This window comes from Bactrocera tryoni, unplaced genomic scaffold (genome assembly GCF_016617805.1).
Source record: "Bactrocera tryoni isolate S06 unplaced genomic scaffold, CSIRO_BtryS06_freeze2 scaffold_7, whole genome shotgun sequence".
Lineage (NCBI taxonomy): Eukaryota > Metazoa > Arthropoda > Insecta > Diptera > Tephritidae > Bactrocera > Bactrocera tryoni.
In genome coordinates, this window is record NW_024396366.1 from 11,006,799 (window position 1) to 11,078,887 (window position 72,089).

The following is a 72,089-nucleotide window of genomic DNA, read 5'->3' on the forward strand; positions in this document are numbered from 1 at the left end:
AAAATGTTTAATCGAGTTGACAACGGCCAAAGTCTCCAGCTCATATGAATGATATCTGGACTCCGCAGAAGACGTTCGTTTACTATAATATTCAATAACATGTGGCTTGTTGTTAATTTTATGCAAAAGAATGGCACCGTATCCATCCGCACTAGCATCTGTATGCAATTCGATTGGATACTGCGGATCAAAAATTGTCAAAACTGGTATATTTGTCAAGACGGAAACTATTTTCTGTCGTATCTGTTCATGCTCTGCCTTCCAAGTAAAATTGTTTTTACTAGAAACAAGGAAGTACAGTGGTTTCATTATTTGTGAAAACTTAGCTACAAATTGGCGAAAATACGAAGCCAACCCTATAAATTGTCTCAATTGGTGAACAGATTTAGGTGGAGGTAGAGCTGTCAAGGCTTGAATTTTGCGTGGATTAGGTCGAATTACTCCAGCTTTAATTTCATATCCAAGATATTCAACACTCGATTTTAGAAAAGAACATTTATTAACATTAAACGAAACCCCGGCCTTTGTCAAAACATTCAAGACCACCTCCAACCTTTCAAACGCTGCTTCTTTTGTTGACGAAATAATCATAATGTCATCCATACACACTATGACATATGAGTACGCAAGGTCCCCCAATGCCCTCATTACCGCCCGTTGGAAAACCGATGGAGCATTTTTGAGTCCAAACGGCATGGTCAAAAATTCATACTGCCCATCTGGCGTGACGAAAGCAGTGAGTTCAATCGAGTTTGGATGAACAAGGATTTGGTGAAATCCGCTCGCCATATCCAAACAAGAAAAATAATTTGCTCCACGCAGCCTAGCAATTTGGTCCGATATAAGTGGTAAAGGATACTTATCCGACACCGTGTTCGAATTCAATTCGCGGTAATCAACACAAAGGCGATCAGACCCGTTCTTCTTCTTTACAAGTAACATAGGGCTAGCAAAAGGAGAACAACTAGGGCGAATAATGTTGTATTTCATTAACTCTGCTATTTTATTTCTAACAATCTCTTTCTCTTCTGAACTAAGCCTATACGGTCGCCTTTGTACAGTTTTATTTTGATCAATTAACCGTATCTCCAAATGGCCAGTGGCGACACGATTTTGCGGAATCCCTTCTATAAAAAACTCGGTATATCCACTCAACAAAGACTCTAACTGTGCTTTATCGTTTTCGACCAGGTCGGTATCAAGAGCAAATGAGCTGTTGCAGCATATATTGGCCGCCTTTTCTTTAAAAATATCAAATTTGTTAGCCGTAATAAGGACACCAAAATTCTGACTCAGAATTTCACGGCCAATCATAACATCGTGTTTTAAATATTTATCTAGTACAACATGAAACAAGACTTCGAGGGAATTTACACCAATTTCAATATTTGATAAAATTTGTAAATAACTACATACAGAAGTATTTCCGATACCTCTTAAAAATACAGTATTACTTATACGTTTCCCTGAAAATTTTCCCGACATCGTTTCTTTGAGAAGCGAACATTCCGCCCCGGAATCAAAACAGAATTGGTATAACTCACCAGATTGACTCAGTACTCTCTTAGGCTCGATAATTTCGCACACATTCACTCTCTTTTCAAATCCGGATTTATTGTTGCTTGAAGATTGATTGCTGCACTTCGATGCAATGTGCCCAGCTTCTCCACACCGGAAGCAAATAAGTGGCGACCGACCTCTTTCAGTTGATGTGCTGTCTGAGAACTTTCCCGCTTTCATTGCTGATTTGGTTTTATCTCTCTTCATCCGACAATCGGCGATTTTATGGCCCACTTTACCGCAAAAATGGCATTTAAGGTTAGGTGACGGTTTATACTTTTTCGACTCTGGTGGATTTTCGGAAACAAACTTTCTTTTACCGAATACAAAAGCTCTGAGTTCTTGCTGAAGTTCATTTCGAGTTCTTATATTCGTTTTAAACAACAAACGCTGTAAATTGCTCTCAAAACGAGCTGAATGTGCGAGGACCACTGCGATAGCTATTTCTTCGATAGTCTGTGATTTCCATTTATGCATAAGAGAAGTCACTAGCCGGCTTGCATATACTGAGATGCATTCATTGTCATTTGGGTGACCATTAAGGATGTTCATCAATATAGCAGCTGATGTTTCAACACCCTCAAAGCGCTGTACAAACAAGTCCCTAAATTGTTGCCAAGTAATTCCCGCAAAGCTTATTTGTGACAGCCATTGCGAAGCGCAACCTTCCATTGACTTACTGAGGGCTACAATAAGTGCACTGCCTTCCAATGGATTGTCTGCCATGATCACGTCTACAGTCGAACACCAGGAAATCGCATCAACACCGAAAACGTCAGGGTTAAACTTTGGCAATGTAATACTTCCTTGTCCTGCGGATTTTGAAGGCTGCACCGCTTTTAAAAGTTCAATAAATTGTCGATTTTGCATTTCCAATATTTGGCGGAGCTGCTCATTCGCATTTACTGAAGATGGGGGAGTCTATCCCACTTCTGATGTCTGTCCATGTGCGGTAACATCGTCTGTATTGATGTCCGTACAATTTGGTGCTGCAGTAGGAGCGCCGTTCATGGGCAAGCCGGTTTCCATTTCTCTAAGTCAATATATTTCTGGCGAAGCGTAGCGAACAACTGCGCGACCGATTTCCTCACGTACTTGCACACCAATCAATCAGTACCAAAAGCGCTTCATCACTCTTAGTATATCTACCAGAACAAAGCCTTGTGCACATTCTTTGTCTCTTTCTTGCCTTTACAACACTCGTTGATTTTATCGTGACGCGCAGAAGGACACTCGGCAAAACGAAATGCTTTTACCTCGCTCTCACACCGAAGGATATAATGAAGAGAAACATGAAAACAGCATACTTCGATTACATTGAAATTTATTTACAAAGTACTTTGCATACACAGTAGTTTGTCATTTATTACAAAATTACAGGGTCATTCGTCATTTCAAAAATGATATCCAAATTAACAAAGTTATTTGTTTACATCGACATATACATATGTACCCAAGCTATTTTCTGAAAAGTTTATCTAACGACTAAGTGTTTTGGAAGTGCACGAAAAACTTTTCTCGACCCGTAATTCAGCATTATCCAATCAGAAATACAAACCAGAAATGGGCCCAGAGCGATAAAGTGAAAGCAAATGCTTTCCGGAATACCTTGAAGGTGTCTTTAAACCATATGACACATTTAATGCAGCAGAAAGGGGATCTCATACTTACGACAATTACACCGAAATTCCTCTAGTAACTAACAAAGAGGTGTGTGCAGAAATAAAAGAACTGAAGTTTAAAAAATCACCCGGGGCTAACTTTATTAGCACCGAAATACTAAAATAGCTTCCTCAAAACGATATACAAAATCTGTCGCAAAAGAAACAGAACTTTTTAAATATAACTGTTTCTGGTAGCGCCACTTATTAATGGGTATATAAAATAAAAAGCTTGATCTCTTGTTGACATTTCGTAAAAATTTTAAGACAATTGGGTAACTACAATCGATGTTATCGATCAAAAAGTGACAGCAGCTTTTGGTCATCGGTCGAAAAATGCAAAGAGCAAATATTAAATTTTGTTTTAAACTTGGGAAAACGTTTACTGAAACATTTCAAATGATGAAAAAAGTTTATGGTGATCAATGCCTATCCCGTAATGTAATGTGCATGAGTGGTTTAAGCGATTCCAAGAAGGTCATGAGGACCTCTGTGGCGATCAGAAGAAGCCGAAAAAGTCGTCTTCAGAAGTCAAAAATAAAGACAATGCTGATTTGTTTTTACGATTCCGAGGGTATTGTACACCGAGAGTTCGTCCCACCTGGCCAAACGATTAATGCTTTGTTTTACCCTGGTGTTATGAAGCGTCATTTGTCACGCATTCGTCGTGGTCGACCACAATACCGTGAGGCAAGGTCCTGGCGCCTGTTGCACGGTAATGCGCCATGTCATCGGTCGACGCTTGTCGATGATTTTTTGACAAAAAACTCCATATTAACCATTAATCACTCACCCTACTCACCTGATCTGGCCCCCTGTGATTTTTACCTATGTGGAAAACTTCATTTGCCCATGAAAGGACACTGACTTCAGGACATTTCAGCTATCCAAAAGGCGACGACCGATATTCTCAAGAGCATTCCAAAAAATGACCTTAAACACTCATTTGAAATGCTAATTGATCGGACTAAACGCTGCATAGAAGCACAAGGAAACTACTTTGAATAAAAAAATATAACTTTTAAAAAATATTAATATTTTGTTGTTTTTTTTAACAGTCCTGTTTCTTTTGCGACAGACCTTGTAAGTAGATTACTGCTATAACGAACGCTACTATTAATCTACGACACGTATCTAGTCACTGAAAAACTGAGGAAGTGATAGATTCAATAAACCTGGAAATACTAAAACAGCTCCCTCAAAACGTAATAAGTAAAATTACTGCTATAATGGACGCTACTACTCGTATTACTCTGCCACACGTATATAATAACCCGGTTATGTTCAATAAACCTGGAAAGCTAGCGCTTTCCGTTACTTTGTTTCGGCCGTATCTCTCCTGCCTAAACTTTCTGATACTTACTGTGCGTCTTAACAACAACATAATTGAAAATAAGAAGATAATACCGGTATATCAGTTTAGCTTTCGAAAAAATGCCTTTGAAGAAAAAAGTTTGCTCGGCTGTCTTCCCGGGCGTTATAAAAGTTTTTGATCAAGTTTGCAATGGCGGGCTCATAAACAAAATTAAGATGATTTCACTAAAATAATATTATAATATCTTAAAATTATGCCTTTCAGACCATTTTTCGAATTAAACATGGAGATGTGCAGAGACGGCGTGAGGCGTGGGCGACGTGGGCCACCGCCTACGGCTTCGCGGTACAAAGCGCCTCGCGCCTTAAAAATTTTTATGCATTGCTTCAAAGCGAGTAGAAATATAAAAAAATATAAACCAATTTGGCAGGATTTGCTTACGTGTACATATATCCTTACTCCACCCGCCCAGTGCGGGAATCCCTTGTTTCATTTGTTTACTTTCCTTACTAGTTAAGAAATGAATTTCTTATAATGTAAACATAATGTATCAACATGACAATAAAGAACTGATGTTTTTCTTTAATGTTGTATTAATACATTCTATTATAACAACCTTATTTTGGAACAATAGGAATACACTAGCAATACAACAAACAATAACAACCCAAATAGTTATCTACAGTAGAGGCCCGCTAATCCGGACACGGCCTAATCCGGATTCCACTGTAATCCGGACAGGGTTAAAAAATTCAAAATTTCTATTATGTCCCTTGTAATCTGGACCGACATTCTCTATCCGTATTCTCTAATCCGGATCACATATTTATTATTCACTACATTCGCTTTTATGCTTTATTGTTTTAAGTTTTTTTTTTGTTTGGAACATGTGTATTATTTCTTATAATAAACAAACAGAAATTTATAAATATTTTTTCTTAATATATAGTTCTGATATGTCTTTGGTAATCCGGATTCCCTTATATTCCAGATAGGCAGATAGGGGCCGGTTTTAATTGATCCGGATTAGCGGGCCTCTACTGTACTAGTAAACAAATGAAATTTTTGTAAACAAACCTAAACAAACAATGTATTATATTTAAACGAAAGTATCAACTAGTAATAAGTAAACATACTAGTTACTATAAATAGAAGAACCATGTAATAAGTTAGTCTAAATAGAATATTAATAAAGAACACGCACTTCGGTGTAACAAAATAAAAATTATTCTTTTTTAGTCATATCGGAAAAACGATATTTAATTCACGCAAAGCAGTCGCTGGGTGAATAACGTTATTCAATATTGTTTGTTTTTATGACTGTACGTACCTATTTTGATAAGAATAGTGTGTTTAATGTTTTATTAAAATTTAGTGAATAAATAGAAATCAAAAAAAAAAAGAACAGTGACCAAATAAATGGTTTTTGTTTTTTTTGTGATGTGTAACACACGGGTAACATAAATAAATAACGGAGTAATTACTTGTATGTAAAATTATACGCTTTATAATATTTTTTCAAGGAAACCAAAGCTTTGACGGTAAAAAAAGGATCGACTTTTTAAGTTTAAAAAACCAGTATGTAGTAAGAGCTTTCATAAAGATTTTTGTTTGAAAACTAATTTCAATTTAGATATATTAAAATATAGATAAAACTGCAAAAAAATATTGAAAATATTGCTTTTGTATACAGGTTACATATGTCTGGCCGAGATAGATATATTGGAGGAATTTGGGAGTCTGGATCAGCAAAAAGAAAATGAAAAGCTGACAGAACTGCATCCAACTTGGTTTTGAGTTTAAATGTGATTAAGTTCCTCAACGAAACTGGATCCGGTAGTACAGAACCATCTGAATCGATAGATATCTAAGACACTGATGATAGATAGATAGATACGATAGACGTCTAAGATACTGTTTGGAAATGCTCCAGATGTACTGAGTACTGAGAGCGAACATTAGTTAAAAGTAAAGTTTGGATCATCCTCTAGCCCAGGGGTGGGTATATTAGCCCTCAGTGGCATTTTGCACTGTTCGGGCACGCGTGCACATTTTGAGGGCTAGATCAGGGGATCATCGCGGGCAAACATGAAGAGGGAAGTGAGAGCAACGTATTTTACCACTCCATATTTACAAATGAGAGCGCGCGAGTTAATTTTTACCATAAGTAAAAATGAGTCAAAAGAATATATTTTGAGCTGCACCGAAATGTGTACTCTTTATTTATACTCTTAAGACTGACTTATTACATGTTTCTTACTTCTATTTATACGAGTACTAACTAGTATGTTTACTTATTAATAGTTGATAGTTTGTCTAAATACAGATTGTATTATTTGTTTAGGTTTGTTTACATTAGAGCTCCCACTCCCGGAATGTTTTCGAATTCCCGGGATTTCGGGATATCGAAATTTCATTTCCCGGGATTCCCGGGAAAAACGGGAGAAAATAAAATTGCTAATTATTGCTTATAAATTTAAAAAAATTAAATTATTTTTTTTATTTCCAATCAGTTACATAGATTCAATTAAGTATGCCCATGTTTTGGGTTCTTTATAATAAAAAATTATTATTTAATAATAATTATTATTTCTTATAAATTGAAAAAATATATAATTCACTTTTTATTTCGAATCAGTTACATGAATTAAATTAAAAATATACCTATGTATTTGGTATTATATATACATATATTATTTTGTCAAAAACAAATAATAAAATCACAGATCGATTTCTGTAGGAACTAATTTTAAATAGTATTTTAAAAATACAAGCGCATCCATTGTTTCATCGTTTAAACTAGATCTGATTTTAGTGCAAATGCTTCCAGACACTGAAAAACAACGCTCGCATTCGACACTAGTTGGTGGTATTGTCTTTAAAAATTACAAGCAACCTCCAGATTGCTGCCAAGCCCGCCACCCCCAGAAGTAAATTTATTTCCTTTGGTACCGCTTCCTCTACTGATAATGAGACATCTCTTTTTAAAACGCGAGATTCTTTGACAGTTTCTTGCAACCTTTCCTTCAACGTTTTCCTTTTCATTTTCGATTATTTTTAAATCGATATCGCGATTCTCAAGCATCATTAATATTGTACTTTTTGACAATTAACAGTCTGATCAAACCAGTGCTGTAACTTTGATCAAACCATGTTGTAAAGTACTAAATTCTTACTAATTGTTTTTGGCAATGTTCATCTATTGTAAATACAACTTTGTTTATGAAAAAATTATAATTAACAGTGTTTAAAAAAAAAGGACAAAAATCCCGAAAATCCCGGGAAATTAATTTTAAATCCCGGGAGGAGTTTTAAGTCCGGGATCCCGGGATTTCGGGAGCCCGGGAGTGGGAGCTCTAGTTTACATATATATTGTTTGCCTAGATACATTTGCTTTGTTACACTCTCGCAACAATGTTGCTAAGGAGAGTATTATAGTTTTTGTTCACATAACGGTTGTTTGTAAGTCCTAAAACTAAAAGAGTCAGATATAGGGTTATATATACCAAAGTGGATCAGGGTGACGAGTAGAGTCGAAGTCCGGATGTCCGTCCGTCCGTCCGTCTGTCCGTCCGTCCGTCCGTGCAAGCTGTAACTTGCAGAGTAAAAATTGAAGATATCATGATGAAACTTGGTGCACGTATTCCTTGGCTCCATAAGAAGGTTAAGTTCGAAGATGGGCAAAATCGGCCCACTGCCACGCCCACAAAATGGCGGAAACCGAAAACCTATAAAGTGTCATAACTAAGCCATAAATAAAGATATTAAAATGAAATTTGGCACAAAGGATCGCATTAGAGAGGGGCATATTTGGACGCAATTTTTTTGGAAAAGTGGGCGTGGCCCGCCCCCTACTAAGTTTTTTGTACATATCTCGAAAATTACTATAGCTATGTCAACCAAACTCTACAAGGTCGTTTTCTTCAAGCATTTCCATATACAGTTCAAAAATGGAAGAAATCGGAAAATAACCACGCCCACCTCTCATACAAAGGTTATGTTGAAAATCACTAAAAGTGCGTTAACCGACTAACAAAAAACGTCAGAAACACTAAATTTTACGGAAGAAATTGCAGAAGGAAGCTGCACCCAAGCTTTTTTTAAAAATTGAAAATGGGCGTGGCGTCGCCCACTTATGGACCAAAAACCATATCTCAGGAACTGCTAGACCGATTTCAATGAAATTCGCTATATAATATTTCCTTAACACCCTGATGGCATGTACGAAATATGGGTGAAATCGGTTCACAACCACGCCTTCTTCCAATATAACGCTATTTTGAATTCCATCTGATGCCTTTTCTGTATAATACGAGTATATACATTAGGAACCAATGATGATAGCGGAATAAAACTTTACAAAAATACGGTATTTGAAAAATATGTAAATGACGGATAATGAAATCTCGATTATCACTTTATCATGCGAGAGTATAAAATGTTCGGTGACACCCGAACTTAGCCGTTCCTTACTTGTTTTAAGATAAGGTTGTTGTGGTATTCAAACTCAATGTTGTTTTGATACTTGTTTGTTTAGGATTGTTTGTTGTAGTGATAGTGCATTTCAATTGTTCGAACTCAAGGTTGTTTTGAAGTTTGTTACTACTATAAGGAATACATTCTTTAACTCGCGCATATATGGGAAGTTGCACTGTGGGTAATAATTGTAAAATTACCTAACAATTTTAAGTTTCTTTATAATTACTATAAATTTATAAAATGTAAGACAAATAATAAAAAGTATAATAAATATTTTGTTTTACTAATCATTTTTTAATATGTCTTTATAACAGCATTTAATTCAGTTTATTTGAAATAATAAATTCTATGTTTGGTTTAATCTCAATTGTTGTAGCTAAACGCATTATTGTACCAAAATTTAAATCAGATCGGCTACTTGTACTTCTTATTTTATGTTTGTTTAATTTCATGATTGAAACAAACTGTTCACAAGTGTAGGTACTTCAAACATAGATATAATTTATAAGCATATACGCACAAGCTTACATAGCTAATGAGCAAATTAAGCACAAGAAGGGATAAAAACCGGCGCTAGCATAACATTAAGACATTATTAGTAAAACATTAGGAGTGTTAAGAGTGAAATTAAATTACTTATATGTAAACTTAAATTAAATAAAATCAAATTATTAACTGAACATTAATTTATTATTGGGCTCCTACATAATTTGGCGACCGGGACAGGACATATGTTCTACATTTAATATTTTTGATCAAGAAAAGCCAATAGATTAATGTCTCAGTTAATTTAAATAATTCGTTTGTGTTATACTAGGAAGAGCTGTGTAGCAGTATCCAACAACGGATCATTTGGATTGTTGTACCCGGACAACATTCAATGTAAGCGCAGATAGCAATTCTTGCCACACATAATCGTACTTGCCGCTGTAATCATACATCCAGATTACATGGTTTTATTAACGTACGTTCAAGATCTTCTCATCAACATCTGTCGAAGTTACCGACAATGCGTTAACTCGTCGCAGTCTACGCGACTCTTTACAGTACAGTTTCATCGGATTGCTGATCTGCTTTTGCCACATCTACAACAATTCTTCGCAACCTACATAGTATAAAGCAACAAATTGCTTGTGAAGAAGTCGATAGTGATACGCATGTTATCGAATGTCGACTACAAATAGTTGAGTCCTATTTTCAACATATTTGTGACATCCAGAACAATATTGAAGCTCTTTCTCCGTCAGGCAAATCAAGAGCAGAAATTGAAGAAACGTACATTTCAACAAAATCTAAAATACTTTCGTTAATCAACCCCAGAAACCGCGTTTCTGAGTTGAACACTAGCATTTTCAACGCAACAACTTTTGAAAATACTAGCAGCTACCATAATCGATTGCCTTCACTCAAATTACCTAAATTTGACGGCAAATATGCGGAATTTAAACGCTTTTCCGCACTTTTTGTAATATGGTGCATGATGATCCAACAATGCCAAAGGTGGACAAATTTAATTATCTTTTAGACTGTCTTTCAAGACCAGCCCTTAGCGTCATCGAACCCTTTCAGGTAACCGAAGATAATTACCCGAAGGCTATACAGCGGCTCAAGGAAAGATACGACAATAACGTATTGATTTTTCAAGATGATATTACATCGCTTTTCAACGCTCCGGTTATGAAAAGATCTGGCACGGCAAGTCTACGAAATATTATCGACACTGTTGCAGCGCTTCGAGGTTTATTACTCTCGTTGGGCTCAGAAAGCGACATAATGAATTCGTTGCTAATTCATATCGTTTTAACCAAAATTGATTCCAATTCCAAATCAGCATACAATCGAAAGCAAGAGTTTGACTACTTGCCATGTGGGACGATTGCTACAAGTGGCTGAATCGGCACTGTCAGAATTTAGAAACCTGTTCAAACGGTGAAAACTCAAAAGTAACACAGCGAGATTGTAAGCTACACGGTAAGAAAAATGCAAATTAATTCGTTAATGCGATGTCGGCTTGTATACATTGCAATAATGTAGACCGTAGCATAAACAATTGTCCTTCATTTTTACAGTTGTCAGCTAAGATGCGTTTTGATTGGGTGAAGCAAGCAAGAGCTTGCATCAATTGCTTACGCAAATGATACACCGTACCTAAATGCTCATCAAAATCTCGTTGCCGTGTATATCATCAATCGCACCACTCTCATCTTCATTTTGCCACCGTTGGAACTACAAATTATCCATTTGCACAAACATTAGAACTTAAAGGGAAAGACAATAAATCTGTGTCATTTACTTCGCCGAATCCATCGCATCAGTCACCAACTAATCCATCGGTTTCACTCATCGCATGCACACGTAAAAGAGCGATATTACCGACAGCTTAAATTTACATACAAGATAAATTTGGAGTTATGCAGCCAGCTCGCTCGTTATGGATTCATGTTCCGAATTGAATTTCATCACCGAAGAAACAGCGAAGCGCTTTCAGCTTAAAAGGTTTTTCTCAAATCAGGAAATCTCAGGTATTTCAGATATTCGTTCTAATTCAAAGTATGCAGTAAATGCGAAAATCAAATCTCGCATTGGAGATTTTACTTGTATGTCGGAATTCGTTATAACTAAAAAGATTACATCACAAATTCCTAGTACTTTTATGAGTACTTCTAAATAGAATATTCCTGAAAACCTTCAGCTTGCGGATCCATACTTCTACAAACCGCAACGTATAGGTTTATTGCTCAATACCGAAATATTTTTTGAGAGCCTTCAAGAAGGTACAATTTCTTTCAAATTCCCGCCCATATATTTGCAATGTCTCACTAAATTCAAATCTATCGAATATCGATTCGATTCTTCAACGTTTTTGGGAAATTGAAAATTTGACTAAAAAGGAAGCAACATTGTCCGAAGAAGAACGTTTATGCGAAAAACACTTCATTGAAAACGTTCAAGTGAAAAATGATGGACGTGTACAAGTACGGTTACCATTTAAGGTTTCACCGACAATATTTGGCAACTCTTTCCATAATGTCAGGAAAAGATTTCTCGCTCTTGAACGACGTTTATCTAACAATAAATTAATAAAGAACATGTAAGCGGATTTCATAAAAGAATATACTGAACTCGGGCACATGGTTGCCATAAAAAACTTTGATTTCAATAGCTCGCACTACATAATTCCACATCATTGTGTACTCCGTCCACAAAGTACTACGACCAAGCTTCGGGTTGTATTCGACGCCTCTGCGCGGACCACTTCTGATAATTCATTAAACGAAATACTCATGGTTGGAGCAACAATTCATCCAGAACTAATCATCACATTATTATCATTTCGTTTATATCCCTACGTATTAGCCGCCAATATATCAAAAATGTATCGGCAATTTTTGATTAACTATCAAGATCAACGATATCAACTCATTTTGTGAAGAAACGAACCTTATGAGCCATTACAGTTGTTTCAACTCAAAACTGTAACTTATGGATTGGCTTCTGCATTATTCCTAGCAATTTACAGTTTATTTCTTATTGCTGATGTCAATAAAGTTGCCTTTCCTCTAGCATCGTCTGGTGCAGATAGTATAGACAACTTACAAAGACTAAAAATTGAAATCATAGAAGTTCTTCGTTCTCATGGTCTTTCTCTGACTAAATGGCACTCGAATTCTACACAATTATCTGACGCATCTTATAATGAAGTTGTAATTAAAAGAACTGAAGAAAACATTACCAAAGCGTTAGGTACGTCATTGAAACCTTTAGATGATACCCTTTGTTATCGCTATGAATTACCAGATTTGCAGTCAGTTATAAAGCGATCTGTTTTATTAACTATTTCCAAATTTTTTGATATCCTCGGTTTATTGATTAATCACGGATTATACGTGGCAAAATATTAATGCAAGAAATTTGGATTTGTCGCTTAGATTGGGATGAAACACTTCCATCCGATCTTCATAACATTTGGATGAAGGTTAAAGCCGATTTAAATTTCATTAATAAAATCGAAGTTCTTCGTCATGTACAAACAACATCCAATTCTCGCTGTGAAGTCCATGGCTTCGCAGACGCATCAACGCGCGCATATGAGTGCTACATTTATGTACGCTCTGTTATAAACGACACTTACAAAACAAGGTTACTTATTGCTAAAACTAAAGTGGCACCGATTAAGGCACAATCGCTTCCTCGTTTGGAGCTATGTACAGCACTGTTACTGAGTAGGACTTGGCAAAAAAGTGGACAAACAAAACAAAAAGGGACATAACATTAAAATCCAAGATTGGGAACGACGGAAAGGAATCAATCTCAAGTGTAGCAAAAGCAGCAACGAGGGAAACATCATCAACCGCAGTTCATCGTACCACCGTCGCTGCATATATATTTCGTGTCTTCAACAAAGTCGCTGTTAACAATAAACTAACTCCAGCAATGATACTTCATCTACCGTTAGAGGAACTCGATCATACTTGGTGTCGAATCGTCGTAGCTATTCAACAGATCGAATTCGCTGAAGAAATTGAAATACCTCAGAAACATCAACAAGTTAAATGTTTCGTACAGAAGCTGACTCCTTTTCTACATGAAATGAATCTTAACGGAGTGACAGTCCTCAGAGTCGATGGCCGTTTGTCAAAAGCACCAATTCCTTTTGACGCAAAATTTCCGACACTTCTTCCAAAAGATCATCGATTTACATCTTTATACATAGAATATCTTCATCGGAAATTTTAACAACTCTCTTGTGTGAGCGAGTCTGGGTTATAAATGCTCGCGAAATCGTAAAGAAATCGTTCGAAATTGCGTGCTCTGTTTCCATTATAAACCTAAATTAATGGGTCAAATTATGGCGGATCTTCCTGCCAATCGCTTAGTTTAACATAAAAAAAAAAAACTATGTTTTTGCCAAAATGTTACAACTAAGCGAAAAAACATCAAGATAAGGAAAAAATTTAAAAGGTCATAAAAAAAAACTGACCCATTCGAACGCCAAACTCTTTGAGGGTTTTACTATACTGACCAAGTACCATCACCCTGACTTGGAATTTCTCACCCCCCAGACAATAATCCCAAAAATGTTCCACAGGGTTATAAGGAGAGCAGTCTATAAAATTGCACCTTTACGTATTTCGGAATGAAATGCAAGCATTTCAATGGGGGGGAGCATGTTTGGTCAGAAGCATGCCATATACATATGTTACGGTTTTCTATGATTTGTACATAGTTGCATTTTTTTTATGTTCTCACTTTTCGCTTTCAGTTTGCAAGCAGGTATGTATATACATACGCACATACATACGTTTTTCATACCTACGCCCTCATAAGCATATACGCACAAGCTTACATAGCTAATGAGAAAATTAAGCACAAGAAGGGATAAAAACCAGTGCTAGCATAACATTAAGACATTATTAGTAAAACATTAGGAGTGTTAAGAGTGAAATTAAATTATATGTTAACTTAAATTAAATAAAATCAAATTATTAACTTGACATTAATTTATTATCGGGCTCCTACAGTAGTAATTATAAAAATTGTTTTCAATATGTTTGAAATTCTCCTAAATTAACTCAAAATCAGAATCGATTGCTATTATTTATAAATAATATATATATACTGGGTCTAATTATCGAAATCGAATGTGTTGCGGAAAGAATTTTCGATCGAAAATGTTCATGCGTTCATTGATACCGTCGATAACCTGCTTTACCATACCATAAGTAAACTGTGTTATCAACAAATTTGACAAGTTTGAAAGACGAAATAAATTGTCTTAGCTTTCTGGTTCGTTTTTAATGATGTAAATGATGATCGTCGTAAGCGCAGAAGTTTGAGGAATATTTCAAAAAACTTGTTGGAGATGGATGACTATAAGTGAGTTGAACTATTTAAGCTAAAAAAAAACAGAATTTTATTTACATATGTATGTATGTACATACGCAGTCTCATCAAAAATTTTCGGATCAACAAAAGGGCATTTATATACATTTTGGGGGAATGCGAAAATGGATTTGGAAATGGCAAAAGACAAGGTTCTCTGTCTTAGCCACAGGCAGTTATCAAGATTGTATTGGACATGACTTCGATATAAATATGGCCCAATCGACATTTTGTGTTGATTTAGATGAAGTACTCAACATTCTTGAGTACAGGCTATGTTCAAGATGGATTTCTATTGACAAGACCGTCAGTGGAATTATATAGGGGCAAAAACATATTTTTTTGAAAAATCAAAATTCCTGGTGTGGCAATGGCAGTTGATGGAACTCACGTAAAGATAATGGCACCATTAAGAGATAAACATCTGAATTTTAACCGCAAAGGATTCTCAAATGTCTTCCCAAAAAGCATTTATATCCGCGGGTGCTCTTTGAGAAAATCTTTTAGCTATGCCTATGTTTTTATTTGTTCTCTCTAAATGACACATTTGAAACATAATTTAATGCGTTCTCAAGTATTTTTTTACATAAATACTTACAAATGCTCCATTTTTGTCAATTTACGCAGTTCACTTATCAACGGATAGATTTCGACGTATATTTTCGATTTTGTGGTTTCGATGATTTCGAAATTAGCGCCATCTATTAGCCACGGAATGCATTTTATCGAGTCGGCAAGTAAGTTCAACTGCAACGAAAACTTAATTTTCGATACTTTTTTAATGATTTCAATGTAATAATTTTCGATGGAATTGTCAAGTTTTTCGATCGAAACGGATTCAATAGTTAGACCCACTATTTCTAATAGTTTGATTTCAGTTCTGGTATTTTGTATTATGAATAATTATAATGGAAAAGTTAGATGTGTACAAAACTACATATGCGTACATATTAAGCAATGGCAACATTGTTCGAATGAAAACGAGAACAAAACGCTTGCCGCTCGTAACGAAGGGAGAAGCGGAATTCGCTGTTTCTGCCATTAGCGTTTGTAGTATATTTCCCTGCAAGACGTAGGTAAGAGCCTTATCACACGAGGCAACTTTTGTTGCGGCAACTCTTGGTTTATAGGCGAGGGGGCGACGAGGAGAGGGGAATCGCGCTGAGTTTCCAGTGTTCAGCAACTCGCTTTGTGTTCTTATTCGTAGCAGTTCGCTGCGACGTTTTTCGGCATTCGTGTTCTTTCTTTCGTAGTACATAGTTGCATTTGCGTATATTTTTTTGAAATTAATATTTTGAATGTATTTAAAAAATTTAATTTCATCTTTTGGTAAGTAATTTGCAAATATGTATACAAATATACATAATATAATATAAATATTTTAGAAAATGGAGTATGACGAAAAAATCGAATTAATTAAAGATATTGTGAAATGTATGGAGGAAGCCATACAAATGGATTTAGACGATAGTAAAAAGGGTGATATATCTTTGTTTTAATAAATAAAATGTATTTCTTAATTGACAGAGCTGATTAATATATGTGATAGAGTGGCCCAAATACCTATAAGGAAAAAGAAGCGAAAATGGGTTAAAGTAAAGAGTAGACAATGGGTTAAAGTAAAGTGAAAGAGAATGAGAAAAAAACTCGAGCAGAGTTGCGCAACACAAGTTGCTCGTGTGAAGGTAATGGGCGACAGCAAAAGAGAATCGCCCGAGAATTAGCAACTAAAGTTGCCTCATGTAATCGCAAACTAACAGATTGCACAAACACACTGAAACATTTTCAGCTGTTCACTAACACTGTTACATTTCCTGGAATTTTCAATTGAATGGGAGAATACCTAAGTAAAATAGAGAAAAACTATCGACATTCTAAACATATTGTAATGTTAACTTGCTAGAATAGGAAAGACGAATAACCAATTTTTCAAGAAGACGAATACGAAAGGCCCAGTTTATTTTTGGATTTTAAAGAGGTAAGTTCGTTACTTAATAATTTGATATTTTATAATTAATTTCTATTACATATATATATATATATAATTAATTTCTTTTATATAGAGGAAACGAAAAAGCTTAACAAGGAGAAAAAGGTAAGCAATGTGAATTGAATGTTCTGTGTATAATTTAAAATTTTAATATTGCGGAAATCATTTGGAACATTTGGAGAATATTGCGTATAAAAAACAAATAAGAGAGTAAGTTTTAGAATATTAAAGTTAAATAGTGCATATTTAATTCAAATAGTTGTCATAGATTGTGCATTTTTTTGAAATATGTAATAAATATGTAATTTGTGCGTTATATCTACATATATATGTATATACATATATACAAGAGTAAACGTAAAAAATTTAAAATCTAAACTGAAACGAATTGTGCGGTTACAATTCTAATTGTGTCGACTTTAGAATACCGGTCCAGGATTTCGGGAATAAAATGGGTATGGTCGGAGAGAGGAGGTTCTCCAGATCAATATTGCAATCCTTTAGTTGATGTTAAATAAATATAGTTCAACAATAAGTTTAATATTAAAAAAAATTTCACACGAATTAGTGAAGTGCTAGTGGACATAAAAATGCGAAATATAAGTGTAAAATTTACTTTAATTCGAAAAATACATTCTTCAAATAGTGGTCATTTTCAGCTTTAAACGCAAATATCTCGAATATTAACGCGGTTATAACCATATATATTCTTGAACTGGAGAACCTCCTCTATAACTAAAAATGTTCATTTGTTCGTCCAAGATATCTGTTCGTATGCATAATATCTAAAATTGTTTAAAATAAAAACAACATTCGTGTTTCATAATAAATAAATGTGAACATAGTTCGAATATACATATACGCATTTTCGCTCCGAACCTGGATTTTAAAAATTAAATTAAAATTAAAATTAAACATTTTCAAGCTTGCTTCAAGCAAACGAGGAGTGTCCTTTCAAAAAAATATTTACATTTTAAATTTTTTAAACTATTTATATAGTCTGCAGATTTAGGCTTACTTGTAGGTAAAGTTTCAGAAAATGAGGTAGTTTTAAGTAGGTTAGATATTAAATATAAGTATTTTTCCATACCTATAGACGATAAAATTTTTTTAGTTCCACTCATTCATCACCTTTTTTATGATTTTTCATAGAATGAATTTCGATGACCCCGTGGAAGAAATGGATTCCAAAGTGGAATGCTCACAACCGTTGAGCCCCCATAGAGGTTGTATTGAACATAAATATTATTAATTTTTTAATAATATTTTTTTACAGATAAAGTGTTTAAAAAAATATATTTCACTCTCGTTTGCGCTCCTCCAGTAGAATCATCACAAATTGTGGTACCGTCACCATCGTCTGGCGGCCATGGAGGTATATTGTATTAATATATAAATATATTAGTATTTGCTTTATAAAAATACATTTATGTTTTTCAGATATAATCCAGATATATATAGATATATTTCCTGACAAGGATAAAAGCAGTATATGTGGGGAGCTCCGGAGATTTGTGGCCTTAAGCCACAATCGTTTTAAACAGAAGAAACATAAACTAAGGGCTAAACCAATATAAGTTTTATTATTATTACCTATATATATTAGTTTTAAGTTGTAAATATTAGTTTTAAGTTGTACACATTAGTTTTAAGTTGTAAATATTAGTTTTAAGTTGTACATATTAGTTTTAAGTTGTATATATTAGTTCTAAGTTGAAGTGTCTAATTTTACTTTTAAAAATATGAATTTTTACAATTATAATTTTTATACTCAAATAACTTGTATATAATTTTTCTGCCGAATGCAATAATAATAGGCATATTATTAATTTAATTAATATCTGATTTTGATTTTATTATTAAATAAAGCAAAATAATTTAAAAAAATGACTTTTATTTAAAATAATTGAATTTGCTAGAAGTAACAAATGGGTAACAGAAATGCTTGTTCCTGCTAACATGATTACATGTTAAAGGTAACAAACTGATAACCAAAATAATAACACTAACAGATATTCGGGTAACAAATACTTTTTGTTATCCATAACACATAGGTAAGCTTTGCGCTAACAAAAGAATTTGTTACCCGTAACATACTGTGAAGAGATTTGCTAACAAATGTATGTATTCTGTTAGAACAAGGCAGCATGCGATATTTGCCATTGGTTAGAGCGAGATAACCATTGAACATTAAATAGCTATGTGTTACTTTTTTCCCACTCTCTGAACAAAAGTAACAAATATTTTAACGAATGCAAAAGTGAACAATAACAACTCGCTTACACGTTTGCTAACAACTACCCGTCTTGCAGGGTTCTATCACATATACAGTGGTGTGAAAAGATAGGAACGACCATTAAATATTGTGAAGTTTTAAAATGTGCTGTTTTCTTATTAAATAAAATTGTTTTTAGATGGGTATAACTTATATAATTTTTTCCTAACAGTGATTAGAATTTCGCACCATACAAAAGTGAATAAAAACAAATATTAATGCGAAACTCTAAAACCTTCAAAATATTTTTACATCGTTTGGTTCACACAACTGTACAGTTCCAATATGAAGTAAATATCCGCTCTGTAATTTGCGTACAATGTCAGTATTGCCGCAACCATTCTGCCAGAGATAAAGAGTTGATCAACTCTCCTGTCACTGGAAATGTAAGAGCCGCTCACCTACCGAACTTTGACAGTTGACTGGATTGGGAAGGTTTTGATGTTTTGCAATTGGAATGACTGGAACGGCCAGATTGGAATTATACCAAAATATATGTGAACGGAGGAATTTGTTTCCGCCGATCAAGATCACTAATAAAAAATGTGAAACAATGAAAATCATAAAAATGCAAAATTTAAATATATTTCATGAAAAGTTTTGCAATTTGTATAGTCCAATATATAATAATTTGCAATCGTAATAAATGTTAGATATTTTAATTTAAATGCCCAAAAATTCTTATTTTGTTCGATCTGGCCACAACAGAAAATGTTATAAAAAACGCTTATTTTGAGGCGCTCTCACACTGGAATAAGTTAGGCATCCCATTATCCCTGCATTCTGTGATGAACATCAAGTTTCGTGGGAATGTAATGGATTTTTTTCGCAACTTTTTATACCCTTCTCTCTGTAAACTGATATTCCCCTCATCTAGCCCTCGTTCGCACTTTGCTAACTTTGCGGGTTAAAATTGTTCCCATCCCTGCTCTAGCCAATCAAAATTTGACGCTGAAACTCTTGTGCTGTCATCAAGCAATCGAGAAGAACAGATTGACATACATAGATTCTCCAATTCGCAGCGACGATGCCAGTGCTATAGCTCAGCAAGTATTTGATAATTGGGATCCGTGATTTTGGACGTTTTCCATAACGGATTCACAGCGTCGTGATATAGTTCAAAGCGGACCCACATAGCAAATTAACGTAATAGCGGTGATGAATAATATCAAAGGTGATGATCACACACACTTTTCCAATTTCTATTTCTTGAGAAGACTAAATAATGGTGAAACTCAACATAGTCGCTGTTTAGTTTATTCCAATTCCCAAAATAAAATTTACTGTTTTTCATACAGACTATTTGGCAATTCACAAGGTCAGGTGGTGCAAGAAGGTGTTGTGTTGGGAAACATTTACATAAGTAGCGTTTTACATAGACATGAGAATACCAAAGAACATATGGCACATATGTTCCAATGGTTAATGTTAGAGAAAGGCAAAACGATAGACCAAGAAAACGAAAAGCTGATACGTGAATCTCAAAAACATTGGCACAACTTTTTAGAGAGAATAATAGACATAATTAATTTTTTGTCATCGCACAATCTTGCATTTAGAGGTCACAGAGAATCCCTCCAGACAGGTGACGTTATTAAGAATTCTGGTAATTTCATAGATTTCATTAAACTGATTTAAAAATTTGATCCCACTTTACGATAACACATGAAACGCATTAGTGACAAACCACTTTGATCATATCGTTGTCAAAAACAGTTGTCGATGAAATTATTCGTAAGGTTAAAGAAGTAAAGTATTATTCTTCTTTGCCCCATTGCACTAGAGAATGTAGTAGGGTTGAACAAATGTCGGTTATCTTAAGATTTTGTGATACGTCATCTGGCACAATAGTCGAACATGAAAAATATGACTTAAATGTTCAAGACTGCCGTGGCTAGGAATACGACCATGATGCAAATATGGTAGGTGTAAATAGTGGAGTTAAAACTCGAATATTGAATATTAATCCTAGAGCATTTTTCACAACTTGTGGCTATCATAGTTGGGCACAATTCCGATTTCTATGGCGCGATATGAAGGTACCGTTGGAAAGAGGAGTCATAGGTGCGGCAAACGCTTAGTTTACGAGATATTCGACTTTAAAGTTTAAAAATTCCCAAAATTCGAACATTTCAACAAGCTATTTCACTACTTTAACACACTTTTGACACATTTTTCACTTCAAATTCATTTAATTAAACTGTAAAGATTTAAACAAATTCACAATTTACACTTTTTGCAGGTTTTATAAGTGAGAAATTTATATTTTAAAAATTACCTTTTACACTCGTAGTGAGCATCATTTATGTGCTAACAATTATAAGGAAATGGAGCGCTGCCATATGATAATAAGCAAATATGATCAATTCATATTGAATATCGTGACCTAAATAATGGTGTGAAATTTCTCTTTTTCGCTATAATTCCTCTATCTTTTTTTAGCAATCTTAGTTCTTGTAAAAAAAAGCATCTATAAATTATATTTCAAATTAAAATGAGTATAAACAATCTTTCCATGCATATGGATATTTTCTTATTTAAATTTAATAAACATCTAAGTAATATTAAATAATAATATTACGAAATAAAATAAGTAGATTTTTAAGAAATACTACGCAAAAGTACTTCAGTCACCCTAAGTATTGGCTCGATCAGCATTATTTTTTTAAAGCGCAGCCGAAGGCCGCAGACACAGAAAGGAGTACTACGCAAAAGTACTTCAGTCACCCTGGGTATTGGTTCGACCAGGGTTATTTTCCCAACACAGAAGAGAGTACTAAGCGAAAGTAATTCAGTCACCTCGATGTGATATAAATCATATATAGTAATCTTATCATAGAGTTTTACTTATTTGTGTATATTAAATATCTATAAATCACATATTATACATATACATATGTATTAGGAAAAAGTGTTCACAACTCCATTATAGCTTGAAAAATGTTGGAAAGTATTTTTTATTATTGTTAATATTGAAAAAAGAATCACGTGAAAATACAAACAAAGAAAAATCGTTGTAAGTCCTACATCTCCTCCGGAGAAGCTCCCTTATCCAAACATACCCCATTTATACTGAAATTCGAGTTTTTTACCCGACCGCCAAAGTAATCGGATGCGTGCCACTAGTTGGAATCAATGAACTCATCTATGGCAGCAAAAATTTTTTTTGGGTTGATACAAAAAATTTGTTTTCTGCTTATTTCAAGTTCAAGCAAACGCTGGGATTTAATAAAAGGCAAATTAAAACTTACTATGAAACCTTTATCAGACACAAGATGGGAAAGTAGAGTCGAAGCAGTAACGGCCGTATTATTGAAATTCGATAAAGTAATTGAATGCATCGAAAGCTTAAAAAATCAATTTATCGTATCTTTACATGTGTGGTAAATTATGGTAAGCAGTACAAATTCATTTAAGCATTGCTCTTGAGCATTTACACACATTTTGTGAATGGATAAAAGAATATCGGGAAACTGGATTAAAAAATCCCTATCTGATGTTTAGAAATTTACTGAGCGAAGCTGTTATGATCTGCCAAAAAAGTTTAGGAATAAAAGAGTAGTTAAAGAAAAGAATGTTCGATTATGAAAACAGCAATCAATCTTTCTTCTTCTTTACTGGCGTAGATATCGCTTACGCGATTATAGCCGAGTTAACAACAGCGCGCCAGTCGTTTCTTCTTTACGATACGTGGCGCCGATTGGGTATTCCAAGCGGCTCCACGTCCTTCTCCACCTGGTCCTTCCAACTGAATGGACCTGGATTCACTTGGAGTCCCCTTGTTTGAAGCCCCTTTTGGTATCGAACGGCTCAGCGAGGTCCTTCCCGATCCTGACGAAGCTTTTGGTGTTGCTCAACGTCAGCTTACACAATCCTATTTTTTTCCTTTTGCGTGGATACCAAATTCAGACATCTTGGCATAAAGGCAACTTCTTTTCGTGCTGTCGAAAGCAGCTTTGAAATCGACAAAGAGATGGTGTGTGTCGATTCTTCTTTCACGAGTCTTTTCCAAGATTTGGCGCATGGTGAATATCTGGTCAGTTGTTGGTTGGCCAGGTCCAAAGCCACACTTTAGGTCCAATCAGTTGGTTGACGGTGGACTTTAATCTTTCACACAATACTTTAATCCATCGGCCCCTGCCGCTTTGTTGTTCTTCAGGCGGGTAATTGCTATTCGAACTTCTTCATGGTCGGGTAATGGAACGTCTGCTCCATCGTCATCGATTGGGGAATCGGGTTCACCTTCTCCTGGCGTTGTGCGTTCACTGCCATTCAGCAGGCTGGAGAAGTGTTCCCGCCATAATTTAAGTATGCTCTGGGCATCGGTGACTAGATCACTTTTGGGGGATCTACAAGAGTATAATGCGCTCTTGAAACCTTTTGTAAGCCGCCGCATTTTTTCGTTGAATTTTTGAGCATTACCCCTTTCGGCCAGCTTATCAAGCTCTTCATACTCACGCATTTCGGCCTCTTTCTTTTTATGTCTGCAAATGCGTCTCGCTTCCCTCTTCAACTCTCGGTATCTATCCCATTCCGTACGTGTTGTGGTCGATCGTAACGTTGCGAGGTACGAGTGTGTTTTCTTTCCGTGCAACACGGCACTCCTTCTCGTGCCAGCTGTTTGTTTGCATTTTCAGAAAACCAATGGTTTCGGTTGCAGCTGACGTTTGAAATGCCGTCCCACAGTTCCTTATACCGAGTTGTTGACGAGTGCTCTCAGAGAGCAGGAGTGCAAGTTGGGTTGAAAATCGTTCTGATGTCTGTTGTGATTGCAGCTTCTCGACGTCGAACCTTCCTTGTGCTTGTTGACGTGCGTTTTTGGCGCACAGAGGCAGGTGCGTGTTTTAAGCTGACACAAGGTAGTGGTCCGCACGCACATCTAAAACACTGGAGTCGTGTCTTCCGTCTATCACAACATGATCGATCTGGTTGGTGGCTTTTCGATCCGGAGACAGCCAGGTAGCTTGATGTATTTTCTGGTGATGGAATCTAGTACTACAGATAACAATATTTCGGGTCCCGGCGAAGTCGATCAGCCTCAACCCATTTGAGGATGTTTCGTCGTGGAGGCTGAATTTACCGACCGTAGTGCCAAAGATACCTTCTTTGCCAACCTTGGCGTTAAAGTCGCCAAGCACGATTTTGACATCGTGGCGGGGCAGCTCTCATAGGTGCGCTCCCAGCGCTCATAGAAGGCATCTTTGGTCACATCGTCCATCTATTCCGTCGGAGCGTGGGCGCAAATCAGCGATATGTTGAAGAACCTCGCTTTGATGCGGATTGTGGCTAGACGTTCATCCACCGGGGTGAATGAAAGGACTCGGCGACAGAATCTCTCTCCCACCACTAACCCCACACCGAATTCGCGCTCCTATATATGGCCACTGTAGTAAGTGCAACACGTTTTGTACGTGGCGGGTCCCTGACCCAGCGCACAACCCTGCGGAGGGGATGTTTCGCCTTCTCTCTTTAGCTCGCCTTCAAACGGATGTTCTTTGGCTACCCGGAGGATACTTGGTCAAAGACCGGAAGTAGTGAGCTGCTTGAGCCGTGTGTAAAAGAATCGTTTCTGGCCACTCCCAAGTGAATGGCGATCAGAGAACTTTCCTCACTTGCGTGAACTTCTACACATAACTCCATCCTCCAGCATTAACACCACCAACAATGTCAGCCTGGAAATCCAACGCAGGATTGCTCTTGCCAACTTCGGACTGAGTAGGCAATTGAAAAGTAAAGTCCTCTCTCGACGAACAAAAGCTAAACTCTATAAGTCGCTCATAATTCCCGTCCTACTATATGATGCAGAGGCTTGGGCGATGACAACAACCGATGAGTCGACGTTACGAGTTTTCGAGAGAAAAATTCTGCGAAAGATTTATGGTCCTTTGCGCATTGGCCACGGCGAATATCGCATCCGATGGAACGATGAGCTGTACGAGATATATGACGACATTGACATAGTTCAGCGAATTAAAAGACAGCGGCTACGCTGGCTAGGTCATGTTGTCCGGATGGATGAAAACACTCCAGCTCTGAAAGTATTCGACGCAGTACCCGCCGGGGGAAGCAGAGGAAGAGGAAGACCTCCACTCCGTTGGAAGGACCAAGTGGAGAAGGACCTGGCTTCGCTTGGAATATCCAATTGGCGCCACGCAGCGAAAAGAAGAAACGACTGGCGCGCTGTTGTTAACTCGGCTATAATCGCGTAAGCGGTGTCTACGCCAATTAAGAAGAAGATGCGTATTTAGTAAATCTATCTATAGAAGAGAGATAACTTTTGCCATTTATATAAAATATGTCCATTTGTACTGATGTGCCTGGAGTATTTGGTACTGGGCTTTTTCCTAATAATTGTTTAATTGGTTTCCTTTCATATTTATTCTCCGTGCAGTTGACACAATTTTTCACTATCTTTTCTGTGTCTCGTTTTAGTGTTGGCCAATAACAAGTTTCTAATATTGCTTTATAGTTGTTTAGAGCGTTTCTGTGTGCTCTCTTGTGTGTAAAGTCTAATATATTTTCCCTATCTTTTTGTTCTATTATATCGTGTAGTTTATTTTGTGTAAATACTTTGTAGTAGGTTGAAAATATGTTTGCTATCTTTTCTTTTTGTTTATGCCACGTCTCTAAGTCAGTGTGGAATGTTGTTACTATTTTAGGTTTCATTATTTGTTTTAATGTTTGAATCATATATTCTTCAGTGATATATTTTATTTCGAATCGTTCGTGTCGCGGAAATATAGTTGTTGTTGTTTTTTCGTTTGTTTGTGACGGTGTTAAAATAATTTGGGTTTGAAATGAATTTAATGGTTTTGCTATCATTTTTATGTTTCTTGGTGCGGATGATTCAGCTGAGTGCATTGACGTATGTATCTGACATTATGTTTATTTGTCGTGATAAAGCGTCTGCTACAATATTTTCATGCCCTGGTTTGTATTTTAGCTTGGCACCGTATTCTTCTATCAAATTTTTCCATCTCTTTAATTTAGTATTCGGGTTTTTTTTTTCTGATATGGAAAATATTAAAGACTGATGGTCTGTGTATATAGTTAGGTCTGCTATTCCGTATAAATAATTTCTAAATTTCTGTCATGCCCAAATTATGGCTAACATTTCCTTTTCATTTGTAGAATAATTTTGTTCCGTTTTCGTCAATGTTCTTGATATGAATGATATAGGATTTCTTCCTTGGCTTAGTACTGCTCCTATTGCGTAGTTACTAGCATCTGTGGTTAAGTCAAACCCTTTATTAAAATCTGGTTGATATAGTTCAACTTTTTCTTTTAATTTATTTTTTATTTCATTTATAGCATTTAGTGCTTCTTTATCTAATTGTAACTTTACGTTATTACTTTTATTTTTTGAAATATTTCCGTTTTCTCCTCTTAGGTAAATTGTTAATGGCTTGCATATATGTGCGAAGTTCTTCACGAATTTTCTAAAATAGGAGGCTAGTCCTAAAAATGATCGTAATTCCTTTAGTGTTTCCGGAATTTTATACCTATCTATAGCTTCGATTTTCCCTGGATCTACTGTAATTCTTCCATTGTTTATGATATGTCCTAAGAATTCTGTTTTTGTTTGAAAAAAATTAGATTTTTCCTCTGAGATTTTCATATTGGCTGCATGTAGGGTATGTATAATATTAGTGATGTCTTTAATATGTTACTTTGGGTCAGAAGAGTAAATTAATACATCGTCGATATATACATATGCACATTTTCCAATAAAGGGTCTCAGTATGTCGTCGACACATCTTTGAAATGTGGCTGGAGCATTCTTTAGGCCGAACGGTAGGCGAAGGAATTCATATCTGGCTCCATTGACTGAAAATGCGGTTTTTTCTCTGTCTTCTGGTTTTATCATAATTTGGTGGAATCCTGATTCTAAGTCAATTGTTGTAAAGTATCTGGCTTTCCCTAAATTCTGGAGAGTCATAGTTATATCTGGAATAGGGTATCTATCTGCTATCGTTTGTTTATTTAATTTTTGGAAGTCTATAACCATTCTTTTTTTCTGCTTACCTTCTTCATCTAATCCTTTTTTTGAGACTGTCCATATTGGTGAGTTATATGGGCTTTTACTTTTTTGTATTATGTTATTTTTTAATAGCTTCTGTATTTCCTTTTCGACAAAGTCCTGATCCGCATATGGATAGGGGTATTGTCGTACCCAAACAGGTTCTTTGGTTTCAGTCCTGATCTCTGCTTGTATTGTGGTTGTAAAAGGTAACAGTTCATTGTTATTATTGTTATTCATTAATTCTTTTATTTCTTTTTCATAAGTTTTGTCTCCTATAGTATAATTAATTTGTTCCTTTACTTGTTCAGATATTTTTTTAAATGTTATAGAATATTCGAATAAATCTATTTTTGCTTTCATTTTTCTTAAGGAATCTTCTCCTAATATTAAATCAAATTCTTTTAATTCTTCTGTTTCGTAAAAATCTAAGTCAAATCCTACGAGATTAATTTCTCTTTTGTGGGTAACTACTGAAGTTCCATGTAATGTATTGAATTTAATAGGTTTGCCTAATTTAATTCTTTCTGCAAATGGATAATTTTTATTCACATAGCTACTTGTGGCACCAGAATCTATCAATATGTACACGAATCTTCTGTTTGGTGCAGAGCGTCTTAGGGTGGGAAGACCGTGATACCTTATAAAAAATGTTTTGGTTGGTTAGTATTTTTATAACTTACGCTAGCTGCTTCATTGCAGAGTGATATGTTATCTTCATTAGTTTGTGCATCATTCATTTGGTTGATCCGCTGCGCTTTGCGTTGATTTATATTTGATGATTCGTCTGTGCTTCTCTTGAATTGTTCTCCTACTCGTTGCATTACTGTTTTGAAGGGATTCGGTGTTTGTCTGCTTGTCTGCTGAAATTGTGGTGGTTGTGGATTGTATGGTTGTCTTCTGAATCTTGTTGAGGAAGGATCTACATCCATTGGTACCACTGGCTGTGTTTGTTGCACGAAAGTTGGTTGAAGAGGTGGGTATATTTGTGGTCTCTGCCATTGTTGCTGACTCTTCTGGTATGTTCTGGGTATGTGTTCCAGTTGGTGATTATGAGTGTCATGTTGCATGGTCCTTGCTATACCGTAGGCTTCCATCAGGTTTGAGCAATTTCTGGAGTACAGTGCGTTTTTTATTGCTGTACTTCTTAACCCTGCGATAAATGTACGTATCGCTTTTAGTTGCACTTCTTTTGATAGAACTTCTATCACAAATTCATTTTTGTGTGACATTTCTATCTTGGATAATACTCCGTTGAGTGCTTGGTTCAGGTGATCATAGTATATGTGGAGAGGTTTTTCTCCTTGTCGTATTCTCATCATATCTTCCTCGAGTACATAGAGTGGGCGTTGATCTGCATACGAGTCGTCTAGGCGGTCTATGATTTCATCGAAATTTAGCTTTGTGTTGTTGTTGATGAGGATTTGTGCAGCTCGTCCTGTGATCTTTCCTCTGAGAAGGATCAGGGCTACAGTGTAAATGTTTTGTCCACGAAATATTTTCACAGTATTCATTAGAGTTATTGCTAGTTTTCTCCAATTTCTGTATTCGTGATAATCTCCACTAAACACTGTTATTGCTGATTTGAAGAGTCCTAAGTCGACTTCTTTGGGATCAGTGTATGTACAGATTTCATCCTGGGCTTCTATTATTGGTGTATTACCTATTTGAGCTTCGGCGAATTTTTTCTGTAGGTCTTGCACGATTATTTGAAGTGCTAGGATTTCTGCAGCGTGTTCAACCATTTGGTTTGTTGGACCGGTTTGAAAATTTGCTTGAATTTTAGTTACTGGATTCAACCTTATTTCTTGTCCTCGAAGGATTTTTGTATCGAATCCTTTTTTGCTGACAAGTCCTTTTTAGTTTTGGGACACTTTCCAAGGATATGTTTTTATATCCTTCACTTGTTAAGGAATTTATTCTGACTCCTTTTTATTAGTGTGTCCCTGCTCGGGCGCTAATTAAAGTTTACACTTTATTATTTTCTAAAAAATATATTTTTAGCTCCGTAGAGCGATCTTTATTTAATCACTTAAACAGTGTGAATTTTATGAACAGAAAAAAATGTTGTATACAAGCGGGTTCTTGTATTTATACAAAAAACTTAGCTTCAAAGTAATATATTTATCAGTGGTTGTATTTATACAAGAACTTAGCTTCAAAGTAATATATTTATCAGTTGTAGTTTTGTGGTTTCTATTCTATTGTGGAAAAGTACTGAAGTGGAAAATTACTGATGTGGATGACAATTAGTTTAGTTATTTGGATAGTGTTATCTTATAGTAAGTGATGTCAGCTTATTGCTAGGCAGATGTATATGTGTGGTAGCTATTATCAGTTGGGTACAGTGTTAGTCATGTATTAACTCGGGCAAACATGAAGAGGGAAGTGAGAGCAACATATTTTACCACTCCATATTTACAAATGAGAGCAACGTATTTTGCCACACCATGTTTACAAATGAGAGCGCGCGCATATATGGGAAGTTGCACTGTGGGTATTAACTGTAAAATTGCTTAACAATTTTAAGATCTTTGTAATTACTATAAATTTATAAAATGTAAGACAAATAACAAAAAGTATTATAAATATTTTATTTTAATCATCATTTTTTTTAATATGTCATTATAACAGCATTTAATTTAGCTTATTTCAAATAATATATTCTATGTTTTTTTAAATCTCAATTGTTGTAGCTAAACGCATTATTGTACCAAAATTAAAATCAGATCGCCTACTTGTACTTCTTACTTTATGTTAGTTTAATTTCATTATTGAAAAAAATTGTTCACAAGTGTAGGTACTTCCAAACATATAGTAGATATAATTTTCGAATCAAAAAGTTCCAAACCAGGTTATTTCTTTAAATTTCTTATTAAAAAATAATTTTAATAATAACTTCAGTTTATGAACCACTGTTTCTTCAAACACATATGCCCAAATGAATCTTATGAGAGCGCAATGTGAATGGTAAGCCAACACCGCTTCTACCGCCCGCTTACCATAGAATTTCCAACGATTTGGGGTTTTCCCCGTGAAAACGCGTCAAAGTGTAAACACAATGACTGCGACAGACTGCAGCAGCACGACAGTGAACTAAAAACGTCGTTGTTCATCTTACTACATGTACATTTTGAGAAGCAACAACAACACAATGGCCGACATGTACACAAAACAACGCAGTTGTCCATTTTGTATGTACACAATTTCGTTGTGGCCATACTAATTCCTTTCACTTCAATGAAATTTTAATATTTTGTTCAAAATGAAATTTTTTATGCAAAAAATAAGTAAATAAGTAGGTAAATATTTTTGCTTTAAATTATCATTTGTAATAACAATGATATAATAGAGCTATAATATAGCTATTTTATGCTTTTATTTGTAAAATAACGTCAAGTTTGTTACACTACTCTACCTCATTTTTCTATCTTCCATTCTACTGTTCTTGAGTAATGCCAACATTGTTCGGATGAAAACGAGAACAAAACGCTTGCCACTCGTAGCGAAATACGATGTTTCTGCCATTAGCGTTTGTATTCTATTCGTGTGCTTAGCCACTCTCAATCAATAATGCCATACCGTGCAAATATATTTTTATTTGATGATTTCTTATATTTTTGAAAATATATGTTCTCTCTCCATAGCGCGTATTATTATTTTTATACATTTCCAGAGGCAACTTAGATTTTTAAAATTTAACAGAACAATTATAGAAACAAACCTCAATTCTTTGAAAATTTAGATATAACAACCAAACTAAAAATATCACAAACATTAATACATATTTATATATATACATATATATATTTAATGTATATTTATATAAGCATTTTCATTAAATGGAACTGCAATATGTTGAAACAAAATATAAATTATGGTCACAAGTATCTTTTTTTTATGTATGCAGATATATAAAACTGTCTTTCTTATGTACGTATTAAAGCCCACAACTTGAGAAAAGTTTTCCCAATTGTAGCTAAAATGAATTTTTACAACTGGCATCATCACCATTACTGTTCTATCGCATGTACAGTGTTGTGAACAAAATAGGAACAACCATAAGGTGTTGTGAAGTTTTAAAATGTGCTGGTTTCTTATTAAATAAAATTGTTTTTAGATACAAGTACAACTCATATAATTTTTCCAACCTGTGATTAGAATTTCCCACCATGCAAAGGTAAATAAAAACAAATATTAATGCGAAACTCTAAAACCTGCAAATTATGTTTACCTCTTTTTGTTCACACAACTGTACAATTCCGATATGAAGTAAACTTCCACTCTTTAATTTGTGTACAATGTCAGTATTGCCGCAACCATTCTGGGATGAACATTCAGTGACGGAGGAATATAGTTGATCTTTTTCGCAACATTTTATGCCCCTCCCTCTCTAAACTGATATTCCCCTCATCTAGCCCTCGTGCGCACTTTGCTAACTTTGCGGGCTAAAAATGTGCCCATCCCTGAGGTTAAGCGAAACTCAGATGTCATTTTAAATAGTGGCTTAAGGTAAGCATGCCTGATTTTTGCCAGATTTCACATGTTCATAGAGTAACAGTTATGAAAGAAGGAGGGTTGGGTGAGGTACCCCGATTGGCATCTAGTAAGCGTCACGGGACGTAGGAGGAAAAAGCTACCAATACACTCTGAAAGACCCGTTCACCTTTACCAAACCAATAGGAGCCAAGGTGGCAACAAAAGTGTTAATACTTCAGATATCACGCAAGTGGTAACCCACCCATAGCTTCTACTTTGGCAAGGTCATGAAGGCTCCAGAAGATTAGCAAAGGATACTGGCTGCTTGACCAAGACGGAAGGAAAGTGGGGCCCATTCCGAAAATAAAATACCTCCGTCAGGAAAACTACTCTGAACTTCTGAGGTTACTAAACGTTCAAAAAGAGCGAAGTATCACCCCTCTTGCAAGGGCCGACTGAGCGAGACAGAAATGGAGTATCAGTTTCGGGTATTGGCAAGAAGAAAGTTACTAGAGGGATAAAAGAAGTCCTATGCGGCACTGGCAGAACCGGAGGAAGCTTGTAGCACCTGTTTGTGTCGGCGTTCATCGATAGTCTTATAGAACTAATCCTGTCGTCGACCTCGAACAGGTCGATGTTCAAAATCGACATGGCTCGCTTCGTAAGGGGAGTCTTCGGGTCTGCTATCAACTTCTTGGAAGATGTTGCAGCCATCCATTCCATGGTGGAGTCTCTCCCGTAGCTATAGGACAACTTCAAATTACTCTTTGTGCGTTACGAGGAGGTCACTAGAAATGGTTTAGAAGCATTAATTTATCAATGCACACATTTATTGATATACATACATATGTTCGTTTTGTACTGTTTCGGCATTGTCTAAGAAAAACATGTTCAAAGATATTTGAACATATTGCCGAGGGAAAAAAACTATTATTTTAATTTCATGAAAACTCACGTCAACAAACACAAGGAGGTTCGAGAAGCTGCAATCACAACAGACAGTCGAACGATTTTTTATTCGACTTGCACTCCGCTCTCGACGAGCACTCGTCAACAATTCGGTATAAGGGAACTGTGGGACGGCATTTCAAGCTCCTTACGTACAGTTGCAACCGGAATCATTTGTTTTCGGATAATGCAAAAGAACAGCTGCTATGATGAGAGTGCCGCAGCGAAGAGAAAGCAGACTTCGCAACGTTACAATCGACCAGAACACGTGCGGAATGGGTTAGATACCTAAAGTTAAAGAAGGAAGCGAGTCGCATTTGCAGACAGAAAAAGAGAGCGACCGAAATGCGTGAGTATGAAGAGCTTAAAAATATATCCGCAACGGCTTATTTTAACAAAGTTAAGTGGACATTTTTTGATAATAATATACCTTGGTGATGAAAATGGACGCTTTGTACAACATACAATAATTTTCCTCATTATTGTGAACTTTTGTCTAATATATCTATTAATGTGTGAGTTATTTTAATAAAATGTTGTGGAAATATTTTCGAAATATGATTTTGTAGCAAGCAGTACATCATAATAAGATTATATGATTGTAATTCATACGCAATTTCTTAGAATATCGAATGGTGCATTTTTATGCAATTTTATACCCTGAATAGGGTATAAAAAGTTTTCTATGAAGTTTGTAAAACCTAGAAGGACACGTCGAAGCTCCTATAAATATTCTATACCTCCTTTTCTAACCAAGAAACTACTCACTTGTTGGAAGACAGCCTCAGGGGGCCCTCGAAGCCTTACCAGAAATCTCGATCGAACTGAATTTTTGGAAATTTCTCCCATTTTCAACATAAATATGACAGGCAACCCGACTTGAATTATGACAACTCAGTTGAGAGAACTTCAAAAGTTATGCCTAAGATATTTCTCTAAATTCGTTCTGTAGGTTGGCAGTGTTGTCAATTTGACGGATAGTGAAATGTGCGGGTTATTACTCGTTGATCTAAGTTTTATTGTGGAATTGAGTTAAGATTTTCATTGAGAACGATTAAAAACCTAGTGCTGTATCAGGAGTAAGTAAACTAATCTCAATAAACTTTTTTGTACTGGTCAATATAGTGGTTAAATTTTATTTGATTTTGCCACTCATATTGATGTCAGTTAAGTCAATAAATTTCGGCTACAGCTCATAGTATAATGCGAAATATCTTGAAAAATGTAAGCCTCCTGCAGTAGGTACATTAATTCAGGTCTGCAACTAAACCTTGTTATTTCGATATTATCAAAGCATTATCAGAAATAGTTCTAAAGAGTCCTAATAAAGATGAGCGTAGTGAAGCAGAGAGTATTAAAACAAAAATGCTAAATTTTGAGTTCGTGTTGCTTTGCGAATTCATCCACAGTGTATTAAACAACATCAATTATGCATCCCGTGAGAAGGCATGCACCAACTCTTCGCCGATTTCAAAACTGCTTTTGACAGCACGAAAAGGAGCTGCCTTTATGCTTCGATGTCTGAATTTAATATCTCCGCAAATCTAATACGGCTGTGCAAACTGACGTTTAGCAACATTTAAAGCTCCATCAGGATCGGGAAGTACCTCTTCGAGGCGTTCGACACCAAACGAGGTTTCAGGCAAGGCGACTCCCTTTCGTGTGACTTTTTCAACCTACTTCTGGAGAAAATAATTCAAGCTGCAGAACTAAACAGAGAAGATACCATCTTCTGTAAGATAATATTGATATCATCGGCCTCAACATCCGCGCCGTAAGTTCTGCTTTCTCCAGACTGGACAAGGAAGCAAAGCAAATAGGTCTGGTAGTGAACGAGGGCAAGACGAAATATCTCCTGTCATCAAACAAACAGTCGTCGCGCTCGCGACTTGGTTCTCACGTCACTGTTGACAGTCATAACTTTGAAGTTGTAGATAGTTTCGTCTATCTTGGAACCAGCGTAAACACCACCAACAATGTCAGCCTGGAAATCCCACGCAGAATAAATTTTGCCAAAAGGTGCTACTTCGGACAGAGTAGGCAATTGAGAAGTAAAGTCCTCTCTCGACAAACAAAAACCAAACCAAACTCACTCATTATTCCTGTCCTGCTATACATATGGTGCAGAGGCATGTACGATGACAACAACTGATAAGTCGACGTTACGAGTTTTCGAGAGGAAGGTTCTGCGGAAGATTTATGGACCTTGGCGCGTTGGCCATGGCGAAAATCGCATTCGATGGTACGATGAGCTGTATGAGACATTGATATTGTTCAGCGAATTAAAAGACAGCCGCTACGCTGGCAAGGTCATGCCGTTCGAATGGATGAAAACACTCCAGCTTTAAAAGTATTCGACGCAGTACCCGCCGGGGTAAGAAGAGGAAATGGAAGACCTCCACTTCGTTGGAAATGCCAAGTTAAGGACCTGGCTTCCCTTGTAATCTCGAAATGGCGCCAAATTGCAAAAACGACTGGCGCGTTGTTGTTAACTCGACTAAACCCGCTTAAGAGGTGTCTACGTTAGCTAAGAAGAAGATCTGTATATAACCCTTAACATAAAGTTTTGCTTGAAGGAATTTTCCGAGCTTTGATTCTTGCGAGTTGCGAGAGTATAAAATGTTCGGTAACACCTGAAGTCAGCGCTCCCTAACTTGGTTTCTTTGAGTTAAATAGTCATTTTTTCTTGGGATAAGTTCAGGTGCAGCCAAACTGTATAATTATTATAATTAAGTAAGGAAGAGCTAAATTCGGGTGCTACCCAAAATTTTATACTCTTGCAAATTACAAGAATCAAAGCAAGGGAAATACTTTAAGGTGTAAAACGTCAACCAGAGGATCGAAATTCAAGGAATTTGATATACATATATATATAATATACTAGCTGACCCGGCGAACTTCGCCCCGCCCAATTTTTATTAGAAATAGATAACGCTTTTTGAACTCTGTTCAAGGCCATTTGTTTGTATGGAATGTTAATATATTCAGGGAATAACGTCTCTGATCAATTTAAATATTTTTGGCGAAGTTCGTTCTTTGTTTTGTTGTGTAGCGTGTAAACAAATAAAGAAGATGGCTCTCCAACACGCTAACATGCCACATATATACCTATGTATGTACATATGAAACTGTAAAATTTTGAACTTACACGATAAATCGGTGTGAATCATTCGAATACTCAGAATGAACATTTCCTCACTTTTAGATTTGCTGTGTTGTAGTAAACTATTCACTACAGTGAAATTATTATTTATGAATAAAGACGGAAACCTTAGTATATATCTGGTATAAAAATCCACGGGATTGAGATTTGAACTTGAGGTCAAAATTTTTAAAATTATTGTTGAAAATTTTGGTAGAGTTGATAATTAGCACAAATTTTCATAAAATAGTTCATTTTTGATTTTATATTCAAGTTTTTAACAAATAAGTTAATTACAAAATTGTTAGTTGATAACATGTAACATTTAACTTTATAATCTTAGGATAGATAATTCTTAATTTTTAATACTAGTATTTATTTTTTTGAATTATAAACATTTTAATTTAACTTAGCACTAATTGGTGCACAATATTTTTGGTTAACCTGTCTCGAGCTAACACAAATAGATTTGATGGTTTTCCAAATCTAACCCACAAATGGGCATTGTTTGGCCTTGAGACTTATTAATGGACATGGCAAAAGCTAAACGAATAGGAAACTGTAGTCTTCTGAATGGTATCGTAGATTCTGACGGTATCATTGGAATACGGGGCAACAGGACCACTTCTCCTTTAAACTTTCCAGTCAAAATGGTTGCTTCAAGAATATTCCCTGTTAAATTTTTGATGAGGGGGATTCAAATTACGCAGAAGAATAATAATTGAACCAATCTTCAACCGAAGAATATGTGGTGGCATAAGCACTGAAAATGGGAGGCTTAAGCAATGCTTAAATAACAGCTGATTTTTGCTTTGAATTTGCTTTGAATTTTCAGCGACATCTTTCGTAGCGTAGGGCAAGTGTCCGTTCGTTTGCACTCAATAACAGCTTATACTTTTCCTTCAGTTCCCATAGGTGCTCCGACTCGCTAGTGATGAAATTTGGGGTTCTTTTGTTGTTTTCATCAATTTTTGATATAATTTTCCTCGCAAATTTATGTATTGTCTGTTATAATTTAAATATTTCAAACATATTTTTATGAATGACATTTGTAAAACATATGTTGCCCATAACGTTGCCATATATCATAATAAAATTTTATAGAAATTAAGCATTGACTGTGAAACGCAAACGACTACTCAGTTTGCAACAATACTTAGCTAAGATTTTATTTAGGCACAACTTAAGTATGGACTGTGAAACCGGGCATTAGCCATACAAAATTCTATACCTGAATGCAACTAAATGAAATTTTTTCTGCATTTAGGAAATACATGCAGAAGTCAACTCTGCGATTTCCTAAATTCCTCTGAAATCTCCCAAATTCGAGGAAGATTTACTGGAAAAGAGTGGCAGCATTGCTTATTTGTCTGACCATACATATGTACACAACTTTATTTATTTCACGGATTGTATGTGATTTTTTCTTAAATTTAGAATATTGGAAGTCATAGATTCGTATAACTTTACCACAAATAATATAAACTTCAAACAACGCATTTTCATTTAATGTTTTTAGCAAGTGGCAGCTTTTGTTATGACAGCCTAAATCCATGAAAATTTAGAAAGAAATGTAGCGCCAACTACTGTAACATACCGCACTTACTCAATACCGCTGATAGTGCCACCAACTGGTGGATAGCTAAGGTATAGATAAGGAGAGTTATAAACTATCCTATCTTTCAAGTTGGACCAAACTGCACACAGTGTTAAAAATTTCATTAAAATCGGTTCAGTAGTTTAGGAGTCCATCGAAAACAAACAACGTGACACGTGATTTTTATACATATATTAAGATAAGAATAACGTATACACTGACAGACACAAACAGTTTTATCTATTTTATTCCCAAAACCACATATTAAAAACAAATCATATAGTGCAAAATGTTAAATCCTGATATTAGTTATTTTGAGGTTGGGTCAAGTTGTACACACTCTCATTCAGATCAATCAGATAAAATTATTAGCCGATATATGCAGAATAAAGTCTCCCGGAAGTTCATAAATTTTATATTGGGTATATGAGGGCTAAGGGCCAAGGGAAGTATTGGCTCGATTCAACTCATCTTTGGCAACAGACATATCATTTTCAGAGCAGGAATTTCAATTATATATCCCACACATTCACCAATATTTCGAACAAAATTCAAATATAGGTACTGGGATCCAACTATTCGGTACCTAGGGTCTTGAACAGAGTTTATTGGAATTTAAATTTTGCAATATAGAAGTAGACGTGGTTGTTGTCTGATTGCGTCCATTAACGTACTATGACATAGGAATATAAGAACAATACCACGTATGTTTTAGTGAAATCGGTAGATCCGGTCCCGAGATATGAGATTTCATCAAAAAGTGTGCCACGCCCTTCGTCCATTTTTCACACCGGTTCCTATAAAGCCCTCTTACATCATCAGGGAGGTAAAATTTAACGTGTCTGCCGTACTTAGTTTTTGTATAATTGGTCTTTTAGTAGTTTTTAACAGTAACGGGGAGTGAGCAAGGTTATCTTCCGATTTGGTCCATTTTTAAACCGTTTGGTAGAAGTTTTTATAATATTTGTGCAGGGCGAATTTAGTTATTGTAGCTTTATTGGTTTAGGAGATATACACACTAAACTCATTAGAGGGCGAGGTCACGCCCACTTTTTCAAACTTTTGCCCACAGTTACCCCTTGTTACTGCGATCTGCTGTACCAAGTTAGAGTTTTATATCTTAATAATGACTTTGTTACTTAATACATTTTCGGTTAATACAGTTTTGTTAGCGTGGCAGTGGTGCGATCTTATTTACGAACTCCTAACATTTTTTTCATCAAGATATCTCAAGTTTTACTCAAGTTATAGTTTGCACGGGCGAACGAACGGACGGACAGACAGACAGTCACCCAGATTTCAACTTTTCTTGTCATCCTTATCATTTATATATAGTATATATAACCCTATATCTATCTCGCTTAGCTTTAGGTGATACGTACAACCGTTAGATGAACAAAACTATAATTCTCTGTAGATTGTAATAGTATAAAAATTGGGAGCAATTAAATCTACAAACTTAAATTTTTATACCTTATTTCTAAATGTTTAAAATCTGTTTTCTAGAATTCTATCGTAATGCTAATGTTACTCAAATTTATAGTTTAAGGCACCTAAATAACCTAGAATATCGTTTATATTATTTCTTGATGCAATTTGTTAAGTAGCAATAGCAATGTTTTTTTTTTTGGTGGGTACTCTAAAAAATTGTTTGATAGACACCTTAATTGTTTTAATTTTTAGTCTTATTATCAAAAAGGATAAATTTATATCTCCCTGCCAACTACTTGAAAGTGTTTCGTTTCGTAGATTTTATAGGAAGTAGAAAACTCTATAAAATGGTATACTACGGAGTTTAAATATTTTAAAGAAAATTTGTTTTTTTCTATCGAATTTTATAACTAAATGAAAAAACATAATTTTAAATTTTCCAATATATTTATCGAATAGGTTTACGTGAGCAGTTTAATTGAATGTAATTTTGATATTTTTAAGCGTTTTGGAGATATTCATAGTCAAAACTCAACGAAAAATAATATCAAAATAAATTCAACAGGGCTTTAGTTCGGATGTAACCGAACATTTAATAATCTTACAACGTGCAAGCATCAAAGTCCTAGAATTTTCTTCAGGAAAATATAGAAGTTGAGGTAGTGTTGACCGTATTTTATCTATTTTTGCCAATAACCCACAGTATTACCGGCTGAGATTTTGAATAGCATCCCCCGATATGTACGGATAGAGGAGGTCCTCCAGATCAAGAAAATATATACATATAGTAGTCCCTGACTTATGGTGTTTGAGATATTTGCATTTAAGTTCAAAAATTTAACTATTAAAAATTTTACACTTTTATATCCACTAACTCTTCACTAATTTTCCAATATAATAATTCGGTTGTAGACATTTGTTATGTATTAAATCGTGCAAAAATAACTTTAGTTCCATATTTAATTTTCGCTGAAATCCATTCACTCATACAATAATAAAATGGTTGCAAGCAAGCAAAAAACTAGTGTTACTATACTTTTTAATCGAATTAAAAAAATTTTAAAAAAATATTATACCTTCAATACAAAATTCATTATCTTGATAAGTAAGTTTATAGTACTATATATGTATGTACAACGTTTAAAAGATATTAACAGTTTAAGTTTGATTATTTTTTGGAAATTTTTTTATTTCTTATGAATTTTATAACTCAATGAAAAAAAATATTATGAATGATAAAACTCACAGTTTTGTAGGAAATTTACTGTTCTATAAAAATGGTCTGATAGTTGTGTTTTGAATAGTGTAGACGTGCGCTCGCGTAGTTTGTTCGAATTGTTTGTGAATTTTTGAATAAAATAGGGTTTTTTCATTGTGTGTGGTATCGTGCTTGAGTATACAAGTAAGTACTATTATTTGTGTTTGTTTTGTGGTGGAAGGCCTAGATTTGCATTGGTGTAGGCCGAGATTTGCATGATTTTTGGTTTTATGTCATATTATTTCATTTTCAGAATTAATTTCTTATAATTTTTTCTGTTTTTGGAATCGTAGGCGTTGTGGGAAACAAGTGGAAAATTTGTTCACATACAAATTTTTCACTTTTTCAAAAGTAGCTTTTTGTTTTCGACAGGTAGTTTTTTCGTTTGGGTGTGTGTGCTTGTACAGAATTTTGAGGCAAGTGTTTTTTGTTTGAGTAGGTGGGTTTTTTGTGTAGGTGTTTTTGTAGCAGGTAGTTTTTTCGTATTTGGATTTTTAGGCGGGTTGAGCAGGTGGTTTCTTTTTTGTGAGTGTGAGGGCAAAGTGGGTTTTTATAACAGGTGGTTTTTCGGTTGGGTGTACTGCCGTACGGTTGTAGTTGCTGAACTGTCACACAGTTTCAGTGCTGTACCGTGCTTTTGGTATTCTCTGCTGGTGGAATCGCCTGTCACGTGTGAGTTGTGCTGTGCGTCCAGCGGTCAGCTACTCGTGTTGCGAGGGGACTTGGGCAGTTTTTGCTCAAAAGGTGCTGGTGCCTGTCCTTGTGCGGGAAGGTCTAGCTTTGCGACTGGTTTGGTCGTGGTAGTAGCCTTTGTGCCCGCGGTGTGATTTGGTGCGTTGCCGCATCGGTCGACTCGGGGTGGTACGGGGACAAAGTTCCGTCCGGCACCCGGTTGAGTGACCATTTTCAGGCTTAGTGCCTGGGTTGTGGGGTGTGCCTTCGCGTTTATCGCGTTAATCAGCCGTTTGGGTGGCGACTGCCACTGAACATTCTTGCGCGGTTGGTAGCTTTTTCTGTGTGTTCGGTCACACGTGCCCGGCGAGCAGCTGTTCCGGGTTTTCCCTTGTACTTGTGGTACCTGCGTTGGTGTTTGTGTTTGCCGGCGGATCAGCCTCCTTGGTAGGTCGGTTCCTAAGGTAGGGATGCCTCAGGTACGGAAGAAGAGGAGTGATTCCCTCGCTGGGAGTGACAGTTCGGGGTCTGCAACCGTGGTGGCAGACATGTCTTCCGGGGAGGAGGGGATGGGACCTCCTTTGAGGTCGCCACCGAAGCGTAAGGCGCGTTTGGAGTCTCCGGATCTGGAGCGTGGGGTAGTGGGACGGAGCGGGAGCGGGAGTGGTAGAGGTAGTGGGTGTAGTAAGGGTGACGCCGCTGAAAAAGTGGTTGCTAGTGCAGGGGTTGAGCGCATTAGGTGTGAGGGTAGTTCAGGGGGTAAAACTAAGAGGAAGCGTCTTGAGTTGGGGGGGGCAACCAGCCATGTTGTGGCTGCGAAAAAGCTCAATGGTGAGCTTAGTGAGTTAGTTTTTGGGGCGAAGAATTTCGAGAAGGAGGTCGCGAAGGGGCTGCTGGGGTTTGCCTCAAAGTATGAGGAACTCCTGATGACGGTTATTGCTGAGAATGCCCATCTTCGTGGACAGGTTGATGCTTTGAGGGGAGGTTGTGGGGGGCACTTTTCGCCGCCGGGTGGGTCTTTGCCGGCTCCGTCGGCACCGATGCCTGCGCCTGCAGCACAGGTGCTGGGGGCTATTGCACCGGTTACGCCGAAGCCGGTGGAGACTTATGCGGTGGTTGTAAGGAGCAAGGGGCCTGCAACTTCCTCTAAGGATGTGATTAAGAAGGTGGTTCAGGAGGTGGGTCCCTCACTTGGAGTGAGGGTCCATGATGTCCGTCCACTTAAGGGAGGTGGGGCGATTCTTCGCACTCCTTCTGCACGCGAGAGGGAGAGAGTTGTGAAGAATAAGAAGTTTGAGGAGGTGGGGTTGGACGTCACTGTCACCCGGAAGTTGGGTCCTCGGGTTGTGGTCCAGGGGGTTCATACGGAGATCCCCCATGAGGAATTCATGGAGGAGTTGTTCCGTTTGAACTTCCGGGACCTTAGCCCGGTGGCCCTGAAGTCTGACGTTAGGATGGTCAGTCGCCCCTGGACGGTGGCTGCTGATGGTAGGACCAATGTCGTCCTTGAGGGTACGGACAAGTTGATGTCCGCCCTCTTGGAGACAGGTCGGTGCTACGTTAAGTGGTTTTCCTTCCGGGTGCGACTGGACAGCCCCGTCGCTGGCTGCTTCCGGTGTATGGGTTTTGATCATAGAGTGGCTGAGTGTAGGGCTAGATCAGATGTCTGTCGGAGGTGCGGTCAGGAAGGCCACAGGGCTGCCGGTTGCGTCAATGCACCACATTGCCGCAACTGTGCTTTTAAGGGCAAGCCAGCTGATCATCTTATGATGTCAGCTGTCTGCCCGATTTACTGTGGCATTGTTGAGCGTGCCCTCGCCAGACACTGATGGGGGGGTTTGTTCAGTTAAATTGCCAGGGGGCATTTGCCGTAATGTGTGAGTTGGGGGGTTGTATGATTGAGGGTGGGTGTGGCATTGCTCTACTCCAGGAGCCCTTCGCCACCAACGGGGTGGTTCGGGGTCTTCCTGGGGGTTTTAAGGTCTTTACGGACCTTAGAGCTAATGCCGCAATAGTTGTGAATAATCCAAGCTATGATTGTGTAGTCTTGGATTCTTCACGGCTGGGTGTTTGTGTAGCTATTGAGGGGGATTTCGGTAGAATGGTTGTGGCTAGCTTATATTGTAAGTATAGCGAGCCCTTAGAGCCCTACCTAGGATACATGGACATGCTGCTACTTCTTGTAGGTGGTAGTCCATTTATCCTGGGGTTGGATGCGAATGCCTCGTCTTCGATGTGGTTCAGTAAGGTATCCCGGCATTCGTCTGGATATCGGAGCCACAGTCGAGGCGAGGCATTGAGTGAATGGGTGGTGGCTAATGGTCTCCACGTTGTGAACGAGCCCAGTGAGTGGTACACTTTTGATGGGCCTAGGGGTGTGAGTGATATTGACGTGACGTTAATGAATGAGGCAGCAAGTAGGGCCTTTAGTGTTAGGTGGGAGGTTAGGGGGGGGTGGGGATTGAGTGATCATAATTTGATACAAATTATGGTTACCCCTCGATCTCCTCCCCCGCCTTATGTGAGTCCATGGCGGCGATGGCGTACCGCTGGTACTGACTGGAACCAATATGGACTCTCGGTTAGGGAAGCGGTATCTTGTATACCGCTTAGTGAGTTTGAGGAGTTGGGGGTGGACGAGCAAATTGCTCGTCTCTATGAGGTAGTTTGGGGGGTGAATGATAGGGTTTTTGGTAGGTTTGAGTCTCGTAGGGTTTCTAAAATTAAATGGTGGACGCGTGAGCTTACCTTAATGAGGAGGACTGTCAGGCGTTTGAGGCGGAAGTTTCAACGCGCCCGGCGGTCCAATTCTGATAGGTTGTCCCAGCTTAGGTATGAGTTTAGTTGTGCGAATAGGGAGTATAAGGATATGTTAGTTAAAATTAAGGAGGATCAGTGGAGGAGTTTCGTTAGGGAGAATAGGAACGACCCCTGGGGTCAGGTCTATAGGATCTGCAGGGGTCGTAGAAGTCAGGATATCACCTCTCTTCGCGTCGGTGACACTCTGTTATCGACGTGGAGAGAGTGTGCGGGGGTTCTGTTAGGTGCGTTCTTTCCCAGGTCGGAGGTGCAGGTACCTCAAGCACAAGAGGTGCCTGTCCCTCCATTAGATGATGGGGAGTTGGGGTACGCCTTTGGCCTGGTTAGGTCTAAACGGTCTCCTGGTTTGGATGGTTTGAACGGAGAGATGTGTAAAAGCTTGTGGAAGTTCATTCCGGAATACCTGGAGGCTATTTATGATAAGTGCGTTTGGGAGGGATATTTTCCACGCGAGTGGAAAAGTGCTAGGGTTGTTCCTCTCCTGAAGTCCCCTGATAAGATCAGGAGCGATCCTCGATCTTATCGGGGCATCAGTCTCCTTCCAGTACTTGGAAAAGTGCTGGAGAGAGTAATGGTGGAACGGCTTCAGGAGCTAACGAGGGGTATGTGGTCGGATAGGCAGTTTGGGTTTAGGGAAGGACGCAGTGTTGAGGATGCGTGGTTTTTTGTTCAGAATGTTGTTAGGGATAATGTCAACAGGTATGTCCTTGGCATATTTGTTGACTTTAAGGGGGCATTTGATTACCTAAGCTGGGATCGGGTGGTGCAACGGCTGGAGGAGCTTGGCTGTCCGGAAATTGCTCTTTGGCGGAGCTATTTTTCGGACAGAAAGGCTTCTCTAGTTGGTATGAATGAAAGTGTGGAGATCGGAGTTGTTCGAGGCTGCCCGCAGGGTTCCATCTGTGGTCCATATATTTGGAACCTTATGATGGATTCTCTGCTTGGGCAGCTTGAGCCACTTTGCAGGTGCTGTGCGTATGCGGATGATCTTCTACTTATGGTGGAAGGTCGTTCGCGGTGTGAATTAGAACGGGCGGGAGGAGATCTCTTGGAGATCATTAATTCTTGGGGTTTAGGTGTGGGGGTTGACATATCGATGGATAAAACGGTGGCAATGCTGCTGAAAGGTAGATTGTCGCTGGTTCGTCCACCGATTGTCCGTGTGAATGGAGTCAGTATCAGATATGTGACGCAAGTCAAATATCTGGGACTGACTATGAGTGAAAGAATGTGTTTTACTCCACACTTGGTTAGGGTTAAGGAGCGCATGCTGGCGGTCATAGGCAAAGTACGACGTATCTTGAGGAGTGATTGGGGTCTCGGGCGTCGTGCTGTCCGTACCATATACCGTGGCTTGTTTGTGGCTTGTGCCACTTATGGAGCTGCTGTATGGTGGGAGGCAGCATTGGCGGTCTCGGGTCGCCAAAAACTCCTCTCGATGTAGCGTTGTATGATGCTTGCATCTCTGCCTGTATGTCGTACTGTTTCGACGGGGGCCTTGCATGTTTTGTTAGGAGCACCCCCTCTTGACCTGGGGGGTTACTCTGTAAGGCATTGCGCAAGTGAAAAAGTTCGTAAATGACAAAAAGCAACTCTGTAAGGCGACAAGCGCATTGGAAATTGCGTTTTGCGCATTTATTTTTACCCCTTCGCAATGGCAGCACTCTTTATTGCGTAAACGACTGTCAAATCTGTGCGTTTAACGTATTTTTGATTCGATATCAAACAGGCAAGCGCCACGGACAAAAAATGTAAGTTTATAAGACATATTTGTAGTTTTAATTAAAAAAAAGATTTATTTAACAGGGAACATTTTAAAAATAAACAAACAAACCCAACACAGTTCGAAATTTTAATCAATTACATGAAAACACATTCGGAACTTTCCAAAGGACAACTGAAAACTGTGGACGCGAAAAATGCTGCAAATAATTTATGGAAAGAGTTGGTATGTGACCTTAATGCTGCGGGGCCACCATCGCGGGATGTTTTAAAATGGAAAAAGGTAAAAAAGATTAATTATAATTGATTTTTAAAACACATATTACTTAATTATTTAAAGGTTTGGTCGGATTATAAAACTCATTTGAAAGCAAAAATGCGTCGGAATAAAATAAGTATTTCTGGAACTGGTGGTGGTCCTCCAAGTCATTGCTCCTTAACACCGTTGGAGGAGCAGGTTAGTGAGCTTCTGGCAATGGAAATATCCGTCAGTGGAATAAGCGGCACCTCAGAATTTGGTGCAGCACAGTTAACACAACCAAGTGGGTCAGACATTACAACCGACGAATTCCGACAGAATGAACCAACGCCAGTGGATGAAATGCCACATTGTTCACATCAGAGAGTCGCTCCGCAAAAGAAAGATAGCCTTTTAAATAAGCAGGTGGATAACCAAATCGCTTATCACAAAGGTTCATTAAAAGTGTTGTCTGAAATTAATGTAAACCTAAAAGTGATTTCAAAATGCATGAAAAAAAACATAAAATGAGTAAAAAAAAATATACATTGGCTGTTGAAAAATTCGAACACAAAAAAAGGATTGATTTGGACAAAACAAAACTAAAATTTGCAACATTAGAACTAAAAAAGCAAATGCTAGAAATTGAACGGCCCGCCCAATAAAAATATTGTATTTTAGTTATTGACACTGAAGTCTGTTACTTATTTTTTAATACTTACTGATAATTATTTATTGAATTAAAAATGTATTTTTTGTTCATGTGATAGTTTTTTCTTTTTATTACATATATAATACTGACATATATAGATATAGTATTTATACACATGTACAAGAGACTAAAGCTTTATATCATTAATGTGGATTTTAATCAAATAAATGTGAAAATATGAAAAATTAAAAAGTTTACTTTATTGAATAGTGTTATATGTTTATAAACTAATCATACTGTTTTTTATTTGATCTCTTAAACGTTTAGCAATATTGGTTTCATTCGCATTTCCTATGGTTTCAGTATAACTAGTATCGACTTCTTCAACTTCTACTGCTATATTTACAGGTGATTCCACATTAAAAAGAGTGCAAATATTATGAAGTGCACAACATACGTTTAAAATTTTCACCACTTTTTCTGGGGCATAATGCAGTTCTCTAGCAGCTAAAAGGCATCGGAACCGCGCTTTTAATACTCCAAATACTCGTTCGATAAGGGATCTGGCTTTTGAAAATTTGTAGTTGTAGTAACTTTCAGCAGAGTTTTCAGCAGCATTTCTATATGGAGTTAAAAGCCATGGCTCAAGCAGATAACCAGAATCGCCTATGAGAAAAAAATTAAGGCTACGTTTATGACTGAGCGGATTCGCGTCGCGCGATGCGATGAAAATCGCTACTAGCGATCAAATACATAAATCCATTCGGAGGTGTTTATCGTGCAGCGATTCAGCGAAAAGCGGTCTCAGCGAAAATGTAGCGACTGCTAGCGACGAAAATCAGCGATCAAAATTTTTGATTCAGTTGAGCGAATCGCGTTAAACACGATGGATAAATTTATTGAAAAAGTGCGAAATAAAGAATGTTTGTGGAATCTGCGTCATCCAGATTATCATAATAGAAACAAAATCAGAAAAGCTTGGGAAGAAGTAGAAAAAGAATGCGGTTTGGAAGGTAAGTAATAGTATTATTTTATTTTTATGTAATAAACAACCTATACTTAAGTGAATATAACATTTTTTTGAACAAAATATTCCTTCAAAATATTGATTCGTATAGTCGTAGCAGCTTCAGAGCTTCTATTATACTGCCTCTGCCTATTCATATTTATGGGAATAGTTTGCTGAACTTGCATTAAGGTTTGCATACAAACTCCCTCTTTATCAATTATAATATTGTGTAGCAAACAAATAGTTTTAACAAAACATTTGGAGTAAAATTCGTCTGCTATTTTTATCAATTCTTCATTTGTTTTGCGATTCAAATGTTTGGTAACCAGAGACGTCCAAAGGGCGGCACATACTTCTCTAGTAATTTTGGCCACTGTAGAAATTCCTATGCGATAAGAAAAAGCCAAAGATCGGAATGAATTTCCCGTTGCTAAAAACCTGAAAATAAATTTAAACGAAATTATTCTTTTTACATGTGTTTCAGCTGGCTCTGGTGCAAAAAAATGGAAAAACTTGAAAGACACCTATCGTAGAGAACATCGTAAGGAAACTGTGGTGGCTTCAGGCAGCGCTGCAATGCCGCATTCAAAATGGACACATTTTAAGGATATGTGTTTTTTTACAAGATATTATGGAATCGCGCTCCATGTCAGGTAACTTGATTAATGAAACAAGTTGTGATGAATTGGTGGAACTTAATGATGAAGATAAATCGGAAACTCCTGAATCCATAAAATTGATGCAGCCTACACCTAAAAAATTAAAGAAAAAACTTACAGAAAGCTCGGCGTTTTTGGAGTTGAAGGAAAAGAAGCTTAAGCTTCTAGAAAAAAGCAGCGATGAGGAGGATGATGATTATCATTTTCTTATGAGTTTCAAAAAGTACATGAAAAATATGGATGAAAAAAAAAATTAAATTTCGCATAAAAATGCAGGAGGTTCTGTACGACATTATGTACGGCAGAGATAATCAGGAATCGGCTACGCCAGTTTCTTTTATTAGTTTCCCAAATAATATGTTCGCTGAATTCTTTAGGTCCAATTACTCTTCAAAATCTCCACAAAATGTTCCGCAACAGCACAAGTTATGTCCGATTTCTGTCATTAATGCACCTACCATTTCCGAAGCAGACGTCTTAAATCAGTTAAATATGTTAGAACAATCATACAATTACGGCCCAGATATGATTCCCTCATGCTTTCTTAAGAAATGTGCCAAATATATATACCAACCCCTAACAAAACTATTTAACTCATCTCTTATGCAAGGCTTATTTCCATCCATATGGAAAAAGTCATTTATAATTCCTTTGCATAAGAGTGGATTTAGGTCATCTATTGAAAACTATAGGGGAATAGCAAAGTTGTCAGCAATGCCTAAACTTTTTGAAGCAATTATAAGAGACGACATAACCTTCCGGATCTCTCCAATAATTTCTTGTTCTCAGCACGGTTTTCGTATAGGAAAATCTACAGTAACTAATTTTCTTGAATTTGTATCAAACGTATCAGCGGGATTTAGGGAGAATAAGAATACTGATGTTATATACACAGATTTTAGTAAAGCTTTTGATAAAGTAAACCATTCAATTCTTTTGAATAAACTTGATCTTCTTGGTTTTCAACCAATATTTCTAAAATGGGTTGCTTCTTATCTTAGTAATAGAATTCAACGAGTCATATTTAAAGATACTTTTTCTGACATAATCAATGTTCCTTCAGGCGTTCCCCCAGGTAGCCATCTTGGTCCAATTCTGTTCTTGTTATTTATTAACGACATATCATCTGTTGTTAAGTTTTCAAAAGTTTTATTATATGCTGACGATGTAAAACTTTTTAAAACGTATACTTCAAACAGTGAAAGATGTCAGTTGCAAACAGACTTAAACAACCTAGTTTCTTGGTGTGATAGAAATGACATGCCATTGAACCTTAAAAAAGTGTAAAACGATGTGCTTTTCACGTAGAGCTGTAGACCCTACCTCATACGCAATACAAAACTTTAGGTTGGAGCAAGTATGCAGTTTTGTTGATCTGGGAGTAACTATGGACCCCAAACTCAATTTTAATCTTCACGTATCTTCCACGGTTTTTAAAGCTAAAGGCGCTCTTAGTTTTGTTAAACGCTGGTCTAAAGAATTTAGAGATCCGCTTACCACAAAAATTCTTTTTACATCTCTGGTGAGGCCTATATTGGAGTATGCTTCTGTGGTTTGGAACCCTAGTAACCAAGTCCATTCGGATAAATTAGAGTCCGTTCAAAAACATTTTTTACTTTTTGCCTTAAATCATTTGCATTGGGATTCCAGTTTAAATCTTCCCCTTTACATTAACCGTTTAAAACTTATAAATCTCCCGACACTCGCTAGTCGTAGGGAGATGCTTGGTATAATATTTCTTGTAAAACTCATGAATGGGTCAGTCTGTAGCCCATCTCTCTTATCTGATATTAATTTTAACGTTCCCGCTCGCCCTACCAGGCAGTTTAGACCCTTGCTTTTAAAATTTTCTAGAACAAATTTTGAGTCAAACGAACCATTCCGCCGTATATGTCATGATTTCAATTTTCATTCCAGCACATTTGATCTAACAGACTCACTCTTTACCATTAAAAAAATTATTTTATCTACTCTTAACAAGTAACATTTAATAATTATAAACTTTAATCTAATTCCTAATTTCGGAAACGCAGGATTCAAACAGGTTCATTTTTCCAAATGCGCAAAAATTTAATTAAGCTAGTTAATATTAATGTGTGTAATATTATATTAAATACATACTTACATATGTAAGTGAACAAGTATAAATATTGAAATTGAATAAAAATTTATGGAATGGATACATAATAAATATTGTATATTACTTACCTTTTGGTCAATGCGAGCCTTTCTACAGCATCAATTGGTGTTTTCTGAGTATAGTATTTTTTTCTATATGTTTGAATAGATTATTCAAGATATAATTCAACGTGTCAATTCTCATTCGGTAATACTCCATAAATTTCTCAGGATATTGTAGAAGGCGGGTGTGTAAATGATGGAACTCTCCATGGCTTTTGCGTTCTTTGCAAATTGGATGCACTTGGAATCTTTTCTGTTTACAAAATCTTAAAATCTGCTGACGCACTAAAAGACTACTTTCTGTAAGCAAAATTTTACGAACACGTGCACACATGTTTGTTTTTAATGAAAAGTAAAAGAAACTACGAACGGATTTGACGTTATAAATTTTCAATCGCTTCTGATTTCGCTGTACTGTAAACACTCAATCGCTAGCGATTACGATGGCGAAACCGCTGGTAGCGATAGAGCGATTTTCATCGCATCGCGCGACGCGAATCCGCCCGGTCATAAACGTAGCCTAAGTTAGCAAAATAATTGATGCATATAATAGTAAACAAGTAAAATTAACGAATTTGTATATGCTCACCTAGAATGCGAATTCCTATTTCTCCATTCACATAGTTGGTTTGTAAATATGGGCGCTCGCTTGACAAATTCCACACATGTGAATCATGACACGCCCCAGCAAATCGACCGTTAACGGCTTTGATCATCATCTTATGATCACATATCTAGCTTTTGGAAACAATATTTATAAAAAAAACAAAGATAAATTAAAAAACAATTGCCTTACCACCATAGCGTTTATACTATGTTTTAATTTCCTATTAAAATATAAATGTTCATTTACTGCCGGTCGTATCATTTGGATGTGAGTACCATCCACCACTCCAATTACTCCTGGAATTCCAGACACTGAGTAAAAGGCTCGTTTCGCTTCATTTTTCTCCTCTGAAGTCATTGTAAAAGTTATGTCTTTTGGACACAGCACTTTCTCAATCGCTTTGCAAACTTCAAACACACAACGGGAAACAGTTTGTTGAGCTAGTCCTGTGTGGTGATCTTGTCCAATTTGCTATTGATACCCTCCCTGCGCCAAAAATTTTAAAGTGGCCGCTAATTTCACAATTTCGGGTATTCCTGTCGACCTGCGTGGAGTTTTTAGCTCACTACTTATGCTGTCCAACACATATTTGAATGATTCCTTACTTAGGCGAAAGTTTTGCACGAAACTATTTACGAGTAAAAGCACAAACAAGTTTAAAAAATTGCATTACACTTTATCATTCAAACTTGCCTTTTTTCACTAAGACTCATCACATTGGACTTGTCTCTAATCATTTTCCGCTCCACTCGTTCATTTCGTTCGTTCGTTTCCTCCCACAACACAACGCAATCCATATTCACATTTTTTTTTTATTTAAAATTACTTATATATATTTATAAAACTCTTCAAATTTAGTTTTATGTTTCTCTGTCATTTTTCTACACTTCTTCACTTTTCTGTTATTGATTTTGTTTTCATTCTCCTTCGTTTCGGTCTGTAATGTCAACTATACTAGAAATTTGTCAACGTGAAAACAGTGCAACACTGTTTACAATGCGAAAGTGTTACAGAGTACCGATTTCCCTTCGCAACGCAATTCACTTTCGCAACGCATTGCTATTCGTAACGCCTTACAGAGTAACCCCCCTGATTGTTATACAGCGTGCTGTTGCTTTCAGGTTAAGAAGGGGTTTGAGTGTTTCCTTGCTGCAGTGTGATTGGATCTCCGATGATGATGTGGAGAGGGAGGGATATCTAGGGAGCAAGAGGCTTCTAGATGATAGGGTTAGGTGTAGGTGGCAAGAACGTTGGGACAATTGTCCCAATGGCCGAGTGACGTACGAGTACATTCGGGATGTTGGGTTTGTTGCGGATAACCCAGACTTCAGTTTTTGTCTGAGTCTGGGTTTTTTGTTTACGGGGCATGGGCCTCTGAATGCATTTTTGCATCAGAGGCACCTATCTGATCGGTCCGGTTGTTTTTGTGGGGCGCGGGTAGAAGATTGGGTGCATGTTATTGCAGAATGCCCGATGTACTCTGACATTAGGGATTTGGGAGGTATGGGGATTAGCTGGACTAATGGGCACTTAGATGTTAGTGGTGTGATCTCCACTAGTCGGAATACCGAATTATTAGGGATGTATGCGCGTGAGGTTTTTAAGCGGCGAAGGCGTTTAACTGTGAATTAGGGTTAGTTTTTGATATGAGTGTTGTGTGTCAGTGGGGTCCAACCTCACCTTCTTTGTTGGCCACCAGTCCAGGGCAGTATGGAAGCTCAACTGGTAGTAGTTTCGGCTACGAGGTCTGACCGGAGACTTAATTCTGGTACCACGGGGAGCAGGAGCCCTTGGAGGTAACTCCAACCTGTTCATGCGGATTGGCCCCTCGGGCAGTATTGTGGTGGTTGTGGTTTGTACCCAAATGCGGGTAGAACTGACGTTTTGTTGGTTCGATGTGGAGTTGCATTGCAACCGGGTGCCGGACCCAAAGCACGGCAGAGGTTTTAGATGGGCCTCGAATCCCACCAAGGTGGTTAGTGTGTCCATTCCACACTGCCAATTGTCCATTCCACACTGCCAAGGGCGCTGATCAACGCTTTGATTTGATCCGTGTACTTTTGAGTACCGTGGAGTAAGGCTGTCGTCAGCAGGTGCCCACGTTAAACATTCCGGTTGTTGTCAACAGTGACGTGGGAGCCAAGTCGCGAGTGCGACGACTGTTTGTTTGACAACAGGAGATATTTCGTCCTGCTATCATTCACTGCCAGACCTATTTGCTTTGCTTCCTTGTCCAGTCTGGGCAAATCAGAACTACTGGCGCGGGTGTTGAGGCCCATGATATCAATATCATCAGTATACGCCAGCAGCTGTACACTCTTATAAAAGATTGTACCTGCTCGATTAAGTTCTGCAGCTTGAATTATTTTTTTCAGCAACAGATTGAAAAAGTCGCACGATAGGGAGGCGCCTTGTGTGAAACTTCGTTTGGTATCGAACGACTCGGAGAGGTCCTTCCCGATCCTGACGTAGCTTTTGGTGTTGCTCAACGTTAGTTTACACAGCCGGATACCAAATTCAGACATTGCTGCATAAAGGCAGCTCCTTTTCGCGTTTTGAAATCGACGAAGAGGTGGTGTGAGTCGATTCTCCTTTGGCAGGTCTTTTCCAAAATTTGGCGCATGGTGAATATCTGGTCGGTTGTTGATTTTCCAGGTCTGAAGCCACACTGATAAGGTCCAATCAGTTTGTTGACGGTGGGCTTTAATCTTTCACATGATACGCTCGATAGACCCTTATATACGATGTTGAGGAGGCTTATCCCACGGTAGTTGGTGCATATTATGGGGTCTCCCGTTTTGTGGATTGGGCAGAGCACACTTAAGATCCAATCGTTGGGCATGCTTTCGTCTGACCATATTTCACAAAGAAGCTGATGCATGCTCCTTATCAGGTCTTCGCCGCCGTGCTTGAATAGCTCGGCCGTAATCCATCGGCCCCGCCGCTTTGTTGTTCTTCAGGCGGGTAATTGCTATTCGAACTTCTTCATGGTCGGGTAATGGAACGTCTGCTCCATCATCATCGATTGGGGAATCGGGTTCACCTTCTCCTGGCGTTGTGCGTTCACTGCCATTCAGCAGGCTGGAGAAGTGTTCCCGCCATAATTTAAGTATGCTCTGGGCATCGGTGACTAGATCACTTTTGGGGGATCTACAAGAGTATAATGCGCTCTTGAAACCTTCTGTAAGCCGCCGCATTTTTTCGTTGAATTTTTGAGCATTACCCCTTTCGGCCAGCTTATCAAGCTCTTCATACTCACGCATTTCGGCCTCTTTCTTTTTATGTCTGCAAATGCGTCTCGCTTCCCTCTTCAACTCTCGGTATCTATCCCATTCCGTACGTGTTGTGGTCGATCGTAACGTTGCGAGGTACACAGTCTGTTTTCTTTCCGCTGCAACACGGCACTCCTTCTCGTACCAGCTGTTTGTTTGCATTTTCAGAAAACCAATGGTTTCGGTTGCAGCTGTACGTAAGGAGTTTGAAATGCCGTCCCACAGTTCCCTTATACCGAGTTGTTGACGAGTGCTCTCAGAGAGCAGGAGTGCAAGTTGGGTTGAAAATCGTTCTGATGTCTGTTGTGATTGCAGCTTCTCGACGTCGAACCTTCCTTGTGCTTGTTGACGTGCGTTTTTTGGCGCACAGAGGCAGGTGCGTGTTTTGGCTGACACAAGGTAGTGGTCCGCACGCACATCTAAAACACTGGAGTCGTGTCTTCCGTCTATCACAACATGATCGATCTGGTTGGTGGCTTTTCGATCCGGAGACAGCCAGGTAGCTTGATGTATTTTCTGGTGATGGAATCTAGTACTACAGATAGCAATATTTCGGGCCCTGGCGAAGTCGATCAGCCTCAACCCATTTGTGGATGTTTCGTCGTGGAGGCTGAATTTACCGACCGTAGTGCCAAAGATACCTTCTTTGCCAACCTTGGCGTTAAAGGCGCCAAGCACGATTTTGACATCGTGGCGGGGCAGCTCTCATAGGTGCGCTCCCAGCGCTCATAGAAGGCATCTTTGGTCACATCGTCCATCTATTCCGTCGGAGCGTGGGCGCAAATCAGCGATATGTTGAAGAACCTCGCTTTGATGCGAATTGTGGCTAGACGTTCATCCACCGGGGTGAATGAAAGTACTCGGCGACAGAATCTCTCTCCCACCACTAACCCCACACCGAATTCGCGCTCCTATATATGGCCACTGTAGTAAGTGCAACACGTTTTGTACGTGGCGGGTCCCTGACCCAGCGCACAACCCTGCGGAGGGGATGTTTCGCCTTCTCTCTTTAGCTCGCCTTCAAACGGATGTTCTTTGGCTACCCAGAGGAAACTTGGTCAAAGACCGGAAGTCGTGAGCTGCTTGAGTCCTATGTAAAAAATCGTTTCTGACCACTCCCAAGTGAATGGTGTTCAGAGAGCTTTCCTCACTTGCGTGCACTTCTACACATGACGTCATCCTTCTACCTGTCTTGATTGCATAAATATCACTGGCAGAATCATCGTCAGTACTATGGAACCATAATTTTTATACTCTTGCAACCAGTTATAGCTTTGTTCACCTAACGGTTTTACGTATCACCGAAAACTAAGCGAGGTAGATACAGGGTTATATAGATATATATATATGATCAGGATGAAGAGAAAAGTTGAAATCCGGGTGACTCTCTTTCTGTCCGTCCGTCCATGCAAGCTGTAACTTGAGTAAAAATTGAGAAATCTCGAGATGGGCGTAATCGTACCACTGTCACGCCCACAATCGCCATTAACCAAAAACATATAAAGTGCCATAACTAAGCACTAAATTAAAATAGAGAGCTGTAATTTTGAACAGAGGATCAAAGCAACCAGCGGGTGGGAAATTTTTTTTTGAAAAAGTGACCCCGCCCTCTTACAAGTTTAATGTGTATATCTCCAAATCCGCTTAAGCAACAACAACAAATATTGCTGAGTGCAAATTTTATAAAAATGTCTACCGACAGTGTGAAAATGGATGAAATCTGAGGATAACCCCGCTACTATTATATATATGCTATAGCGGTACTGGGTTAAACCATGTCAAGTGGTCCATGAAACTTTCGCGAAATCACAGATTTTGAAAATTAGCAGTTCATTAGGAAGCGGATCAGTCGCATACCCCGCGAGATAAATATTTCGCCAAAATTCTGTTTTTGGTAAAGTTATTGAAGGTTAAAATTTAGAGGACGATAAAATTGTAAAATTATTTTCTCATAAACTACTGGAGATAAATCGATGAAATTTTGTGAAGTCAAAGAAAGTGTTTGTGCTATATTATAAATATTTTTTCAAGATCCATTTGTTTAAATATTAATATTTTACTTAATTTTTTGTTAAACAATTTAAATTTTTCATATGTTCTTCACTCTAATAAAAACTGAAAAGTATGGGACACAACGCGGAAAATATTCACCTTTAATAATCTGCAAAAAAATGTTTGTTCATTCATACCATGGCAAAGATATCGAATTTTTCGTCCTCCTAACGCTCTAAAAACATTAAAAAATTAAACGAAACTAAATCATTACATAACAATTTCAAATATGTACATACTAGATACAGAGAACGTATATCAACGTATGAGATATGATATATGTACGTTCTCTGCTTAAACAGTGTGGAAATACCGCATCACAATACTGTGAATTTCCTGGGAATGTCCCTGGACACAAAACTTAGATGGAGTGCACATATCAAAAAGAAAAATTAGAAATAAAATTCATAAACATGTATGTATTAGCTATTAGGTAGAAACTCTGCCCTATCCACATATAACAATGTAGTTTTAACAAGTAGGTGTTCAGACCACTTTGAATTTATAGGATAAAAGTTTGGGGCTGCTCAAGTCCCAGTACTGTCGTACAAATCCAGCGATTCCAAAACAAAACCAGTGCGCCTCAGAAAAAAAATGTTTAGATTATGAGTGGTACAGAGCTGTAATCGTTACCTCAGTGTTTACTTTTATGATAGAGCCATCTTTTGCATCATTAGTAAATCAAACTCAACATACAGGGTTTGTCCGGAAAGTAATAAGACTGATTTTCTTCCGCCGCGACTGTACTTCGGAGCGTGCGCGCACCGACTGGATACGGTACAAGGCATTCCTAACTTAGAAACGAGAGGCTGGTCACTTCTTCCGAGCACCTGAAGAGTCAGGACAAACATTTTCGCGTGACGTGTTTCTGTGAGTAGGGCAAGCCGAAAATGCAGCGTTCGTTAAAGAAGAGGTACGTGATTAAATTTTGTGTGTAACTCGGTAAATCTGCGACAGAGACGCTTGATATGATCTAACAGGCTTACCCAGATGTTACTTTAGCAAGAAATGGTGTGCTTCGCTGGCCCTAGGCCTTTTTGGAGGCAGGGAAGGTGCCTATTTTGGCTCTTTCAACTTACAGGAATCAAAGCCGGGGAAATACCTTAAGGTGTAAAATGTCAACCAGACGATCGGAATTCAAGCAATTTTACAAATACAGTACATATACTATATATTACTCATACACTGACCGATATTTTCGGCATAAGGTTTGTTAGAGAAACGAAAATCATTATTCCTTAAAATACTTTATTTACAGTCACCACTCACATCGAGTAAGTCCAGCAGGGTGATTGTAAATCCTGATGTTAGTTATTTTTATTTTAGACAAAAAGATACACTGTTATAAGTAAACTAGGCTTCGTTGTTTACATTGAGATGACTCAAATATTGGGCGATATATCATCCGGATATCATTGATATCATCGCCCTTAGCACCCGCGGCGTAAGTTCTATTTTCTCCAGACAGGACAAGGAAGCAAAGCAAATGGGTCTGGCAGTGAACGAGGGCAAGACGAAATATCTCCTGTCATCAAACAAACAGTCATCGCACTCGCGACTTGGCTAGAAATCCAACGCAGAATAACTCTTACCAACAGGTGCTACTTCGGACAGAGTAGGCAATTGAGTAGTAAAGCCCTCTCTTGACGAACAAAAACCAAACTCTATAAGTCACCCATAATTCCTGTCCTGCTATACGGTGCAGAGACATGGAAGATGACAACATCTGATGAGTCGACATTGCGAGTTTTCGAGAGAAAAGTTCTGAGAAAGATTTATGGTCCTTTGCGAGTTGGCCACGGCGAATATCGCATTCGATGGAACGATGAGCTGTATGAGATATACGACGACATCGACACAGTTCAGCGAATTAAAAGACAGCGGCTACGCTGGGTAGGTCATGTTGACCAAATGGACGAAAACACTCCAGCTCTAAAAGAATTCGACGCAGTACCCGCCGGGGGAAGCAGAGGGAGAGGAAGACCTCCACTCCGTTGGACGGACCAGGTGGAGAAGGACCTGGATTCGCTTGGAATATTCAATTGGAATTGGAATATAATCGTGTAAGCGGTGTCTACACCAGTAAAGAAGAAGAAGATATCAATAGGAAGTTCGAAAGTTTTTATATTAGGAAGTATTGATCCGATTCTCTCTGAATTTGAATTGTACAGAAAAAGCTCTCTTAAGCGGACATTGACGGTCGCAGCGATTTTGTCCGCCTAAGGGAGATGTTAATAGAGCGTTTTAAGGAAAATTACAAATATGTAGAATGTACCCTCCACTAAAGAAATGAATATGATAATTAATTTCAAAACTTTTTGCAATACACTTTTTTTATTAAAGTAAACTATTCATATATAAGAAATTCAGATTTTTAAATCATAAACTTAAATGAAATGAGTACATATACACAATTTAAAAATTAGTTTTGTTGCTGGAAAAATTGACGGATTGTTGATTGCTTTAAGTTGGTTTGCTTCTATTTTTTTCATTTTCCACAAGAGGAATCTTAAAAGATGTTAGTTGTTGATATGCAACAACATCACTTTGAGCAAACGTTTTCAAGTGAGAAATTGGTTTGAATGCTTCATTATAACTATGAATTAGATCCGAGTCTCCCACAGCTACCTACTCATCAGTCATAATTTCTGTTGTGATCCACGTCTTTTTGTTCGATTTCCAATCGACTGGTCAATCGGCAATTTGTGTGTGTTTAAAAGCTCTCGGGCCGCTTTTCTAATGACTAATAGCTTCTTTTTTTGTCCATTAAATAATGGTTGTATGCGTAAACTGAATAAAGCAAGACAAATGGTGAAGTTGAAGAGAGAGTTGTCCGCTCATGGGAGATGTTTCGTAATAAAAAAGTGTCCGCGTCCGTCTAAGGGAGCGTCCGCTTAAGGGAGCATGATTTCTTCCTGAAACAGTTTGTCCGTTTAAGAGAGCTGTCCGGCGATAAGAGCTATCTGCAAGGAGAGCTTTCACTGTACATCCCATACATTGACCGATATTTTCGTTAAAAAGTCTACAATAGCTACTGGAGTCCATATTTTCGGTACCTATTTGGGACTTGAACAGTTTTTGTTAGATTTTGATAATTTTTTGGTCATAGGGTGGCATACTGTAAAAGAATTATTAATGCAATCTTTATCCCGTTATATTAATTATTTCTTGATTTGCACACTGAAAAGCAAAAGAATCAAATGGAATAAAAGGAATTATATGGGAAGTAGGCGTCGTTGTAGTCCGATTTCGCCCATTTTAGCACTGTGACATGGGAATATGAGAAGAATGTCGCGTATTAAATTTATTCGAAATCCGTTTGGCCTGGTCCCGATGGTGCCCCTCCCATTGTATAATGTTTATCTCGGCTCTCATAAAGTCTGCTCATACCATTTCGGATATTTACTTATTGATTTTTCGCGCTTTAGTAGTTTTAAACATACCGTTATATGGGCAGTAAGCGTGGCTATCATCCGATTTCATCTATTTTCAGACTATAGGTAGTTTTTGTAGCTTTATTGGTTTAAGAGATGTGTGCTTTGACTTATTAGAGGGCGGGGCCACACCTACAGTTCTATATCTTAATTTAGTGCTTAGTTAGGGCATCTCATAGCTTTAATTTTTCTTTTGTACTAAGGAACCCGCATATCAAGTTTCATAACTCAACTTACGGGCGGACAGACAGACAGTTACCCAGGTTTCAACTTTTCCCGTCATCCTGATCATTTACCTCGCTTAGTTTAAGATGATACGTATATGTGAATAAAGCGAGTATACTCTGTATCAACGTATGCCAAGAGTATACAAATAGTCAAAATTAATTTTGTTATAATTACTCCAGAGCTCTTCACAGCCCTAACAAAAGCGATATAATTATTTCCTACATATTTCGACTCTCCATCTGATTTTAAACTGTCTGTGTCGGCCAAACTGTGTGATATTTTAATGAAATAATGAAGTGGTAACTGTATATACACGAAATTGGTCTAAACCTTGTTTAATTCCTAGAATTCCGGCATTTCAACCACAGAACAAGGAAGATATAGAAATTCTCCCTTAAGGATTCATGGAAACTTGCCGGCAAGACTTAGATATGACTTGTCTATAAACACGTAGTGGAGAAAGAATTAGACCCCCATGGTGGTGTGCCGAACTTAAAAATTACAGAAGGATTGCAGGAAACAGTTTTTATCTCAATGGGAGGAAGATTTCGATAGATGTTATAACCTTCGAAGGTCATTCAAAAAAGAGGTTAAGAAATCAAAAAGAAAGTCTCCGAAAACTTTTTGTAATGAGGTCGGGAATATGGCGCAAGGGCTTAACTTAGAAAAGTAATGGCGCAATCAGTCCATATCATTGGATACCTTTAGAAGCCAGATTACAGCTGGAGGATATCCAGTGAAGAATTTTTAGGCTTACTAATGGATATCCACTTCTCAGGTAGCTCTGAAAACTATACGGTTGAGCATACTCAAGACCATGTAGTCCATACAGATTTCATTTCCGCAGTCAGAAAGCAATGTATATTGGAAGTTTCAAACTTTTCAAATTGCCATAGTCCCAAAACTACATAACAGTCTGGTTAGTAAAAATTCTCTAGGGGAGATTAAGCTATATTCCTTCGTTATGGAGGAAATAAAAATAATATATATATATATCCACAGAAACAGCAATAAGTTCAGTGGTAGCAGAGATTGAAAAATTTCTGGAGTTTAAAGATTACACCCTATTTGCCTTACACTTAGAAGTTACTTATATCCAGCCTGCGGTCATTCTATGCGCCCTTTAAGACTTCCATCTCTGAACCTCTCTGAAATTTTATTAAACACATGCTCATGAGTAGATCAATAAACACAAACGAATTGGTTCGTTGGAATTATATTATTTTCGTGGAGGAAAGGTGTCATCTTTGATAGTTAAACTTTTTCAAATATTTTAGAAATACAGGGTAAGAGACTTATTGGTCCGTAGGAAGACGGCACTTTTATAGCAATATTTGATAACTCAATCATCATTTCCGGAGTAATATTATCGTGTCCAGATGCCTTTTTCGTATTTAGCTCTTTTATGATTCTAGTAACTTCCGGAGTAGAAGTCTTAATAGACACAAGCGACTCGTTAGCGGATTGGGCAAGGATGTCAACTTAAAGTTGTTTTTTGGGCAATTGGATTGAAATACCTTTTCTAGGTGATTTGCAAAGCAATTTGCCTTATCCTCGTCACTACGCGCCCAATAACCATTAAACTGTCTTTGAGGCATGTTGGAATCTACTAGTGGCTTGAAAGACTTTTGGGCTTTCCAAAGGGAGTTTTGCCTGTTAGAATTTGGACACAGTTTCTTTATATAATTTTCTGTGTTATGTTCTTCCACGCGTTTAAGCGCTTTTTATAACTTCAACAGGGTACATTAAGTTTGCCACAAAGTTTGTAACACTCAGAAAGAAGCGTCGGAGACCCTATATATAAATGATCAGTATGTTAAGCTGATTTAGCCAGGTCCGTTTGTCTGTCTGTCCGTCTGTATATATACGAACTAGTCCCTCAGTATGTAAGATACCATTTTGAAATTTTACAAACGTCATTTTCTCTTCAAGAAGCTGCTCATTTGTCGAAACTGTCAATATCGGACAACTATAACATATAGTTTCCATTCAAACCAAACGATCGGAATCAAGTTCTTGTATGGAAAACTTTCACATTTGACAATGTATCTTCACAAAAGTTGGCACATGTTTTTTTCTAAGATAATGATGTAATATACAAAGAAATTGTTTTGATCGGCTAACTATGGCATATAGCTTCCACACAAACTGAACGATCGGAATCTAGTGCTGGTATCGAAAACTTTTGCATATGACAAGATAAATTCACATATTTGGTATAGATTATTTTCTAAGGCAGCAGTGTAATCTCCGAAGAAATTGTTCAGATCAGTTAACTGTAGCATATAACTGCCATACAAACTGAATGATCGGAATTAAATGCTTGCATACGAAACTTCCTTATTTGACAATATATCTTCACGAAATTTGGTATAATTTATTGTTCATAGAAATAATCTTATATCGGAAGAAATTGTTCAGATCGGCTCACTATAGCATATAGCTGCCATACAAACCGAACGATCGGAATCAAGGGCTTGTATGAAAAACTTTCGCATTTGACGTGGTGTCTTCACGAAATTTCATATGGATTACAGCTTAAGGTAATAATATAATTTTCGAAAAAATTGTTCAGATCGGATTACTATAGCATATAGCTTCCATACAAACTAAACACATAGTTACTAAAAGAAGTGCACCTGTGAAGGGTATATTAGCTTCGGAGCAGCCGAAGTGAACGTTTTTTCTTGTTTTAACTTACGTTTTCAGTTAAAGCAGTGTTGAAAGGGAGCGAGTTAACTGCCATTCACGTCTAGTCGTCTTTTCTCATTTACAAGTTTTTCAATTTCATTATTAGTGATTGAATATTTGGATGCCCAACTTCGTGGGATGTATGGACTTGAGTTTAAATTTTGAATAGTTCACTTACACTCTCGTTAAGTACTACATATATGTAAGTGAAAATACGGTTAATTTCGATCAAAAGGATTAATTCATTTTAATCATAAAGTTGACAATTAATAATAAGTTGATAAAATTGTATATGCGAATAAACATATGTGTGAAGCGGTGTAACAACCGAATCAGCTGTCCAAACGATGTTATCGTACTGCAAACGCGCGGGATGGGTGTCGCAAAATGAAAAAATAATAAAATTAAAGTTGATGTGCAAACTGTATGTGACGAATTGAAGTAGGTTATTTCGGGGCGACTAAAGTTCATTTCGACATCCCGGCCCCCCTAAGCGAGTACTAGCCTTAGCGTAGCTACAACGCTGCTCAGGCCGGTGGTGCGGTGAGGTTGTGGCCTTATCTGTTTGCGCGTCGATGTCGCATTGAGTGGTCGCCAGGTATGAGCTACTGTATGTCGTGGTAGTGCCTCACGGATTAGATGCGATCGTCGGGTGGTCTTACGGCGGCGGAGGACAGTTGGCGAGACAGGATGTTCGCAGTTCCGGCGCAGCAAAGTATGATGCGGTCTTTCACACAACTGCGTGGCGTGTGACTGGGCCAAGCAGTTTAGACAGTGCCCATGTGCCTGTGCCTGACGTTGTACGGGTAACATTCCCTTGAAAATGGAGCAGTGCTGCAGCCTATGTGAACGGCAACAGAGCGGACATCTGGTGCGTTGCGGTTCCGGATGCGCCGGCGTCGGTGATGGGCGTGTTGAACTTCGTGCAACGGTTGGCGCCGTTGCTGCGTGATGGTTCGGGGCGCTGCTATTGAAACAGTTCTAGAGCGCGGCACAGTACTGGCGGAAAGGAGAGTTGGCGTTGGTTACAGGCGTATCGGCGTCCATATCAATCTGTATGAAGAAAAAAAATCGTAATGTTTATAATTTGATTGCTTGTAAGTGCGCATGAACAGGGTGCCACTTTAGGTGGCATGATGAAATGATCGACTGTCTGTGGGGTTGCAAGATATACGTTTGCGTTTGTATTGCGCCTTTGATACTTATTATAATTCTCTTTGAGATTTTTCCTTAATGATATCGGTTGTTATTAATTTAATTTATTTTTCTCGGCTTATCGCATCGGTTTAAGAAAGGTTATTATTTACGTTTTCGTTATTAGCGGCAGTTCGCAAGAAACATAATTTAACAAGCGGCCGGGTTAGCGTTGCATTTTGCGTATGGAGATCAACCATCCGGTGAAGTTTCTCTATGCAGCCAAGCCGCCATTCTGCAGGGGGAGACAATCGTCGTGAACTAGGACACAATCTCCAAGCTTTGGTGCCTGTTCTGGGATTTTCCATTTATACCCTTTGTGAAGGTCCTTTAAATACTCTTCTTTCTATCGACGGCTAAAATTATGATGAAGAATTTTAATTCGTTCCCATCTGTTTAGAAAGGACGGCGACGCCATGCCTGGCTCGGATGTGGCCAGAATGGGCGCTCCTTTAAGAAAATGCCCTGGCGTGAGGGCAGCAAAGCCTGAGGGGTCTTGCGAGAGGACAGTGAGAGGCCGTAAGTTGAGAACGGCTTCGATTCTGATTAACAATGTCGTGAATTCTTCATAGTTGAATTTGTGGTTGCCAGCGAGCTTCTTGATATGAGATTTAAAGCTTTTTACAGTTGATTCCCATAAGCCAACCATATGAGGAGCGCTTGGGGGGATGAACGGCCAGTTGGTACCTTGAGGGGCGTATTTTTGAATAATGTCAAGTGAGACTTGTTTTATGAACTCCACAAACTGTTTTCCTGTAGCTCTTTGAGTTCCAATAAATGTTTTGTTTCAGGGTACATTAAGTTTGCCACAAAGTTTGTAACACTCAGAAAGAAGCGTCGGAGACCCTATATATAAATGATCAGTATGTTAAGCTGATTTAGCCAGGTCCGTTTGTCTGTCTGTCCGTCTGTATATATACGAACTAGTCCCTCAGTATGTAAGATACCATTTTGAAATTTTGCAAACGTCATTTTCTCTTCAAGAAGCTGCTCATTTGTCGAAACTATCAATATCGGACAACTATAACATATAGTTTCCATTCAAACCAAACGATCGGAATCAAGTTCTTGTATGGAAAACTTTCACATTTGACAATGTATCTTCACAAAAGTTGGCACAGGTTTTTTTCTAAGATAATGATGTAATATACAAACTGTTTTCCTGTAGCTCTTTGAGTTCCAATAAATGTTTTGCCATTATCGCTCATGATTTTTGTTGGATAACCACGTCGTCTAACGAAGCGAGCAAATGCCGCGAGAAAAGCCTCCCTGGTCAGATTAGTACAGAGCTCAAGATGTACTGCTTTTGTTGTGAAACAGACAAAAACAGCCACATAGCCTTTCATCTTAGCATGAACGCCTTTATCTGAAAAGGACCGGCCAAGTCGACACCTGTGGTGGTGAAAGGCGGAGCGAAGTTGCAGCGTTCAGGTGGAAGTGCTGCCATAATCTGCGTTCGCATTTTCTGCTTATGCATAGTGCAGATCTTGCACTTGTAAATGCATTTCTTGATTTGTGTGTAGCATTAATATGAGGATGTAATGCAGGAAAAATGTGACAAATGGAGACTTCTCAGGTATTATTATGGTGTAGCGCTCGTCGTATGTTAGCCTTGAATTAGCAAGCCGACCATTGGCCCGAAGCAGACCTTTCGTGTCTAAAAACGGGTTTACAACTAATAGTGAGCTCTTTTTATCAATCAGCTTCGATTCTCTTAGTAATGATATGTCGGGGCTAAAGTAGCGCGTTTGAGTTGATCCGATAAGAGCGACCTTTGCCTTTTATAAGGCTTGGTCGTCAATGTATCGCATTGGGGGTCAGTTGCTCCTTTAAGTTTATGTTTAAGTCCCTCTATGAACTGGAGAATATAGGCGTCTACTCTGAGGGCTCGTAGAAACGATGAAAAACGTTCAAGGAGGTTATCATCCAATATTGTATGATAGGTGTCGATTTTTCGACTTTCTGGGGCAATTATCTTGCGCATTGGCGATTGTGGCCAAGAATCGATGGATTCTGTTAACCATCGGGGGCCATTCCACCATAGCGTGGTGCTGGCAAGGTGCACCCTCTTGTACCTAGATCTGCAGTATTGTCAGCACTGGCGACACGTACTATGTGGCGGATCCCACTAGGTCAAGTATTTGCGAGGTTCGGTTAGAAATATATGTTTCCACGCATGTGGGGGTTTTTCCAATCAGGCTAGTACTATTTCGGAATCAGGCCAGAGATCAAGTTTGCATTTCGACATGTCTAAGTCGGTCTGCACCATGGAAACTAGTTTTGCTAATAGCAGCGCGCCACAGAGTTCAAGGCGTGGTACACTTAACGTTTTTAGAAGCGCAACTTTTGCTTTTGCCACTAATAAGTGGCTTGTGGTTGCGGTATCACTTTGTGTGCGCACATATATAGTTGCACAATATGCCTTTTCAGAGGCGTCATAGAAGCCGTGTAGTTTCACTTTGTATTCGAGGAAATAGTTTATCCACCGTGGAAATTGTATCTGCGAAATGTCGTTCAGATTATTAGCGAGCTGGGACCATTTGTCTAAGCGAAGAGGTTTCACTTACTCGTCCCATTCAGTTCCGTCTAGCCATAATTCTTGGATCAGAATTTTCGCTTGTATCATAATTGGCGACAGGGATCCTACGGGGTCGAAAAGTTTTGCCACCGAGGATAAAATCTGTCTCTTCGTTATGGCGGATACTGCGGATATGGACTCAGTCGTGTATTAAAACTGTTTTAATATCGCATTCCACTGGATGCCTAGCGTTTTTGTTGTACTTTCCTTTTCAAATATAAGGAAATTAGTATCCAACAAATGGTCTTTTGGAATAATTTTTAAGATGTTTGGGTGATTGGCTGTAATATTATTTAAAGAAAACTCTGCGTTATTGAGGGCATTTATTACCTGAGATGAGGACCCGTATGCTAGTGAAAGACTGTGGCTTTCAGACAGGATATCATCTACATACGTTTGTGTTTTTAACACTTGTGTTGCCAGAGAAAATTCTGACTTTGTGTCTTCTGCCAGTTCGTGGAGGGTACGAATGGCTAACAATGGAGCACAGCTTACGCCAAAGATTACTGTTTTTAATTTGAAGTCGCGTAGTGGACTATTTGCAGATTTTCGGAAAATAATTCGCTAAAAATGTTGATCATCTTTACGTTCAACTATTTGTCGATACATTTTTTCGACATCCTTATTGAATACGTATTTGTATATACGCCAGTTGGATATGAGGAGCATTAAGTCTGGTTGGAGTGTGGGTCCCGTAAATAGAATATCATTTATAATAGAAATAGAATATCATTTATGGAATTCCCTGAGCTAGTAGATCTTGAGGCATTAAAGACAACTGTAACTCTTTTTGTTTTTGATGTGAAACATCTATAGGCGCGGGTAAACATGATAGTCGCCGTGGCGATATAGGCCGTGGTTACGATCACCACGCTATATTATTATTATTATGGAATATATGGGCGATACGCAGTCTAAACGTAGTAGTTTATATGTAGTAGCGTGTGAAAGTGTAAACACAATGGCTACGACAGACTGCAAACTACATCTGTCAAATATTAAAATACACACGTTCTTATGGGCAGTGTTATTTTGACAGCTGCACGACTACACGACTGCAGGCCGACAGTTGTCGTTCTCGCTAACTTCAATATCCTCCCATTTTTGCCAACGACAGTACGACGACAGTAGAGTTGACAGTAGAATGGAAGATAGAAAGAGGATGTAGAGTGGTGATGCCACTAATATGTAAAATGTAAAATTATTCACAGCTCTAACAAACTTGATGTTATTTTACAAATAAAAGCATAAAATAGCTATATTATAGCTCTATTATATCATTTGTAATAACAAGTGATAATTTAAAGCAAAAATATTTACCTATTTACTTATTTTTTGCATAAAAAATTTCACTTTGAACAAAAATATTAAAATTTCATTGAAGTGAAAGGTATTAGTATGGCCACAACGAAATTGTGTACATGCAAAATGGACAACTGCCTTGTTTTGTGTATATGCCGGCCATTGTGTTGTTGTTGCTTCTCAAAATGTACATGTAGTAAGATGAACAACGACGTTTTCAGTTCACTGTCGTGCCGCTGCAGTCTGTCGTAGCCATTGTGTTTACACTTTGAGACGTGGCCACGCGATGCCATGCGCAAGCGACTGTGCGCATTCCCTCTCCCCGCACTGAGCACTCAGCTCTCGCATACATATAGTGTATATAGTGTTGTTTACTCAGAAAAACTAAAAACATAGAGAAGGTGCAGGTTCGACAGCGAACATTTGTTAGAATTGTAGTAGGGAATTCACCTCACAACCACAGAATTCATGCTGTGAAATGTTAACATTTTTAACAGGTCTCCACATACTCAAACAGAGAATATGAAGAGAAATAAATATATGTATGTATTTTCGGCATATGATGACGTGGCATGTATGCCCAAGACGAGAATATTGAAGAAAAATAAGTTCTATGATATTCCATTTTTAACAGCGAAAAACGTGTACATATACAGCTGTCTCACATACTCAAGAATAGGTATGTATATTTTTGTACGAGCTTGCCTACATATCGCCTCTGATTTTTGCGAGCCACGGGAAAATTTTAGAATTGACATATATTATAAATCGACAACAGCTACATATGTTGCCACTTTTCTCACTGCTTTCTTAGAACAAACACCAGAAAGATGTTCAATTTATAATTTTTAGCTTTTGCCAGTGTCGCGAAAAGACGCTTGATGGCGAAGGCATGCTCGGGAAGATGTTACGGCGCACAGTGGGGCAGAATGACCTAAAAGTTGGCATCAACTAAACGGCTTAAGCTAGGAAGTTGGAAATTGGTACCCTGATTCCTCTTACTAAAGTAAGTATGTGTACCAAATTTTAGAATATTGCGCTTACAACCGAGGTTTGTAGACTGAATCAGATTTACCTGAACCGTTCATATAGTGATTGGTGGCGATTGCTTTATATTGCTACTTTCATCACTAGACCCATTTTCGTTTTGTTGACCGTCATCATCGTAAATATCATCATATTCTTCATCGTTATTAGGAATAAGTGGACATATCAATAATTCCAATACTTCAGTTGGTAACTTTTGGTTATTAGTTCTTTTGAATTTTCTCTTTGAACTTATTACCGGATCAGACCTTAGCATAAATGAATTGAATATGTCAATATTAGTTTCCACACGGCCGCATTTTCTTGAATGGTAGTAAAAGCGTGAGAAATTATTTCAGGGCCATATATTACAAACTTATGCATTGTTGGAGGCATACGATACCAAGGGTATTTATCCACAAAGTACCTAGCAGTGTCTTGGCAATACTTCGTGAACTTTTTAACATTTATTTCATGTTCGCTGGCTACAGTTATTAATATATTGTGCAATCTTTTAATCAAAGTTAAATCCAATTTTGTAATTTCGGCCGAAACCTCTGCCTCCCTAAAGAATAGTCACGCTGTGTTGCCATCATTAGAATTTCCAAAGCTTAAGTTATCTGTATGTATTTCTCGTTTCACCATTTTGTCAATATTGTTAAAATCTTTTGATGTTGCACTACAAATGTAGCACTTTTCAGTGGATGTCGTCTGGGTTATCGCATTACAAACTTTCCCATCCACCATAGTAAAAAGTAAAGCGTACGCAACTTCAATCGATTTTCCATCACATATCGTTTTAGATTTTTTAAGATTTCCAATCTCTTCAGTAACTCTGTTTTTCTCCGCTATTGAAACTTCAGAGGATTCCTTAATAAATTAAATTTTCAAAGGCCTGCAATAACGCGTCGAAGATGGAGCAGGATTTTGCCAAACAACTTTTTCGCCCAACACAATACGAATAGGCACAATACTTGTTATGAAAACAGCAGAATCAGAAGCTTCAATACCATGAAATACTTGCTTATATGAGCTATGGCCTGAGCTACCATCGAATCCCCACTTTGTGTACATACGCAATTTGTGTAAATCCTTTGCGGAAATGGAATCTATTACAGTCCTCTGTGCAATAATCAGACGACATATTGTGTGGTCCAGTAAGGATTGTAAAGTTGCACAGACAAGCGTATTAGTTGCCTTGATGTGTTCTTTGGTAGGATAACATTTCTTTTTTTCTTCCTGTATTACTTTATAGGAAGGAAATTTATCCCGAACAGCCAATCTTATTATATTGTACTGCAATCTTCACCTGACAAACAAATACTTTCGTAATGGCCTGATGAAGTTTTTGAACACATATTTGCGCTATCATAATTCTGAGATAAGCTTTTCATCAAAAGTTTCGATGCCTTCACCTTACCCAATTCCTTTAATTTCATTTGAGTAGCATAACTCAGGACATCAACTGGCGTAGATTCCCTCAAATCTTTTGTTTTCATTCGTTTGGTACGCTCTGAGTTTTCTTCAAAAGATTTCTGAGGCCGACCACCTTTTTGACTTGAATTTTTCATAAAACAAATTGAGCAATCCAGCCATGTTTTATTAATTTCATTAAAAACGTCTATTTTTCGGTACGATTTGTTCCAACGAAGTTTAAATTCAGACTTTAGGTGGTTAAATGTTTTATTCAATTATTCTTTAGTCACTTGCTGAAATTTTGTTTGTTTTTCCAATTCATTTTTTAAAAAAATAAACTTTTCATCAGATGTGATTTTTTCACAACAAAATATTATTTGAATGAGCTCCCTATGATTGACAAAAATTGTTTTTGAACTAACACCTGAAATGAAAAGTTAAATCAATCACTAAAAGATTATAAAATTAAGATAGTATGGCAACACTGGATTCTATTTGACGATTTACAACTAAAATAATAAAGATCAATGCAGTTCACATTTGTACTTGTAGTTGACGTTTGACAAACAAATAATCAAAACAAAGTAAAAAAAGCTTCGAACTAAACTACAAAAAAGGTAGTACATAGGCACATACATAAATGCGAGCAAATGCCAAAACGCAAAAAATCCGCACAATTTTTTTTCCCAATTAAGTACATAGATATACATATTACAGGATAATTAAAAAATTTCCGGCCGATCATGCCGGGCTCACTAACTTTTCCAATTTTTAAAACTTAAACTTTAGGAAAATAAACTTATTAAGGTAGGTTTCCGAAAAAAACGACCAAAATGTGAAAATCACAATTACGCACAAAGTGAATATAAATGAATCTTTATAAATACCCGATGTTGATGGTTCCATAATTAAAGTTGCTAAATTATAGTCAGCGACTGGAAAATATATATTCAAACTGTGAATAGAAAATGCACAAAAATCAAACTGCACTTATTGCGAAAATAAGCTCTGTGTTTGTAAGGCTCTGAAAAGAGAGGTGGTGAAAATGACATTGAAAAACCGTTGATTTATTGTTGCTAGTATATTCATAAATCCAAAGCAATAAACGAAAATTGCTACCGACTATTTTGAAAAAATTAGTTTTTGCCAACTTTTCTGGTCTGCTGCCCCATTGTGCGGCGTCTGTTTTTATGAATGAAGCGAGGTCGCTTGTGGAATATGCGGCTGCGTTTATGAATTAAATCGTTTTTGTTGTAAAATTTACTACATTTGGGCTTCGCCAATTCGGCTGACTTGTGATGCTTCTGCTGTTTAGACAATTGTTGCTTTTGTAGAACAATGTTTGTAATTTTTGAAGGTGACATATCTACGTGTGTACGCATATCTGTATATTAGTTTGTGTATGCATTATTTGTGTGAATAAACTGCAAGAAAAGCGAATAAAATCCTGAATACCTAATCTAGAGTGATGGCAAATAAAGGCTGCGTGCGTTCCAACCGGCGTTTATTACTCGCAAAGGCAATGAGATCGGTTATGTTATATGCGGCTCCAATATGGATCCAGGCGCTAGGCATCAGCATAAGTGCTTTCCGAACAATTTCAAGTGATGCTGCTGAAGTAATAGCCAGTATGATGCCCACTGACATCCGGGGTGACGAATACGAAAGAGTTTACAAATTACCAGAGCCATGTATAGGAGCCAAAGGGAAGAGAGAATGAAAAGCTTAACGATATGGCAGCAGCGGTGGCAAACCTCACTCAAAGGACAGTGGACCTACAGACTGATACCGGACATCCATTCTTGGATCGATAGACGACATGGGGACCTGGATTTCCACCTAACCCAAATACTAAGTGGGCATGGGTGCTTTAGAAGCTACCTGTACAGATTTCAGCACGACATTAGTCCCAATTGTCCGACGTTTTCAGAGTGCTTTGAAGACCCTGAGGATGTATTCTTTTATTGCCCTCGCTTTTTAAGTGCAAGGGAAAAACTTAAAACTACACTCGGTGGTAGTCTTACGCTGGAAAATTTTACGACACTTATGTGTAAGTCCACTGAGAACTGGAAAGCTGTCAGCGAAGCGGCAGCCTCAGTCATGACAAAACTTAGATATATAGAACAGAATAGGCGTCCGGATGATATGAAAAAAGCTCTTGCAGACATAAAGCATCAACGCGAAACAGCTACGTCAGCAGCGGAAAAGTACGGATTGAAAAGAACAACTTTGATCATGCAATTGAAGAAACTAGATCCTTTGAGGAACGATTCAGATTCTAGAAATGAGAGTAGCTGT

At 37.7% G+C, this 72,089-nt stretch overlaps 2 protein-coding genes and 1 long non-coding RNA gene across 5 annotated transcripts; 2 read left to right on the forward strand and 1 right to left on the reverse strand.

Annotated features, from left to right (window-relative positions):
• Positions 1-5,739: 5,739 nt before the first annotated feature.
• Positions 5,740-6,291, forward strand: LOC120781658. Of its 2 annotated transcripts, XR_005706119.1 has the most exons (3): positions 5,965-5,991; positions 6,060-6,114; positions 6,230-6,291. It is a non-coding gene; the product is annotated as an uncharacterized LOC120781658 (long non-coding RNA). The 2 variants fall into 2 exon arrangements; XR_005706118.1 differs by having other exon boundaries at positions 5,740-6,114.
• Positions 6,292-16,869: 10,578 nt separating this feature from the next.
• Positions 16,870-18,521, forward strand: LOC120781712. The gene is made up of 5 exons (XM_040113948.1): positions 16,870-16,876; positions 16,962-16,993; positions 18,041-18,114; positions 18,165-18,263; positions 18,329-18,521. Exons 3-5 carry the CDS (start codon positions 18,042-18,044, stop codon positions 18,463-18,465), a joined length of 309 nt encoding a protein of 102 aa, XP_039969882.1. The 5' UTR covers positions 16,870-16,876; positions 16,962-16,993; position 18,041; the 3' UTR covers positions 18,466-18,521.
• Positions 18,522-46,299: 27,778 nt separating this feature from the next.
• On the reverse strand, positions 46,300-51,831 carry LOC120781621 (putative nuclease HARBI1). 2 transcript variants are annotated; one of them, XM_040113854.1, is made up of 3 exons: positions 50,788-51,831; positions 50,581-50,725; positions 46,300-46,808 (listed from the first exon to the last, which is right to left on the reverse strand). In XM_040113854.1, the coding sequence occupies exons 1-3, from the start codon at positions 50,953-50,955 to the stop codon at positions 46,423-46,425; spliced, it is 699 nt and encodes a 232-aa protein (XP_039969788.1). In that variant the 5' UTR covers positions 50,956-51,831; the 3' UTR covers positions 46,300-46,422. The 2 variants fall into 2 exon arrangements, 1 of the variants encoding a protein (XP_039969788.1); XR_005706108.1 differs by lacking the exons at positions 46,300-46,808; positions 50,788-51,831 and adding exons at positions 47,827-47,903; positions 50,019-50,511 and having other exon boundaries at positions 50,581-50,643.
• Between the last annotated feature and the right edge of the window lie 20,258 nt (positions 51,832-72,089).

Excerpts from the sequence above, each read along its gene's own strand:
- LOC120781621 (XM_040113854.1), bottom strand. The coding sequence starts at position 50,955 with ATGACTTCAGAGGAGAAAAATGAAGCGAAACGAGCCTTTTACTCAGTG. Across the intron at positions 50,726-50,787 it reads ATAGTATAAACGCTATGGTG|ATATGTGATCATAAGATGAT; the intron begins GTAAGGCAATTG and ends TCCAAAAGCTAG. Across the intron at positions 46,809-50,580 it reads AATAGGAATTCGCATTCTAG|GCGATTCTGGTTATCTGCTT; the intron begins GTGAGCATATAC and ends TTTTTCTCATAG.
- LOC120781712 (XM_040113948.1), top strand. The coding sequence starts at position 18,042 with ATGAATTTCGATGACCCCGTGGAAGAAATGGATTCCAAAGTGGAATGC. Across the intron at positions 18,115-18,164 it reads ACCGTTGAGCCCCCATAGAG|ATAAAGTGTTTAAAAAAATA; the intron begins GTTGTATTGAAC and ends ATTTTTTTACAG. Across the intron at positions 18,264-18,328 it reads ATCGTCTGGCGGCCATGGAG|ATATAATCCAGATATATATA; the intron begins GTATATTGTATT and ends TATGTTTTTCAG.